At 41.4% G+C, this 72089-nt stretch overlaps 2 protein-coding genes across 2 annotated transcripts in view; both read left to right on the forward strand.

Moving 5' to 3' along the window:
- The first annotated feature begins 7037 nt into the window (after positions 1-7037).
- On the forward strand, positions 7038-48723 carry ITPRID1 (ITPR interacting domain containing 1). The gene is given in 15 exon segments (XM_027676114.1): positions 7038-7380; positions 16266-16323; positions 17773-17865; positions 18453-18655; positions 23102-23341; positions 23344-23414; positions 25911-25971; positions 39203-39301; positions 39304-39416; positions 44539-44666; positions 45418-45526; positions 47431-47651; positions 47653-47719; positions 47721-47784; positions 48671-48723. Coding segments are annotated over 15 exon segments (1923 nt in total).
- Positions 48724-70800: 22077 nt separating this feature from the next.
- Positions 70801-72089, forward strand: part of PPP1R17 (protein phosphatase 1 regulatory subunit 17) — a 16958-nt gene continuing 15669 nt past the window's right edge. Inside the window, exon 1 of the mRNA XM_027675919.1 lies at positions 70801-71186. The gene's annotated coding sequence lies outside the window, so the exon portion shown is untranslated. The remainder of the gene's footprint in view (positions 71187-72089) is intronic.

The following is a 72089-nucleotide window of genomic DNA, read 5'->3' on the forward strand; positions in this document are numbered from 1 at the left end:
CCACTTGAACTGTATTGCAATAAATAGCAACAAATGTAAAAACATTTTGCACTGAATGCCTCTTACAGGACTCATTTCACATTGCAAGGACCAGTACACTTAACTATTGCTGTAACCTTTATGACTTACAGATACTGATTTTATCAAGAAGAAAAACAGTTCTGAATTTTAGTTCTGCAAATTTAGCCCTGTCCATAAGAGTGAGGGTAGTTATTCCTGGCTCTGATAGTGCTAAAAATAAAAATACAGGCCATTTACCTCTTCTGGAATATCTGCCTGATCCTCTTTTGAAACCAGTAGAAATAGCAGAATATCTACCTTTTATAGATTCAGCATTACTCTATAGAATTCACTGCCATACTGGTGTGAGGAGACAGAATACTGCTTTTCCCATCCCCCTTGAGGTTGTGTACAATTACTTGAACTAAAGCAACAAAATGTTTTTTACTCAAGTGAACAGAGGACCGAACACACAGAGGGAATAGACCTATTAACTGGAGGACAGAGCCCAAACTTATTTTCGGACATCAAAAAAAAAAGTGCTTCTTATAGATTATTCACTGTGAGTCATTTTTTCATTCAAGAGACTTACCACACTGACTGACTCACTCATCTTTACTGGCTGGTGCACTATTGTTTAAAGAAATGCCAAGAAAACTGTTTCCTAAAAAATTTTGTTGCAGAGGAAGGAAAGGATCCCACAGGACAGGAGGATGGGACTAACAGTAAACAAAATGCTAAGTTGTTTTCAAGAAGACTTACTTATAGTCAGGATTTAAAATTGCTTTGGTTTGACAGCACAGGCTGGCACTGGGATTTTCTACGCTTTCCTGTTGCTGCTGCAGGGTCCTTATGGAAGAGCACTAAGAGCAGCCCAAGGGCAACACATCCCCATGCCGCACTGCTGCAAGTGAGCTGTTGTAGGCATGCAGAGACTGCTGCTGTTGCAGGTATTTGTTCCCATTTCAAATCCTTCCCTCATCCATCTCCTTGACCTGCTTCATTGACTAATGCAGAAATGGAAGAGGAAAGAATAGATCCAGGGCTTTATTTCATTAACAGGTGCTCCAAAAATGTAGGGAAATACTGAAGCATCTGTCCGATCGTGCTTACACAGGTATCATGCGGCCAAGGGCAGTATTTCTATGTTTTACACCTGCCCCTTTCTTTGTCCCTCTCCCCAGCAGCACAATCACTGAAAGGCCTGGCAAAATCTGTCCCATCAGTAGTTAGTGCTAGGGCTGCTGGAAATGCCTGAAATAATCCTCAGGGTACGTGAAGGTCTTGGTGATGTTTCTGTCTGCTTCTAAAACTGGTCTCAAGGGCATATATTACTGTGCTGCTAAGGCATCTGAGTTCAAGGAGCATACTGAGGTGGGACATAAGAGCAAAGAGGTAACTTAACCCATTTGCCAAACTCACTTTTCTTTGCTGGCAGTATTTGCTCAGGGACACAACAGCAGTGACCTTGAGCTCCCCAGGACCACAGTGGTAGAAATTACATTCAAGTATAGGCATAGTGCCAGCTGCTTGGTTTAGAAGAAAGGGAAGAGGCAAAGACATCTGGGGCAAATGTTTTTCTCACTTGCAGACAGCAGCAGGAAACAAATCTGCTGATGTGAGTGGGATTATATTGGTGCAAATTTACTATTTTAAGGAACCTTTGGTGGGCATCTGAAGGGTTGGTGGTCCTTATTAGTCCCCCATACCCACAGAGAACGGTGGTGTCAGAACAGAGGGGATCTGGCTGCATCCTTCTTATTGAAGGAAAGCAACTTAGGTGGTGCTGGTGCCCTGTCACCAGTTGTGGGCCGCTCTCCTGAAGTGGGGAGACAAGGAGACTGTCCTGGAATGATATAGCTGCCTTGGCCCCATCAAGAGATGTGCCTAGTCCAGTGCTAAGGGAGGAAAATCTTTTTGCCTGACATTTGATCTACTGTTCTGGTTAATCTGTGCCTAAGTTCCTTTGGAAAGAAAACCCTTGATTCTTTTATGTGGGCTAATGATTTGGAATCCAGTTCTTTTATTGCCAAACTGATGGCACTTTGGCCAATTCTATCCATAGAAGCAGGGGCACACCATTAGTATTTCATATCAGTTGAAATAATAATGATATATGACCATATATCTGGCAAAGATTAAAACAATAATTAAAAAAAAAACAAACTAACAATCTAACAATCTAATAGCCAAACAATCATATACAATTTCTTTTAGGGAAATAAGACAATTTACCTCCTGCTTAGAGGACTGCTCATTTAACTGTGTTTTTTATAAAATTAAGGTATTTTATATAGTACTTCTGCAGAATGAAGAGGACATTCAGCTAGATAAAAACTGTTGCAAAAAGACAACAATCCTAAGGCTTGGCCACTTCTTAACCCATTCCAGTGCTTGTTCCAGCTCTAGTACCCCAGGGGTATAGATGGAAAGCTAAATGGTTGCCATATTTATCTGTTAGATATTTCACATTAGGTAGCACAAGAAATGCCAGTTGTTCTGCAGATGTGTGTGATTCTGCCTCCTCCTTCTTCATCTGAAATGCAACATCCGTTACCTTTGTTCTCTTGGTAGCTAGCACAGACCTAAAGCTGTGGTTCTTTTTCTTGTGACAAGGAAGATCCTGGGACACTCTGTGGCCAGAATATCAAGTTGTATGTCCTTCACTGATGCTGGTTGTTTGCAATGCAAATGGTAGGCTTTGTCTCACATAGTGCCATATCCATGGTAACCAAATGAAGACAAGTTTGCATTACTTCCTTAGTAAAGTGTAATCCTTCCCCTGGTACATGTGCCAAGGAAGCATATGGACATAAAGGGACAGCAATATATTTTGTGGAATGGGAAGCAACCAAAGCACCTTCTGTTTTTTGTTGTTTTTTTTTTTTTTTTTTTCATTTTCCCCATGTCAGTTATTGTTGCACTCATTCCTCCACCCTCTTTTTCCTATCTTGCCTTTATCTAGAATTCCCATTGTTAAAAATTAGACTAGTCCTAATTTCTACTTTCCCCTTGCCTAGAGGCTGAGCAAACAATCATCAGGTCAAACTGCCAACTTAAACACTACTTCCTGGCAAACAGCCCTTCCTCGCTCTTCTTCGTATCATTAAAAAAAGACAAACCGACATATTTTTTTTTCATAGCTTCATAGACTGTTTCTTTTGACCAGCTTTTTTAGCAAAGGGAACAGACTCAATTTGAGTGTACTGTAAAATTATTTCTGTTGATACTGTTTTCACTGTTGTTGTTTTGTTTTCTTGCTTTTGACAACCTGTGCGCTGAATTTATGTTCTTCCCTTTATGTATCTGGGAGGCTTAAAATATGCCTCTTTCCCTCTTCAGCACAGTCTCATGCTGTTTGAATACGAGAAAGAACTTCTTTACTATGCAGATGGCCAAGTACTAGAACAGATTGCCCAGAGAGGTTGTGGAATCTCCCTCACTGGAGATATTCAAGAACTATCTGGATGCAATCTTGTGCAGTGTGCTGTAGAATGACCTTGTTTGAGCAGGGAGGTTGGACCAGATGACCCAGTGTGGTCCCTTCCAATCTTACTGCTTCTATGATTGAGTGAAACATATTTATTTACTGTTATCTGCAATGTTTCTTCTCAATAAGAGTGAGCTCACCTGGTGATTAAAATGCAGAACCATGATACCATCAGCTTCCAATTCAATTATTCACAGCGAGCAACACTGCTTGTGTCAACCAACACTAAGACTTTTACTTTGAAAAGAGCAGAACTAGTTGATACCATGGCCTCTGGACAGAAATTTTACCAAAGGCTTCACATGGGTAGAACCCTCCCCAAATTTATATTTGCCAGCATATGAGAAAGCTTTAAGTGTTATTACAGCATTCACTATCTCTTATGCTTCCAGAAAATCTTCATTCCCTGGAGTTACTTCACCTGTAAGTGTTCACGTGGATGTTCCAGAGGTGCTTTGAATATCAAACCAACTTTCCTTTATTTCTTCCAAGCAAATGGCAGGCGTGTTGTAGAGACAAAAAAAATTCATATCGTCCATAGCAGCTACAATTACAGTGTGCTTAACAATTCAAATGTTGATGGGCAGGGAAAAGGGACCTTAGCTTCATTTATCTGCCCAAAGTCAGGTCCTAAAGCTAAAGACAGAAGGTTTTTGTCATCTCCTTTTGCTTGTGATTAAGACAGAGAGAAAACTGGAGACCTCAGTCTATAAGCAGTGGTTTATCCTAATATATGGCAAATGAAAAGAGTGACTAATACAGACCAGAAATTATGATTATTCTTGCCTGAGGGCACCTTGCGAGATGCATTTTTCTACTTGTTTACTGGAGCAGATATTGATGCATCAAGATACTGTGATCTTTCTCCCCGAAGGAGCTGCCGTAAGAAGTGTAGCTGAGCCAGAATACGTAACACAACTGTGTCACTTATGACACTTATGAAGGATTTTTACTGTTTTCCTCCGATTTCTTTTTTTAGTGGTTACCTAAAAACAGCAATTGATTCATAAATGATATGGAGTATGAACCATAAAGTTGATAAAAAAAGAACTTCTCATCCTAGCTCTGGGATCTGAAAAAAGCATATTTTTTTCCTATTCATTCCATGTTGCAAAAGCATACTTAGTATTCTGCTGTCATGCAAAACCAGCCCAGTCACCACAAATGTACTCAAACACTTTTCTGTACAGATATGGAAGATTTTGAGAATTTAAAGGCCTCTACCTCCTAATTCATGTCTATATAACCGAAAATTTACTTGCATATTTCTTGATATTGAAGGTAACTGGGGGCTGCCTAGTTGAGTATTGGTGAAGATGGATATGGAGATGTTTGCGTTCATAAACATCTAAAGAAAATGGATAAATATTAGCCAAGTGTTATGAAGTAATCACTTGACAAATTAAAAGCAAAAAGTAATATTAACAGTGCTATCCAGTATGTATCATACAGTGTAAGGAATATTATGTGAAGCTGATGAAGTTCAAGATCCTGTTTCAGTGAAACAGACACACTTTGCTCTAGTTGGTGGCAGGGAGAATCGTTCTGTTAAGTGCTGGCAACAAAAGTGAGACAAATCTGTCGGGGAACCTCTCTCAAAATGTTTATGTGTTTTTTGATTTTTAGAAACTTTTCATTTCTCCCATTCTCTAGTAAAGAGCTGGTATAAATATATGGCTGATGCATAGTCCTCAATTTCTACCTTGAAACTATCTTGGAGGGGAGGGGGAAAGGGTGCAGTGGGTAAAAAAGAGATTTCCAAAATATTCTGAGTGTGTTATCAAATGAAGCAAACACACAGAACAGGGAAACCACCCAGTCATTCATTACATCGACAGATTTGCAAGGCTAAATCTGCTTCTGGAGAGCAGTTAGAAATTAAAACACACAGATGATTGGTGCTGGCACCCAAACTGTGAACAAGAGGACATTCTTGCCTGAAAAGATGTACCATATCAGATTAATCATTATGTGTTAATTAATTTGAAATCAAAAGAATGTCTTCAGCTGTCTATGCAGAGGAAATTAATGATGATAGTACTAATTAAATGTAATGAAAGTTATCTCTGTATTTCCCATATTTGGGTCCAAACTCTTCATTGCCCTTCATATTGTGTCATTTACAGTTCATTCCCATTGTAGCATCTTCCCCTGCTGTAAATGGCTGTTCAAGTCGTCGGCCAATAGAGAATCAGGCCAGTCAATTACTCAGCTGAGAAACTAGCTTTAAACACTGACTTCATACCCTGAGAAGGTGTGTCACTGCATCTCCTCCACTGTGACTCATCCTAACATGAAAAAACGTTCCTTCTACCTTGCTCTTCTCTTTTACTCCCCCAAAACACTACTGTCCTTTCTTTGACCTCCTTCTGTTGCATGGGTATTTCTACTGACAATTTCTCTGACAGATGGGAGTCTCCATTTTCTGGCAGTTTTTTCCTTTAATCAAATGCAGTGACAGATATTGCAGGCACCATTCTTGTGCAACTGCAGTACTCTGACTGGAAGAGCCTTTGAAAGGCCACAGCAAGTAGACAAGACTCTGGACTCCCTCTGTCAAAAGACATGGAAAACACAGTTCATGCTGTATTGTGGGGTGAAGCCCCACAATTAAAGTTTGAGGCCGTGTTCCATGCAAGCAGTGGAGCTGGTTAGATGGTTTCCATGGACACGGCCTTGGGTTGCAGGGAGTACAGGGTTGAGACGGTTTGATAATGTGCAGGTGCTGGATTCCTGGATGTTGTTGTAGGAATATGTTTGTGTTGTGTGTGAAGTTAGTTAGCTCAATAAAAGGCTGTCTGCCACGCTGAACAGACAGACATCTCTTCGTCTCACTACCTTTACGTGTCGTGTGTCTTTCTTCCCCCATGGACCAAGACCCCACGACAGATTCCCTGCGACAATGGTGCAGCCCGTGTGAGGAACCAGAAAAAGACTGTCGAGTATTGCCCGTGTCGTCTGGAGTTTCACGACCGAGGTAATTAAGCTGCGGGGCGAGGCAGCAAGGTCTTGGTGCTCAGGAGCTGTTTAGCAGCGGGATGCTGCAGGATCCGGGTCCGATTATTTGTTCACACCTGAAGGCACAAGTGTTTCTGCCGACACTTGGAAGGCACAAAGTTGCCTGGAAATCCCAAGTGCATCTGGCACTTGGTAAGGCACAAGGTGAGCTCCTGAGATTTTTTTTCCTAGTCACTATGGGGGCAGACCATGAGTGCAAACGAAAGGCATGTTTTTATCGCCTGAAAAGCTTTGTTACGGCATCTTGGTGTTAGACGCGATCAAGCTAAGTTTCATCGCTTGTTACTGTTGTGTCTTCGGAATGGGAGAGAGGCTGCTTTACCTGGGAGGACATTAGAGTGCTAAAGAAGAGGGGCCGGGCGGAGCCGAAGGGAGCCGAAGCAGGGTCGGAGGTCGCGGAGCGGGGCCCGGGGCAACCAAGCAGCCCCAGCAGGATGGACGCGGTGCCAACGATTCGGCAGTACTTGTCCAAGATAATCAAGGACAGCTACGGCATGAATGTGCTACTGATGGACCGAGAAACGATCTTATGAACGCTGTGACTGGTTTCCACCTTAAGAGGCTTCCTGTTTCTCGCCCGGGGCGACGGGCTGTCGGCATCGGCAGCGGCTCCATGCGCGGTTGTGGTGCCGTGCGTGGCCCCGGCCGGCGCATTGCCGCGGGCTGCAGAGCCGGGGGCCGGCGGGATCGCTGCCGTAGCCCCGGCTCCGAGCGGCGCGCCCACATATGCACCGGCGGCAACTCCGTGTGCAGAGGCAACTCCGTGCCCGGTGCCTGCGGCGCCGACCTTAGGCAGCGCTGTGCCCTGTGCGGCGCTGGCTACGGGTGGCGCGGCCGCGGCCCCGAGGGCCGGCGCAGCGGACGGCGGGGGGGTCTGTTTCCCCCGCGCTGCTGACAGCCATGGTCCCGAGCGGAATGAGGGGCGGCGGGCTGGCAGCGGCGGCCGCAGTGTTAGGCTGTGCAGTGGGGGCCTGTCTGTCTTCTCCCCTGTTTTACACCACCACCTTCTCCCCCTCCCCCCCTCCCCAGAACGTGTCCATCTGCAGCTGTTCCTCTCCTCCTATGTATCATTCTTTTTCTGCAAACCACATAGCTAAAGTTGCGACATGAGGAGAGCAAAGGCAATTTAACTCCTCTTCTTGATTTTTCTCCGAATAAACCCGACCTCTATTCCCCCTCCTCCCCCTCCCTCCCTCCCTCTCCACAGGAGACGCAGGGGGGGGCAAAGAGCGGGAAAAGGTGAAGGAGGGAAGACAAAAGGGGGTAGTCCTGCCCCCTGCAGAAGTCGCCTAGAGATCCTGGTTCTTTTTGGAAAGGTGTACGTACCCTGAGTGGAAAATGGAATTTTTGTGATAAAATAAGGGTATCCTTGTTCTATGAAACAGTTTGAAACTTCCCAGGATGGTATCCTGGCCTTTCCTGTTGTACTTGTCTTTTGCATGGAAAGTTGTACAAGATTTCTAATTTAGTGTTACCAAATGTGGCGTACATTCCCCTCACAAGTAATGAGACTGATAAGAAGTACACAGCTAATAAATACTTAAAATGTGTGTGTGAGTGATGGATGACTGAGGTGGCCACCTATGTATGCTGGGAAAAAGACTGTGTGAGAGAGAGAAACTGTGTGGAAATGCAGACTTAAAAATACTTTCGGTAAGTGTCAAGATTACATTAAAAAAAAAAAAAAAAATGTGTAACATGATTCTGTTGAACCATAGTGAGTCCTTATTCTGGATGGTATATGAACTCTTCAAATTCCCACTATAAGTATTTCCACTCTTATGGAACCTGGTGAGGTTTTGGTTATGTTCATCAAGAGGATTCTCCTCAATTTGTGGAACTTTGAGTTGTAACTCTTGCTTTTCAGTTATTTCCTAATCAACCTTTAAATGTTATTACTAATTTTACATATGTTGTTAATTTGTAATAGCAACTTAGAACTCCTTTGTAGAAATTAGAATCTGGCCAGGAATCCTTGCACAGCCAATAGGAGGGGCCTTGTACTTCTGGAAGATTGGTGATTGTGGTTGTGGTGCTGATGCTGCCTTGTTTAGTGTCGTTCCTGCAAAAGGGCCCTGCAGGATATGATACGGGCAGTCTTTGCTCCACAACTACAGAAAAGGGGGATTCGTGGGGTGAAGCCCCACAATTAAAGTTTGAGGCCGTGTTCCATGCAAGCAGTGGAGCTGGTTAGATGGTTTCCATGGACACGGCCTTGGGTTGCAGGGAGTACAGGGTTGAGACGGTTTGATAATGTGCAGGTGCTGGATTCCTGGATGTTGTTGTAGGAATATGTTTGTGTTGTGTGTGAAGTTAGTTAGCTCAATAAAAGGCTGTCTGCCACGCTGAACAGACAGACATCTCTTCGTCTCACTACCTTTACGTGTCGTGTGTCTTTCTTCCCCCATGGACCAAGACCCCACGACAGATTCCCTGCGACACTGTATATAACCCATCCTCTGCATAAAGCATGTTTCTAGCCCATTCTTTCATCCCTTTGCTCATAGCTTTTTATTAGCCTCAAGGTCTCTTAAAAGGAAATAAGGGGAAAGAATCAGTAGGTGTACCAACTGACAAATTACTAACTACAACTAAAGATTTAAGCGATTTAGAAGAAGGTTGAGTTTCTTGGTCCAGAGAACATTCACAGAAGGGACACCGTCTTCCACAGCATTCTCCTGGAGACACTGGTCACTCATATCTTGTATGTACTCTTCACTGAGAGAAAAGCTGCCTGGATGGCTGGGCCCAGAGAGTGGTGCTGAATGGGATTAAATCTAGCTGGTGGCTGGTCTCTAGTGGTGTTCCCCAGGGCTCAATATTACTGCCAGTCTTGTTTGATATCTTTATCAATGATCAGGATGAAGGGATTCCCTTCTGCCCATCTCAGAAACTTTGTTGTGATTAATAGTTGCATTGAGGGGACATTGCTTTTGTGGTTTCATGGAGCAGTTTTCATGGTTTGAGTAGCAGCTGGATGGCTATGTCAGTGCTATCATACTAAACTCACTTTTGGTCACTGTTACAACCCGCCCCAGGAAAAGGCGGGGGGTAAATCAGGTTTTTATCAATAATTCCCTTGGGGTGGATTAAAGTCAAACGACACTAAATAATCGATGTCTGAAAAAATATATTGGCAAAGTTTATTTTAAACAATTTCATTTCAACAGGTATGTTAGCATGTTGGGTGTTGTCATCTATATCATTTATAGCAATATGGCATAGGGATAACTTCGGGGGGGGAAAATGCATAAGGGAGAGAAAGGAAAGACAGGGTAAGGGTAAGGGAGAGTAAGGGAAAGAAAATATGAGGATGGAAAGATGCATATAGTCACCGCCCATGGGGTCCAGCGATGACACCTGGCAGTTGCCACTTCCATGTCCGTCAGCTGAAGTGGTGGCCTTGATCTGCTGGGGGCGAAGGAGGGAAGCCCCCACACTCCAAGAAGCTATGAGTTATCATATCCATGATCAGTGTCACGGGCCATGTCTCGAGCCTCCAGCCTCTCCCTGGGCTTGCACAGGCGTCTGGCCTGCTTCCCGCCTTTCAAGATTGGCAGAGAGGGGGATGGGCCCAGCTGCCCATCTGAGGTATCTTCTTGCCTTTTTAGGGTCCAACTGCCCATCTGAGGTATCTTCTTGCCTTTTTAGGGTCCAACTGCCCATCTGAGGTATCTTCTTGCCTTTTTAGGGTTCAACACCTTCAGCTCTGAAGGGAGGGATGGGCCCAACTGCCCATCAGAGGCATAATGCAAAAGTCAAAAGCCTGCAAAAGTCCCTTGGCAATCCTAGAATACATAAATCATTAACTATTTCAGTCTCTGACAGTCACAAACACATGTTACATGTGGTAAAGGGTTAATTTCTGAAAGATATGAGATTCGAGAAGGGACAAGATGCCCCAGTGCTAGCTGTTGCAGAGGACTTTAAAATTTTTGTTACAAGGACAAAAATCTTGCAACTTAAAAGGACACTATTGGCAAGAGGAAATATTATTATATTTTCATTGCACAGAGGAAACAGATGTGTAAAAGAAAGAGGAGACTTGTCCATTCAAGAGGGAATTCATGTTTTCAGAGTGCCAGCCCAGGGATTCAGTCTCAAAAAATAGCTTCCCACCATATCACCAACAATAGAGCTTTCTAATGACTGATGGGCTCTAAAAATGCCACTGAGGCTTCACAATAACTAAATGCAGGGAATCTTTTCTTTAGTTTTCATACTTGCTTTTTGAAATGGCATCAGATCCCGGCCAATAGACTGACAATAGCTTTGATGTGGACATAGAAAGGATTCTGTTGTACAGCAGAGTATCGTGGACTTACCTGGATGAAGACTGTTAAAAGTGATAGACCACCCTTTTATGCCACTACTTGGTAAGACTGGAAAAATCAGGTTCAGCAAATTCTCAGCATCCCATGGTGACTGATGACAATGTCAGGGTCTTTTTCTATACTAGTTTGTTTCAAGCGGTGACAAGCATTCATGCATTGTTCTTAGTCACTAACTCCATCTTCATTTTTATTCTCAGTGTTATGTTCTTGCAGGGTTCTGGTGGAATCTTTGCACCTGTTTGTATTTGCTATTGAAATGTTAGAAAAGGACAAATTTCTTGTTTCCTCAGGTGAGTTTTTAAGTACCAGATACTTATATTGATACTCAGTGTCACAACTGTAGTTGTGTTTTGCCTCCTTTTTCTTTATTGGACAGGGAAAAAATCACCAGTGTTGCGAAATCTGATCTTGCTTTCATCAAAACTTCACCATTGTTCTACTGTTCTTTTGGGTGAATGTGCCACTTGTCAGGGAATGTCATCTCAGAGCTCTGTGTTTAGTCTCAGACTTGGCTGCTTCTTCTGTCTTCCAGAAAAGGACCTTCTTTTCTTTTCCTTCTAACGTGTGTGAACTGCCTACCTCTTTGTATTGATCACAAAGGGAACCTTTGTTGTGAGAAAACATTTGGTCTTACCGGGAGATTCTAATCTTCAGTGCACTGGTAATGAGCTTTCCAGGTTAGAGCTAGGCAGACATTAACACAACCCTGTTGCTCTGCAGTTTAACAAAAAAAAATAGAGTAACTTTGTAAATTCATAGACACTATATTCCAGAAGTCTTTTGAGACTTAATTTTGACTTCTGATTGCTGCCCACTTTCCATGTCAATTCACTGTGTTAATGAGAGTTGTACCATTTAATCCAGGAGGTATAATGCAAGGAAACCACCTCCCACTTTATCTTATATCCAACTGAGCCACGTTGCAGATCAACCCTTCCCTCCCTCCTTTGTAATGGAAAGCAAGGCAGTTTCTTAAACTGACAGTCTCAGTGGCTTTGATTGTACCTGCAGCAAAAGAGGCTTGTCTGTAGCATTTTTCAGCAATGAGTTAAATATCTATGAGCCATCCTTGCTTACCTTCAGGTTAGAAAACTGAAAAGTAGGAGAGCTGGGATCAATTTCTGGCTCCGCTGCAGGCTTCCTGCGTGCTAGGTAAAAAGGAGGAGATAATCTTCCCTCCACAGAAGAGTGGACTGTCTCCCTATTTCAAGCTATACAGGAACTGTGCATTGGGATGCATTCATGCAGAATCAGAAATTATGGTTTTCAATTTTCATTATGACTGCTAGATACTTCCAGAAAATTTATGGCTGTATATAATTTTTATATATATATTAATATATTATATTTATATAAATTTTATTTTACTTTCCAAATTTGGTTATAAAAAACCCTCAGACTACTGAAGGAAATTACTAGATTCTTCTGTCAATATTTCTTATCCATTCCAGGATTCACCAAAAATGGAGCCATACAATAGAGTGGTTAATTGTCACAAACTGATCTGGCAATAGTCTTCCAAAGGGCTCTACTTTTTATTTTTAGAAGACTCTATAGAAGAAAATATTCATCACTGGTTACATTCTTGTGTTCTGTAAGTTTGTATCACTTTATTACCTAAATATTTGTTATTTGATTTCTCCAGTAGGGAATATGATATCTACAATACTGAAGTTTCTGGCAGGTGTAAGACCCCAGGCCCTGATCTATGAGCTCACCAAAGAAGTTTTGCTTTAAAAATATACAAGGCTCCAACAATATCCGCCCTCCAGATATATTAGAAGAGCCCTGGGTTCTTTGAACACCTTAAGAGAGAGTGTATAGGAGAAAAGCTGCACACATTTTCTCAGGGGGTACTTTTAGTGGTAAACTTTAGAAAATAAGAGTATTTGGCAAAAGTTTAAAGGGTAACATTCCACATTCCACAAAGCATTGACTTAGCACATGCTAACCCATACAATTTAGCAAAATCCAAACCGTCCAATCTCAAGCTACCCAAAATATTAAGAAAGGAGATTAGGAGAAGAAGAAGTAAAGAAAGAGAGAGTAAAAGAGGAAATTATAGGTACCACTGGAGTCCTGTGAGTCCAGCTTCCACCTGTCCAGGTGGCAGGGTTTGAACAAGCACAGAGAGTACATGTTGCTGCTTTCATTTGCTTTGGCCCTGCTGTGGCCACACAACCTGCCCCCAGCTGGGACTTCCAGTGTGCCAGCCAATCCTGGGTTGGGTCAGGGGCTGGGATGTGGGCAGTGCTCCTGGGCTGCCTTTGACTGGCAGCTGCTTGGGGGTTGCCTGGTGTCTGCTGGGGCTGGGATTTGGGACAGGGTATCACCTCACTTCTGTGAAATTTAATCTGTCCCTTCCCCCCCACATACACATACTTGAGTTGGTCCGAGCCAATAATTAATATAATAATCCAGTGTCTCACAGCAGGGAAATTCTGACCCCTGAAAACTCAGAACAAAATATTCTACTTTGAATGATTTCAACCAAAGAATGAGCTTTTTATTTTGTTGATCTACATCAAATGCTTTTTCACAAATATTTGGTTTGAAATGACACATCTTGCTTAGGACCCAGTGCTTCATAAGAAATATATCTCAGTGCTCTATTAATTTCTAGGCTATTCTTTGAAGGATAGAATTTCCCATCATGTGTCTGGATCGCTTTCTGAAGAAGCTATCTGCTTCATCATAGGAATTTCACATTGCTGTGTGCCCCAGGGGAGATGTAGCCTGCTGTACAAGCATGATTTATAGCGCAAAGTGTGGTTTCATATGCCCACAACCCCATGAGGCAATGTACTGCTATAGGGAAATGTAGTTTAACCTTGAACTTAAAACTGAATGTATTTCGTTCACCAAAAGTGAGATTTTTTTTAACTTTTGTACTACTTTGGGATAAAAACAAAGTCTGAAAGACTGGTATTTCCCATGAACTCTTCAGTATGACTTCATGCATTCACTGCTAAAGCAAATGCAACTTAAGTGTACAAACAATCAACAACCAAAAAAGACCTAGGAGTGATGTTTGAAAGTGAGGTGAGAAGCAAAAAAATAGCCATAGTCTTAAATTACAGTCACAGCAACATTTTCCAATATTAGGGTAAGGCCAAGTCAGCCAAACTCATACATAGCAAAGCTAGCCATTATTGCAGGTTTCCTCATTAATTATCATGTCACCATGCAGACATGGATCAGCTGAGAGCCATCATACATCTGCCTCCTACATGATCCACTGAGAAGGCTTTTCCTTCCATTCTACTCAATCCTGGCTCAAATAAGCTGATTTAATTAGATTCTTAGTAACATTTAAATTCAGAAATGACAGATTTTACTCCTGCAGAATGCTAAAATTTCATGGTCTTTGCCTTAAGCGTAAACTAAAGATTTGAATCTCAACACTTAACTGAGGTCAATATATAATGAGGGAAAAGTGGATGATGCTTACAGGGCAGGAAAGTTGAGATTATGGATCTGTTTTTCTACAAGCCATGACCATATATGTTCTGAGTGATCTGTGCTGCCCATCCGACTGCCTCCCTGACCTTGTCTCTTAAGACAAGCAACTGTTCTTTTGTGGCATTTAATTTATTTTTTGTTCTTTTTTAGTGGTTTTATCTTACAGTTTATCTACAAGTGGGGATAAGCTGCAAGGCCAAGTGTAGGCAGGTAAGACAGAACATCATAACATCCTTCAACATTTCTAGTAAAGACTGTTTAATTATAAAATATCAAGCACCACAGACCTCTAGGCTGGGGCGAGCTACTGGGAGACTGTGATATTCATGGATAAGCTGTATATTTTTACTTCATTTGGAAGATGAGAAGATTCTCTCATGAAGTGACTAAAAATCTGCCTGATCTGAACACAGGACTTTTTGCATGTTCTCACCTACTTTCCTGATCTGCTGAACCTAGTGAATTCAGAGACTTTATTTTTTTTTTTTAGGAAAGGAACCATAAACCCAAGTCAATTCACAGCTCTTCATGTCCACAGAAGAATATTTTGGAAGTCCAGAATATTATTTAGCAGTGTTTCCATATTTACACTTTTTCTTTATTCGGTTTACAAGTAGAAGATGCAGTTCAACAGTGTGTGATTTAATCTTGTCTCCTGTTAGAGATGACTGAGGCTAAAATGCCAATTTCCCTCAAATATCAGAGGCCACATTTTGCTTAGCAAAATTTATTATTCGTAAGCAAAGATATACTTAAATGTGCAAATTTACAATGCATTGTTTTTTTGTTTTCCTAAGGTTTTCTGATAGATTTCTAAAGGGCATTATTTTCCCTGAAGTATTTTCCAGTTTGGTAATGAGATTGTGTTTCTAGTGTTGGGAACAAAATACTTAGATCTGGAAGTGTAAATACTGCACCCTCCCCACTACTATTTCTGTGACCTCTTAAATATGGAGAAAAAACCCTCTAATAAATGTCAACCTGTTTAATGAGAAACTTCTCACGACAGTCTTCTCATTAGAGAAAGAAGGCTCTAACCATGAGTGAAATGACTTGTGTTGCGCTACTTGAAGATGCAAAGTTTATCCAAGTCATGAGGTGGACATGGGCTCCTGAGTTCACCACTTAACAGGCTGGATGTCTTAGTATGGGCATACTTTTGACCCACAGAAGTACAGGACAATTCAACTTTCTTTAGCCTACAACAAAAGCCACTTAAGATGTCACACCCTGTGTTTACTTGGTTTTAGAGTATAGCCATACCAGCTACTGTCTCTTACCCAATTTGGGGTAATCTATCACGTTCTGCCATTTGATTTTTTTGTGATCTGCTACTGCCTACATCTCCTATAAACACAACATCATTGAAGTCATCATTAAATTTTTTACTGAACCAGTTTTCTACAGTGCTAGTTTTTTATTTGGCAGCACTTGTATTTATTCAGTCCTGGCAATATGAGATATTGAGGAAACCACATCAGCAGCCACTTTGTGTTATAATGTTCTCTTACAGGGAGGAATATATACTTATTAACTCACTGCCTAATCTAATTTTTTAAGTTCTCATGCACATTTTGAAGTGAATCTACAGCTTCTGTTGGCACATGACTAAGAAATTGTATACAACAAGTAGATGATTCTTATTCAAATTATGCTCAGTTTGCTGCTAGAAAGTCTGTTTTATGTTAGCACACAAATTACAGGATGTCAGTAACCTTTATATTTTCAATTTGGATGGATATCCTTTTACTGAGTAAGCCAGAAGGAACTCATACTCGAATTTACAAGCAGAAGAATAATACAATAGAGAAGATGAAAGGAGGTTTACTCCTTTTTTACTGACAGAATTTTGTTAAATAGATGAGAAAACTTTAAAACCTTTTCTCTTCCATTTATTTTTATGGGAAAAACCCCCAAAATTTTTCTTGTGGCATTCAAAGTTTATCTACTGCTGCTCATAGGTAAATGTTACCCTAGCTTTGAGAGGATCAATAAGACTGTTACTTTGGTGTTAGGAGGGTAAGTGACAATGACAGGCACAGTGTATTTGCATCTGATTTATTCCCTTCTCATCCTCACTAAATAATCAAATACAGCTCACAGGTATAGCACACTTGGAATCTAGCAAACAGTGTTATCAACTTTATGACATATATTTCCTCCTCTGGAAACTCTTGCAAGTATTCTGCAACTGTCACTGCTCTCAAACACGTTTAGTGCCTAATGTTAAGCCCAGAGAAATCAATATCACAAACATTCACAAAATTTCTAATGTACTTGAAAAACTGTTATATACCGAAAAAAAATCCTACCAGCATGTGTTGGTATGAAACTTTAAATAATATATTTTAATTGTGGGGGTTTTTAATTAAAAAAACCCAGGGATTGAAATTTATTTTAATCGTATTTGCTCTATGTACATCTTCAATGGTTCTGCAGCAGATGGTGGAACGCAATTCATAGTGCCTACTTTTAAATGGCAGGGGCTTAGAGTGTACTGCTATTGGTTTATGAAATGTAAGGGCACCTATCTTCCCTTTCTTACTAGCGTGTGTTGCATTATTCTATGACTAACCTAGCTCAACTATGACTTGGTCTTCCCACAGTGATATTGTTCTACAACTTTGTCACTCAGGCTAAAGTGTTTCCTTATTTAATGAAATCAGTGTTTTGTTCTTTTCTCTAGTTTGAAAGATTTCCATTTTGAGGGGGAAGAAAGGTAAAAAAAGAACAAATTATTTTTAATTCTTCTTTGTGGTTTCCTTCTCTCATACTGGTATCAACAGTGTTAGTTCAAAAATCTGCATATCCCCCTCTAGACCTGTTTAAGATGTGAGTTGATGGATAACCTGCAATGATAAAAAAATTGTCAATATAATGTTTCTACTGTATATAAACATTTGCTACTGATCTTGACAGGTATGTGTAGGTAAAATTCAAGTTAGGCATGACAAAACCTGTTGAGAAAGATTATCGTGCTGCGGGATATTCCTTTTGCAGTGTGAGCACTTTGAAAAACAGTTATTTCTCTGCAGATTAACAAATACAGACACAATAAGAAATGAAGCGGAGAATCATTCTCAGGTGCCATCGTGCTATTGCAACTCATTGTGCCTTGTGTCTCCAAAACTTTCTTATGAGCAATTATATCTTTTGAAGTAGTTGGCTAGAGAAACCATGCTCTCTAAAGATTCCCCAAAGATTCACCATCTGTCAAAAGTGAGCCATTCTGCCACCTTTATAATTAACTGGTACCTCACACCTACATTCTCACACCTACTGTAACATACTGTTCTTGAGAATCAGCGTATTGCCACACTCATGTCAGATCCTCTTCTAAGGCATTGCTATTATGTATCATTATAAACCAAGACAAAATGCAAATGTTTACCCTAGGAAAAAATCATAATGACATCCCAGAGGAGTACATGAGTAAACACATTTCACAGTTGCTTTTTTATCAACCAGGTCCCTGCAAGAGTTTTCAGAAAATCCAGCTATGTCAAGATGCAAGAATCTCAGCTCTTCCCACTTGCTCATGCTCACTGGTGCACCCAAGAGGTTAGTTAGATCCATGTATTTCCAGTGAGGAATACCAGGTATTAGTTCATCAAGGGATCAGCAAATATGAGTACAATTTTAAATAAACAGTCAAGGTCTCAGTTTGTAAAAGCCATGTACTCCTTTATTTGAACAAGAGCAAAATAATCTTTACAATAACATGTACCTGATCTCCAATGCATTTGCATCAGTGCAAAAATCAAAACCTACCTGATACTGCAGCAGGCTTTTGAATTCCCTGGAAGATAAAAGGCTGTGAGTTCTTATGGCAGCTGCAGCATGCCTTGTCTATGTTGTGTCTAGAGAGAAGGGAACATGCAGAGCTGTGAACCTACACCTTTTATTAATGTTCTACTTGCTAAGCTATCTAGATGTAATGCCACCAGATTTCTTTGGGGAGAGGAAGGTATATTAATCTTTTATCAGTGTAACCCAAAATGACTACTTTCACTTAAGAAGTAGTCCCCACAGAAGGGGGAAAGAAGGGAAGATAGCTGCTTGCTAAAAACAAGACCATATGATAGCTACTGCAAGAGAAAGGTGGTACCAAGACAGTAATGTAAATAATCCTGATGTTTTCACCACAGCATCACTGAATGGCTGGTGTTCTGGGAAAAGGATCCAGTGGAGATTCTGCTTAATTTGGGATTTGGTACAGAAGAACCTGATGTCTGCACAAAAATCCCTCCTCGGTTCCTCAGTGGTGCTTCTGTAACAAAAGGGTTCGATGTCCAAGACTTTTTGGAAGCTCAGAAGCAGCGGATGGACATTGAGAAGCCAAACCAATATGGTAAGGAGAGACATTTTGGCAAAAGGAGAAGTTTTAGCCATAAATAGTGTGGGAACTTAGAAGGTAGGGAAGAAGATGGTTATGAAAAAAAATTAATGAAAAGGGGACATGTATTTAGGAGACAAGGAGGAACCTCACCACTTTTGTGAAAATGATAATTCCTAATATGACTAAGTACTGCATAGCTCACTTAGCTGTGGACTGATTTCTGTGCTGAAGCTACCAGCTTGTGGCATTTTAAAAAAAAACCTGCGCATCCTCTATAAGACCTATCCCATGACCAGAGATTGTTCTTGGTGTCGCAGAGGCTGCCAAATTATGTAAATACCTTAATATGTACCCACCATCATTGGTGATGTAAGCCAATACAGAGAATATTGAATTCAGTCGGGCCTGACAGGGGCTTATGTTCCCCTTTAGCCTTGGTGGGCACAGGATCCATGCCACAGGACAATGTGCAGAGTAGATTACAAGGTATTAACTTTCTGTGGACTAGAGCTGCCAGAACCTGTGCATTAGACCCAAAAATTCCTAACTAAAGCCTAACAGTTTTGTGTTTCAAATATGTCCTAAGGCATAGATGAGGAGTACAAAAAAATTGTACCATTTAAAGGACAAAGTCTTGATTTTTATTCACTTAGATGCTTTTAGATCTTGTTTTGTATGTTTTGCTGTTAAGAAATGAATACAAGGTCTTCACCCTAAAGATATATTTGCATTAAAATAGATTGTTAATCTGCTAGTATATCATCCATCTGAAAAGTCCCATTTTGACATCGTATCCCAAAAGTTGGAGGCACAGTTAGCCAGATGGCTCTTGAAATCTTCTGTTTACTTAAGATGCTCAGTGAAGCAGGATCTCTCACGTAGCCCATGCATTCCTGTTAAGAATTGCACCAAGGAAGCAGTATGGATGGAATGAGAATTGAAACAGAAATGTCAAAGTATTGTGGAAAATATGTTTTTCTCTTTCTCTCTTTTTATAGCACACATTTCAATATTTACAGCAAACTGACATATCAAACAGGTTTCTCAACTCTCACTTTATTTCTCTCTCTGTAACTCCTGAGAGAGAGGGAAAGAGGGATCAGAGGTAATCAGCGTGAGTAGATGGAGATGGATTTGATGAGACGACTCTTAAATGGATTAGAAATTGGTTGGAGGGTCACATGCAAAGGGTCAGTAGCTCAGGGTCCCAGTGGACTCTGGGATTGAGTGCACCCTCAGTAAATTTGCTGATCACACCAAGCTGAGTGGTGTAGTTGACATACCTGAAGGACAGGAAGTCATCCAGAGGGACCTGGACAAGCTCAAAAAGTGAACCCATGGGAATCATCTCATGTAGTTTAATAAGATCAAATGCAAGAGGCTGCACATGGGTTGGGGTATCAATATAGGGTAGGGAAAGAACAGATCGAGAGCAACCCTGCTGAGAAGGACTAGGGGGTGCTGGTGGATGAGAGATGGGACATGAGCCTGCAAGATATGCTTGCAGCCCTGAAAGCGAAGTGTATTCTGGGCTGCACCAAAAACAGTGTGGCCAGCAGGTTGTCTTAGTTTAAAGACAAATATTTGGGCAGGAACTCCAACAAAATGAACTCCCTCCCCTTTTTATTTCCCGTCGATACAGAGAGGCAAAATGCAAGGAGGTATAACTGAAAAAATAACAGTGTACTGACAAGGAAACAGCCACAACCACAAAGACACAAAGGAAACAGCTTACCCAGAAAGAGGGGAGTTCACAACCCCAGGTGGCCCTCCAGGAAAAAAGGGGGAAAGAAATGGTGGAGGGTCCTCCTAGCCAACCACCCCCCCTCTGCCCAATTAAGCAAAAGAAAACAATGGGAAACAGGACAAAAGCAAAAATCTAGGAAAATTGTGTTGTTCACAAAGAATTATATTATTAAACTACCCATATGTGTCACTTGGTCAAGTTCAGGTCTTCACTGTAGCAGTGGTGTTAGTTCAGAACCTCTTTGTTCTCTGCCACGTGTTACCTACAGCACAGATGTTGCACTACTTGTCTTGGCTGGGCGGGAGGCAATGGCAGTTCAGTGGTCCCAGCACAGGCCAGTGGTGGTCCCATGTGGTGGCAGCAGACAATTTCACTTTTGTTTTCTCCCCGGCTGTGGTGGAGAGCGAGCGGTGGTGATGGTTCAGGTAGTGGGTCCAGGCTCAGTGAGAGCAGCAAGTCTGGCAGGTCTGAGAGTGTCAGCAGCGGTGGCTGTGACCATGGCAAAGAACAGTGCCACACAGAATCTCTAGGCACACCCATGTGGTCTGGGGGACAGAAAGAGTTTCTGTTCCCCACCCAGATATTTTTCATTTATTCCCTTCTCCTCCTGACTCTGGAAGGGGGGGGGCACGGACAGAAATTCATAGTTAAAGAGACAGTCCTTCCAAAACAATGTTGGAAAAGGGAACAAAATAAAAAAAAATTCCTGTAACTATGAACAAATAAAGGGAGGTGATTTTTCCCCTCTACTCCACCCTGATAAGACCCTACCTAGAGTACTGCACCCAGCGCTGGAGTCCCCGGCACAGAAAAGACATATATTGGAAAGAGGAGGGTCACCAAGATGATCTAAGGCTAAGAGAATTGGGATTGTTCAGCCCGGAGAAGGCTTCAGAGTGACCTAATTACAACATTCCAATACCTTAAGGGAGCCTACAAGAAATATGGAGAGTCACAGGACAGTGGAGAATGGCTTCAAACTGAAAGAGCAGGTTTAGATTAGATGTTAGGAAGAAACTCTTTACTCAGGGGGTGGTGACGCATGGGAACAAGTTGCCCAGAGAAGCTGTGGATGCCCCACTCCTGGAAGTGTTTCAGGCCAGGTTGGATGGGGCTTTGAGCAACCTGACCTAGTGAAGTCTCTCTGCCTAAGGCAGGGGAGTTGGAATTAGATGATCTTTAAGGTCCCATCCAACCCCAGGAAATAGTCCCTGACATAATTTCTTCATGACCTGAGTATTTATTACACTGCACATGAGTGAGGCATTTATTTTTATGTAGTTCATTTATAATATCTCGTTTGATTTGTTCTTTAGATGTCTAAAGTTCTTTGAAATAATTTAGAAAAGCTAAGCAGTGGGTAAAAAAAATTTCAAATTGCAGCAAATTTTGTTCTGGTTCAAACAAAAAAAATGACTGTACTGCTGTACCAGACTGCTGTCAGAAAAAGGAGATTAGCACTTGGCATGTTTATGACCTGATGTAGTGGAGCTAGATGAAATACCGAGGATAAAATATGCTTTACATGGAGAGCATGTGATAGCCCAGTGGATGTACAAAATGAAAAGTTATTAACTTTGAAACCCCAAACTTAAGTAAATAGAAATTATACAACACTGTGTCACATATATTGATAGATCAGATAACTCTAAACAATATCAAGCAAAATTTTTTTAAACAGTGGCAAAATTTTCCTCCAGTGTTAAAAACCAGGCAATGTCTGGGGCAAAACCAATAAGGAGTATTCTTGAAATATAGTAACTATTAGAAATTATATGTCATGATATTTGTCTTTGATACTATTTAACCATGTTAAATATCCCATTGTTGTCTAATTGTCAGTGAAGCAGCTTTACCAACAGCCTGCATGCAGACTGCATAGAGAAAATGTGGCTGCTCTCTAAGAGAAATGACAGCCAAGAAAGTTAACTTTTTGCCATCTACTGTGCTCAATGAATCTCTCAAGGAAGCAGGAGTTCTGGTGGCATATTCATTGCCTCAGGATAGGTACTGACACAACATGCAAGCAAATGTGTTGTATTTCTTTGAATAAATGACTTCATAATATTGTAGTGAAGGAGATCTCCAAGATCCCTCAGATAAAACATTATTGGCTTCTCTTTATATACTGTGCTATGGAAAAAAAGGGCACAGAAATTACAGGATGTTAGTAAAATGAAAAAAATCTAGGAACCTTTATTCGACATCAGCTATGACTTTCTCGGGGATGACTTAATTGCTTTGTGTTCCTATGAAAATGAGACTATAGCTTCTGCTGTCAATTTTTATCAGTAAATGACTGCATTTGGAGCTCTCTTGGAGAGCTGCCAGCTGTAAAACATTTGAGGTCAGATCTAAATAACTTTATTCCCATGAGTTTATATAAGTCCTCAAAATTGGCATCGAAGTCTGGCCCAGACAACTGGAGAATTTCAGGCTAAATTCTGTAACTGTTATTCACGCAGAGCAATATTCAGCTGCACTTGACCCAAGGAATTCAACCTTGTGTGTTTGTCTAATATAAAGAATTATGCAACGTGTCTATGTAATTTGAACGAGTCCTCTGGAAGCAAATGTAAAAACGTAGCCACTTTTAAATGAAGTACTTAATATGTGTCTTGGCAATAACAAGCTTGAATAATCGTTGTAATTGATTATTTAAAATTATGCTTTTTAATAACCATGTTGCCTCCCATTATACCAAACTCAAGAACATTTTTGATGGCTGGAAGTACTTGACCATGTATCCAGTGCCCTCGCATCTTTGCTGACCGATGTCAATACCCAGTAGACCAAAGCACAGGACATTGGCAGGGGTAAGACCAGTCTGCTGGATGCTGCAAAGATCATGCCTGCGATTGCACAAGTGAAGTGGAAAAGAATAAGTAAGATCCTGTATAGGGCTTCTCGTTAGACACTGCTACTGCAACAGGGCTTGCTGGCACTTGGGAAGCCAACTTGCACAGCAGGAAAGAGCCATCCTGTTCTTGTGCAGATATTGCTGGGGGGGGGGGCACAGTCCAGGCACACATTTCTGCATGTGTTACATTGGGCTGTCTGACCCAGGAAACAGAAGTGCCTCAGCATATCCTCCATGCCAGTGTCCACAGATGCCATCAGAGAAAGCGTGGGCTTCATTGCATTTGGTTGAAAAACAACCTCACCTTTCTCCTGCATGCGAAGTGAGGAGCCAATTTTGCTTGTGGCCCACATGCTCAAAAAAGTGGCTGACCTAAACCGAAAGCTGCCAGATTCATTTGAAATGGAAGAGGTTAGGTGAATTTTTGTGTATTGTGCTAGCTATATATTTCACAGAATATTCTGTGTTGGAAGGGACCCACAAGGATCATTGAGTCCAAATCTTAAGTGAATGGCCCATACAAAGATCAAATGCACAACCCAGGTGTTATTAGCACTATGTTCTAATCTTCATCCCATTTACAGTATAAGTTTAGATTCTCTTTTTCAGGATGATAGCTAGAGAAAATTATTTCAACCAACACTATGCAGAAACATTTTGGGGAAAACGAGTAGAATTTACACTACTCATTGAGAAACTGATTATTTTAAATTGTCTTTGTGTTACAATACTGTCAAATAAGTTGCCTCTGAAGTTACCAAGGTGGATTCTTTCAAACAGTATGATTGAATTGATAGTGTAAGATGCCAAAGTTTTTATGCAGCACTAGATTTTTTTTTAATAAAAGGAAGTTGCAGGAAGAGTGACACATATGGTAAAGGATATTTTTACAGGTCCAGTCGTTAACCAGGATTGATCTTTTTTTTCCTGTCTTTTTTTCCCCCTAAGCTTATTTTCTGGTGTGTTCTTTCAGAAAATTGGATTAGAAAATAAACCTTACTTTATAGCAGTGTTTGAAATAGTCTATCACTCTGTAAGCTGAGCATATTAAAACCAGAATAAATCAGTAGAGTACCTTACTCTCATGTAAGGTACTTTTGCATGTCTGCAAAGTCCATGCGCCTCAGCTCTCTCTATGTTTTAACAACAGTGGGTTGTTAAAATGAGACTAGTAGAGATGAGGATAGTTGTCAGTCCCCTTATTACACCTAGAGATATTTTGTGAGCAGCAGGTTTTCTGGACGCACTGGTGTAGAAAAAGTGCTACGGTAGAATACTCTCCAATCATACAGACTCAAATGGGACACCAACAGGAATACTCGTCCCCTTCCAGCCGTCCTTCAAGATTGAGGAAAAGGAAGAAGTCCGAAAACTAGGCTCTACTCTAAGAATCAAGGAAAGGAAGAAAAATGGGATGGTTGGCAGACCCCTAAAAACTTACGGCACATGCAGCGAAGGAAAAGAAGAGAAGGCAAGGAAGGAAGCAGGAAGTGATTGGAAAATGTGGGAGACTTAAAAAGGTTTTCCATTTCTTAAAGTATTGGGAAAGTTTAGGTTAATGTGGTGGCATTCTTTTCAAGGAAAGGATATCTTTTCAAGTCCTTCCAAAGGTGTACTTTTCTGTGATGGGTTTGGTGCAGCCTTTCTCTCAGTAGAGCTGCTTCAAGAATCAGAGCACAAATCTGATTATCAACCTCAGTGGGAATTAGAGTGTACTCAAGAGATCTCCAGCACTGCAAATTTATAGTCCCAGAACAGCCCATATGTCTTTGTAAAGCACTTAGCATGCTGGACTTGCAACCCTCTGACTAGAGGCTCACACAAAAGGGAGGGCATTTGACAAAGCAGTAAATGGGGGTGATCAAAAACTGCCCACTTTATTGTCTAAGACAATTTGTTGAATGCTGTATGCCCAAATTAGATAGGGTATATATTGTTTAATTTCTGAGTATTCTCTACCACGTCATTAAATTAAGACCATGTCTGATACCATGGGGTCACCTAAATTAGTAGTCTGGCTGTGGCCAGTAGCAGATGTGTGGGGGACAGAACAACAGACACATATACAATGATCCTTCTCTTGTATTCTTCTAGCCTTTGACAAAGAGAGAATGAGAGATCCCCTTAAGCTACAGACTGCATGGAGAACACACCCAACATCAATGTTCACGTGTATTTACTTGTATCGAACTGATCACCTCTTCTCTTAAATTTATTTTTTCTGAAGCCGTTTATGCAGCACCATGACATGATGTTCTCATTGGTACTATGAAAAAGTCAAATGAGTCTTCATTCCTAGAGGAAAAAAAAAATCTGACTGTACATACACTCTTTGGCAAGAATATTTCCTTGGGTTCTTTCTGATAAGTCATATTTTTTTCCCCAGGGATATTTCTCCGAGGCTGTTCAAATAAGATTGTTAGTGTATTACAACCTTTGTATATTGATTACTTTGAGCAAGGCTTGGAAAGGTTCTGACACTATTTTAAAGAGGAGAAACAAAAAGGGAACAATCTGAAAGATGTTATGTTTTCACTTTCAAACATGCAGAATTTTTTTGTTTGTTTTGTGTTTTTACTCCAAACTCCCCTCATAAGGTATACATTAAAGATCATTACCATCAATAAGAATTTTTCCTCCTCTCTTCCTTTTCTTTTCAGATTCAGAGTTTTGAGGATGAAACTCTATGTGGAAATGCTCCTGACACCACTTCAGTTGAGTGTTAAGAAACGATTTGCCCATTTTTATTTTTAAAACACTCCTTCCATGTAACTGCTTCTAAAGTTTAGCTAACAATACATTTTCCCTCTCTGCTCCCATGACCTCTGACATTTGAATGCATCATTCTAGACATGACAGTCTATATTATACAACTTGATAAATCATAGGGCTGTAAAATATACTTAGCTTGTCAAGGAGACAGAGTGAGTGCACATAAAAACAGTATCTCGCATGCGCAGCTTTGAGTGTGTGGGGTCCCTGTTTGATGCTTTAAGCAGACCTCTTTTTGGTCTACCAAACAACACTAAATGTGTGCTCCTCCTTGGTGAATTATTTGCCAGACTCAAATGACCCCTTATATACTAACTCTCAGATCCCTGGGAGAAAAGTCAGCCAGGAAACTGGAGATAGTAGCTCTGCAGCCACTCTGTACCCAACGCAAACAGGACCATTCAACCAGAACTTTCTGATGGTGGCATGGCCTCTACCCCATCATCTGTGTCTACTGTATCACATAGCCACCACCACGTAGCAGTGAATCACGTGTTAGAAAGCAAGTTATTTGAGGAGCCTATGAAAGGATTAACAGCAAAACTGTTGGACCAGATGTTATGCTGTCATTTGGGGCAATCTGAATTTGGATCGTGAGAAGCATTTACTCTCAGGGATGGCAATATTGGGGGAATGGCTCTTCAGTCTCCAAAGCAGGAAATACCTGTCCTTGCTCCCTAGAGACCTTTCCTATCCAGTGCTTAAAGAAGAACTGGTAGGGTTTAAGTTTTTTTTAAATGGGGCACAAGTTTAATGTGAAAGAACTAATAAGTAGCAAGTAGCAGATAGCAAAGGAGAAAGCTGGAAGTTTTGTGAGCCCTCACCTTTTGTGAACTAGGTTATATTACTTCCATGGAGCCAACACAAATAATACAGCAACCCAACTTTCTACGCAGGTATCTAAAAAAACCTCAGATATCCACTGGTGCTGGGCATTCAGAGGTACCATTGACTAGAGTGACAGCTGTATTTGCAGGAGTGAAATTGTGAGCCTGTTTAAGGTAGAGGCATATGTCCTACTTACTTCAGTGAGCCCAGTGTTTTTATCAAGATGTGTGGGGTTTCCTTGGTTAATCCTAGAGCTCAGTAAAGGTGATGAAATAGAATCATGTCAGGTCCTTGTTGCTATTCAGACTTGTCATCTGAATTATATGAGGTTACTTCGGTTTTGTTTTCTGATGGATGGCTTGATCTTCACAAACAAAGATAAGAACCCATAGTAGTAGTTTTTCTCATAATAGTATCTACAGAATAGCAATTCCCCAGGACTGGTGCAATGAAAAACACCTTTTGGATAAACATTCAGTGATAAATTTAAAAAAAAGAGAATGTGGACATAACCCAGTGGAGAAAGAATTCAAAATGTAACAACATAGACACGAATGCTTTTTTCTTTTCTTTGTCCATCTTTAAAAAATGACTGCACTATTTAATTATGCCTTAGTTAGAGGATTTAACAGGTTGTATAGGTATAGCAATCACAAGACAAGGGGGAAAAACCCCCAGTATGTCCTGAATAATCTTTTATGACCTAGGAATAAGCACATATTTAGTTGTAATTTCATGACAGAAAATGCAGACAGCAATTATTTCATTTAATTCGGATAAGACTGTCATTCAGTTAAGTGGTCAACCAAAATCATACAAGTGAACTGAACTTAGGTAAGGTGTATGCCTTTGCAGAATCATAACACTATTTTAGAGTTTTGTCTAAATACCGTATTCTCTCTCTCTTTCTCTCTCTCTCTCGTTTTCTCTGTTGTTTTAAAGTCATTGCTGCTTGGCCTAAATTTAAAGTGGAGATTTCCAGCTTTATTTTTTACAAGCTTTTTTCATATTCTTCCTCTTTTTTCCACTGCTATTAAATGGCATAATACCTTCGTACCCAATGAAGTATTTTTGCGTCTTCAACTTGCTTGCCTACCTTTCAAGAAGGTTCCTATAAAATTCGTCAGAATGTGGCTCAAAACCATAAGTAGGGGTCCTCAAAATATGAGTGGAAAATAGAGTCTATCAGAAGCCTACACAAAGAAAACCTCACCTCTTTCAGAGCATGCCTGAATTTGTATTTGGCCTCCAAATTCCCTAGGGCACGGGCTGCCTCTTTTTCAAGGCTTATGGAGTGCCTGATACCATAAGGGTCCACCTCTCATTTGACTGTGGGCTCTGTTGGAAAGGATGTGAGTGATAATGAAGATGTGAGACCTTTACATGACCTTGCTGAAATGAGAATTCACCTGAGTGAAAGAGTGAAGTTCCCAATATGAGAAGAAATAGAGATAGACAGGAACAGACTGCTTTGCCTAGATAGAGCATATTATGGATGAGTATAGAAGTACTTGTCCCAGTGGTATTGTCCCTTGTCTGTGTAACCTGGCCTCAATTTTATTCCAGTTGCCTACTTTTCTACATTCCCCATGAAAGCCAATTCCCTGGCTGCTGTGTGTCTTCTTTATATTTCTTTATAATGTAGATTCTAGCTGTTTAACTGCAGTAGACTTTATGATAAGGCTTTTTTCCCCCCTCTCTTGGCAGAATCCCGAGACTTAATTTTAAAAGGCGTTCAAACCCCTAAACACTCTTGAATGACTTACAGGAAAAGAAGAGTGTTTGCTAGCTCTGTTTTTAAAAATATTACAATCTTTTCTTATTATGCAATTTTATCATTGTTATAAATAAGTAATTGTACTGGGGAGAAGGGATAATCCTTATTTAATTAAATTCATCTATAGTCCCAGGTTGGCAGCAACCAGACATATGTGAGACTAATACCCGCAGCCTGCCTGTATGCATGTGCAATTAAAAATTCACTCTACACTGGCACTGAGAGTTTAGTGTTGCTTTTGGCATTTAGAGATTCTTTTATTTTGTGATTTTTTTTTTACCATACACATATGCTGGAGCAGATGTTGCTTATTTGTTGTTTATTCAAATCTGTAGTCTCTGGCAGCTACCTCCATTGTTCTGTAATGAAGCTTTATTCACTGTCCTGTATCAGGACCCAGTAAACGAATGATGGGCAGAGTTAGCTCTCAGCAGGAGCTACAGTTTTTGTCCTTACTTATTGGCTGTTTATATTCTAAAGCTCAAAGTTGAGAAAGCTGGCTGGGCAGGGTAAGGGGCTATATGCTGCGTGCAGAGGAGAAATACTTGACCCCACTTTATCTTTGCCCTGATAAGGTACAGGCTTGCAAGTAAAATCATCTTTTGCAGATGTTTTGTATTCAGCACTTGAAAAATAGAGCTGTTCTCCCCCTCCATTCCCTGTCCCATCTTGTTCTCCTCCTTCTACCCCTGCTGTTCCTTTATTTTTTAATCAGCCTTTGAAAAGCACTGGGTACAACTAAAGGATGTTGCAATGCTGCTCACCCCTGTTAACTCAACATGTGCCTGAAAATTCATTAAGAGCAGTGCCTATCTGGGAGGCATGGGAAGTGTGTTTTTTCGGTGCATGTTGTAGTCACCCACTACTCCTTGCTCCTAGCTTACTTCCCTCTTCCTCTGTGGGGTGCCCACGCACCGGACAGGCAGCAATTTCTGCACAGTGCTGACCCAAGCAGACACTGCTCCCAGGAACTCCAGTGCCAACACAAAGAAAATTAGCCTGCTGGAAAAGCCCTTGGTAGCCCAAGAGGTAATCAATCAGGGAAGTAACCACCTCCATCTGTCTCACTGTGACATGGTAGCTTGCTACCAATGCACTTGTGATTCATCTTGTCCCAACTGGTGGTGCCAAGCATCACATACACACAGGTTTTGCAGCAGCTGGGAGCGCCCCAGCTTCCCTGCTACTGGGCTAACACGTTAGGTTCTGTGACTGATCAAGTAGGAATTTTTTCAGTTCTAGCACATTCACTCCTCCTACTCACCAAATCCTCTGATGGTTTGGCAACACGGCGATATTCACAGAATGCAACTGGTATTTCTTTTAATTGACTGAGTGCTGAGAATGTGAATCCTGTTTATTATCCATTGTAAATTTGTCCTTCAATTGAAGGAACAATGTCTTCAAAAGTACAAGAAGAAAATGTATGTATATTTCCTAAGCTTCAAAGAGTACAGGACTTTCTGTGTACCTTTCTCTAGTTTTAGTATTAAGAAGTGAACTGCTAATTCATATATCATATTTGCTGTAGTGCCAACATAACACTGTTTTTCTTTATGTATAACACGGTGACTTTTAGTGTTAAGTACATATAAAAGGAAAGGAAAAGACAAAGAGACAGGCAAAGGGAAGACTTGTTAAATCTGTAATCAAAAACTGGGAGCTGAACTTAAAAATCTCCCACAACTATTCCTGTGTTGAGACCAAATGACATTTATAATAAAATTTGTCATTGGTTCATGATAACATACAATCTCCAAATAACAAATTCTCCCTTCATAAAACACAATGGAAAATAGATCCGTAGATCCCTCTCTACAACAGTTTTATCTTCTGCAGGTGTCCTGGCACAAAGGAGACATACACCTTCTTTAGCTTCTCTGGGTTGCCTACATTAGTTTTATGAGACAATAGCCCATATTCTCCCCATCTTATACATTTGAACCATACAAAGGGCTTCTTATTCTTTCCCATTTCTTACATAAGGGATCTGTAAATGAGAAAAAAAGGAAGCCGTAGCATTTTAATGCATTTTGTGTCCTGAATAACTCTGGAGGCAAAGTGGTGTGGTCCCAGAAAGAAGCAGAGAGAAAAGTGAAAAGCAAAACATCGTGAAATGATGAATCTTCAAAGTTCCCTGTATCTTGTTCCCATCCAGAAAAAACTTAAGTTGTCTGTTTTCCTCAGAGAAGTCCTCTGGAAAGACAATTTACTTTTGCACCTCTTGAGATACCCTGTGTCCTTCATTTTGCCTTGACATATTTCACATACTTCTATATGTCTAAGCCCAGCAATGGATATAAAGATGGAGATTCAGAATGTGGTGATGCTGCGTTCACGGTACAGAAACAAGATCGGCAGCAAAGAAGGGACGACTGATAGACTTTTGAAATGGTTTCTGCTAGGTAGTGCTACCCAGCAGTGGTGTCAGGATACCCTGCTTCCAGTTCTCAGGTCTAGAAGCATGCCAAGAGCTTTAGGGGGTTGTACAATTTTTAGTGAGAAAATTTCTAAAAGTCATTGCACACTTATGTCATTTTGTTGCATGTGTGTCATGTTTTAGGTCCTACTGCAGCAGGCTGATTCATCCCAGTGGGAAAGGATATGCACACACTGCATGCTGAAGGCAGATGGGCCAGTGAAACTTATAAAACCTGCTGTTGTTTAAATCATAGGGGGGAAAAATCATAAAATATCTTAGGTATCCAGGAGAACGACCAAATACTTAAAAAACAGAGATTGGTTTAGATCGTGATGGCCTTTCAAACAAGAAAAATTATGAAATTAAATCTAATTGTTCTGAAGTTGTACTGAGTCCTTGAAAGGACTTTTCTATTATTTCCATCTCCGCCTTTTCTTCCCATGCCGTCAACAGAGCACAGGAGGATCAGAGACTGTGTCACAGACATCCATGTTGCTATACTAATTGTTCCAGCTGACAGCATGATCTTTTGAACCTTGCTGCAAAATTCAAAATCCAAACCTCACGTCCCCACGGCTTTGAGGGAGTTTTGTGAGAACATCCATGCTTTTTCTGATGGCACCACTTTGCTTTGAGAGGATTAATTCACCTCACTGTAGGTGGTACCTTTGAGAAGAGGATTTTTTGTGTTATCCTGAATGTATTTTTATGCTATGAAGAACTTTACATGATTTCTGTTCCAAAGATCTTCTACATGCTTCTCAACTACTGGCTGATACTTAACATTATTCCTTGGGAGAATATCACTGACAAAGAGAGGCAAGCTTACGGAGTCTGACACTCTTAGAGCCTCTAAACAGAGTTTAATGGCTATTACCATTGAAACTATGCCATTGTAATTGTTTTTGGATCTCTACAAAGTAACACCCAAAAGTCGGTACCTGTTCTGTCTTACCAATTGTTTTGGGCACTACTGACCAGGCAGAAGTTGCAGGACCTAGCAAAAACATGCGGGCTTGTCCTGGTTCCAGCCAGGACAGGGTTAATTTTTGCAGCAGCCAGAAGGGACACAGCCAGGATCCTGAGGTAATTCAGCACCACCTTCCAACATTTGACATGTGCAGAGGTGATGGAGGGGGGTAGGGTTTTTCCAGTTTTGCCAGGGTATGCAGAGTGTGCAATCGGGTGACACCAGGTTCCATGTGGTGAGCCATGATTGTCTCGTACACTGTGCTATTAGTGGTGGTGTTGTTACTGTTCATTTTCTTATTTCATTGCTGTTTCTAGTAAATTGTTCTTATCTCAATCTGTGATCTTTATCTTTTTGTGCCTCCAATTCTCCTCTCCATTCTGCCAGGAGATGAGAGCAGGGGATGGGGAGGCAGAGGGACTGGAGAGTAAGTGAGCAAGCTGCACATGGCCTGGGGAGTTTCAGTGGGAATATTAAATTGGAGAATTCCATTCCTAAACCATAACAGTGTTTTTAATTCATTTTTGTCAAAGGTCTTCGTAAAGGTTGCTGGAAGCCATCCTCCTTCTCATAAGGTGGTCTCAGTTGCAGAGAGCCCTATGAGGCTCCTGTGATCACATATTTTTTATTCGTTAGCTCTGCAGATGCCACTGGGAGCAGTTGTGATGTAATGTAATCTACAGTGTAGGCTGATGACATGCAGCTTTACCTCTAATTTTCATCAGAAGCAGACACAACCATCACCCGTCTCTCCTGACATTTGGCAGTGGCACAAATCTGAATTAAAGACAATTGCATGAAGCTCAGTTGAAACAAGATGGAAGTGATACTGACTCTCAATGAAAAGTAGGAGGAGGACCTGTCAAAGTTTGAAGCTGTTTCATCAGCTGAGGGAAAACAAAAGACTGCAATTTCAGGTTGTGTCTAGATTCATCACTACTACCTCCCCAATTGCAGAAACATAGAATCATAGAATCAATCATGTTGGAAAACACCTCTGAGATCATGAAGTCCAACCCTTGATCCAACACTGCCATGGTTACTAGACCATGACGCTAAGCACAACATCCAGTCTCATCTTAAAAACCTCCAGGGAAGGAGAATCCACTGCTTCCCTGGGCAGCCCATTCCGATGCCTGATTATCCTCTCTGTAAAGAATTTATTCCTAATATCCAACCTATACTTCCCCTAGGAGAGCTTAAGATCATACCCTCTTGTCCTACTGCTGGTTGCCTGGGAGACTGATGCCCTTCTGGCTCCAACCTCCTTTCAGGAAGTTGTAGAGAATGATGACGTCTCCCCTGAGCCTCCTCTTCTCTAGGCTGAATAGCCCCAGCTCCCTCAGCCTCTCCTCATAGGACTTGTGCTCAAGTCCCTTCACCAGCCTTGTTGCTCTTCTCTGGACCTGCTCCAGGACCTCAATATCCTTCCCGAACTGAGGGGCTCAGATCTTGGACACAGTACTCGAGCTGTGGCCTCACCAGCGCTGAGTACAGGGGAAGAATCACTTCCCTGGTACTGCAGGCCACACTGTTCCTGATACAGGCCAGGATGCCATTTACTATCTTGACCACCTGGGTACACTGCTGGCTCATGTTCAGCTTCCTGTCAATCCAAACTCCCAGGTCCCTCTCTGTCTGGCTGCTCTCCAGCCACTTTGTGCGCAACCTGTAGCGCTGAAGGGGGTTGTTGTGGCCAAAGTGCAGGACCCGGCACTTGGCCTTGTTGAACCTCATCCCATTGGCATCAGACCATCTCTCCAGTCTGTCCACGTCCCCCTGAAGAGCCCTCCTGCCTTCCAGCAGATCCACACTCCCCCCCCAACTTGGTGTCATCTGCAAATTTGCTAATAGTACACTCGATCCCCTCATCCAGATCATCAATTAAGATATTAAATAGAACTGGGCCCAACACTGATCCCAGGGGGACACCGCTAGCGACCAGCCACCAACTGGATGCAGCACCATTCATCACCACTCTCTAGGCCTGGCCATCCAGCCAGTTCTTAATCCAGCAGAGAGTGCCCCTGTCTTAACCATCGGTTACCAGCTTTTTCAGGAGAATGCTATGGGAGATGGTGTCAAAGGCTTTGCTGAAGTCCAGGTAGACAACAGCCACAGCCTTCCCTTCATCCACCAGGCAGATCACCTGATCATAAAAGGAGATCAGGTTGGTCAGACAGGACCTGCCCTTCCTAAACCCGTGCTGGCTGGGTCTGATCCTTTGTCCATCCTGTAGGTGTTGTGTGATTGCACCTAGGATGATCTGCTCCATAACCTTGCCAGGCACTGAGGTCAGGCTGACTGGTGTGGAGTTGCCCGGGTCCTCCTTGCAGCCCTTTTTGGGGATGGCCGTGACATTCACAAACTTCCAATCATCTGGGACCTCCCCAGTGAGCCAGGACTGTTGGTAGATGATGGAGAGAGGCTTGGCGAGCTCTTCCGTCAGCTCCCTCATCAACCTAGGTTGGATCCCATATGGTCCCATAGACTTGTGAGGATCCAAGTGGCTCAGCAGGTCGCTAACTGTTTCCTCCTGGATTACAAGGGGGCTATTTGGCTTCCTGTCTCTGTCTACCAGTTCCAGAAGCCAGTTGTCCTGAGGACAACCTGTCTTACTGTTGAAAACTGAGGCAAAGAATGTGTTAAGTAACTCAGCCTTTTCCTCATCTTTAGTGACTCTGTTCAACAAAGAATGGTTTTCCTTTTCTCTCCTTTTGCTATTGTTGTATTTGTAGAAGCACTTCTTTTTTTCCCTATCAGAAGTAGATAGACTGAGTTCAAAATGTGCTTTTGTCTCTCTAGTTTTCTCTCTACATGAGCTAACTATATTCCTGAACTCTTCATGAATAGCCAGCCCTTTTTTCCATAGTCAGTAAGCTCTCTTTTCCCCATATTTCCTTTAAAATCTCCCTGTTCGGCCAGGCTGGCTGTCTTCCCTGCTGGCTCGCCTTTCAGTACAGCGGAACAGCCCGCTCCTTTGCATTCAAGACCTGCTTCTTGAAGCATGTCCATCCCTCCTGGACCCCTTTGTTTTCAAGGGCTGTTTCTCAAGGTACCCTCTGAATCTGCCCTGTGGAAGTCAGGGTAGAAGTTTTACTGATGGCCCTCTTTGCATCCCTGAGTATTGAAAACTCTATTATTTCATGGTCACTGTGCCCCAGATGGTCTCCGACCACCACATCACCCACCAGCCCGTCTCTGTTTGTGAACAGCAGGTCTAGTCGGGCCCAAACCCTGGTAGGCTTATTTACTAGTTGAAGCAGGAAATTACCCGCTATATATGATTTATCTGAGAACTGACTACCATGTTCTCTCTTTTTCTGTCAAATTCAGCTCTTAGATTACTCATTTATACTTTTACCATTTCTAGGGCAGTGTGTTCTTGTGTAGGACAGGGAGGGGATGACAGGAAGCTCTGACTTGCAGAGTAAGCAGCCACCTTGCTCTTGAGCATAGCAGTTTGCTGGGGTATGTCTGCTGCTCTCAGCAACAGCTCCAGCCAACCTGTTAAACAAAGTTTACAGAGTTGTAGACCAAAAATTATACTGGGGATATCCTTGAAAGAGGCAAAGGAGGATGTGAAGCATCGTGTGTGCACTTCCAGTGCCCCTGGAACTATTTATGTGTCTTCTGCTAATTATGGCTGTGACAAACAGACTCCAATGATAACCATGTAAAGAACTGCAGGCTAAACAAGGAGATGAAGTAAAATATCGTTTGCTGACACATGACTTATATGCCTCATGACCCTGTCTCACATCCTTGAGGCGCAGCATATATGCGGCACTTGTGTCCCACCTGAGGTGGATGCAGCCATGTGAACTGCAGGGCTTTCCCCTCTTTTTCACAATGAGTTTGGCTTCACCCTCACAAGAGAAATATACCTGAAGTCATCTATATGCCAGTGGTAGCCAAAGTGATAGGGAGAAAAACGCTGGAGACTGGGTGAGAGATGGGATTCTGACAAGCAGAAGAAAATATATGATAGCAGTCAGATTTTGCTTACCATGTAATTTCTTCTGGGCGTAGACCATTCCTTTGTTGCATTCTTACTGCATCTACCAGCACGATGGGGCACAATTAATAATACGAATTACATTTTGTAAAGATTTTTAAAATATATTTTCACCCAGTCACACTGCGTAAGATGATTGACATGAAATTCCCCTTCAATTCAAAGGGAGCAAGGGATTGAAAAATTTCATAGCTCACCTGAAGAAGAGTAGGAGCTTTTGCTACATCTGGGGCACTTTGGGATGTATTATTCACTTTCAAATAATATAACTACTATAATAAGATGGTTTGCCTAGTTTCTGCTAGAACATCTTTGACAAATTAAATTTGGAGAAAGAAATGAATGAAAACTCGATTGTGCTGGCCTTCGGAAACAGTTTGTGGTTTATGCGCTTCTGCCATCTGGTGGTTATTCTTCTGAAATGCGGCACACCGCCGAGCCGTAGATGTACAGCAAGGAATGGGTCAGCGCTACAGCCCTGTGCCAGGGACAAGAACGCCTGGACTGGGCTCTCCTATGGGCAAGTTATGGAAAGGTATATTATATTTGGCTAGAAAATAAGTATAAACGAGATCTTTCTAACCTCAGTTTGCTTGTTTGTCCCCATTTCTACAGTGTGGAAAGTGAATCGGTGTCACAGGAGTTGTAGAGGGGTGTTAAAAAAAAGACTAAGAAAAGACTTTTCCTTTGAAATTTCAGTGGCATTACTTGAAATGTTTACTTTCACAGTCAATGACCAGTAATTAGTGCAGATGCCTATGGAGGAGCTATTTTTAGATTAAGAAAAGACAGTACAGAATGCTGAGAATAGTCAGATTTTATGGAATATTTACATAAGATCAAGATTTTTCACACACATGGGAACTGATATGAATAACAAGATTTCTTTTCCCAAAATGCTAAAAGTTGTACAAATAATTTCTTCTGGTGTATCAAGGTTGAGTGAACTTCAGAAAGTCCTCTGTTTTGGATAACAGTAATTAAAAAAAAAAAGTTAATTTGTTGCTTATGCAGAATGCATATTTTCAGTAAAGGTTTATTAGCTGTAAATCACAGAATCATAGAATGGCTTTGGTTGGAAGGGATCATAAAGATCATTTAGTTCCAACTCTCCCTCTGTGGATAGGGACAACTTTCACTACAGTAGGTTGCTCAGAGCTCCATCCAGCCTGGTCTGGAACACTTTCAGAGATGGGGTATCTACAGCTTCTCTAGGCAACTTGTTCCAGTGCCTCACCAGCCGTACAGTTAAGAGTTTTTTCCTAATATCTAGTCTAAACCTACTTTCTTTTAGTTTGAAGCCATTCTCCCTTATCCCGTCACTACATACTCTTATAAAAAAGTCCCTCTCCATCTTTCTCATAGGCTACCTTCAGGTATTGGAAGGAGGCAATTAGATCACTCTGAAGCCTTCTCTTCTTCAGGCTGAACAAACCAAATTCTCTCAGCCTTTCCTCATAGAAGAGGTGCTCCATTCCTCTAATCATCTTTATATCCCTTCTCTGGACTTGTTCCAACAGGTTGATGTCCTTCCTGTGCCACGGACCCCAGAGCTGGATGTAGCACTCCAGGTGGGGTCTCACCAGAGTGGAGAAGACGAGCAGAATCACCTTCCTCACCCTGCTGGACACACTTCCTTCGATGCAGCCCAGGATACAATTGGTTTTCTGGGCTGCAAGCGCGCAGTGCTGGCTGACGCTCAGCCTCTCATCCACTAGCACTCCCTATTCCTTCTTGGCAGGGCTGCTCTTGATCTATTCATCTCCAAGCTTATATTGATATCAGGGATTGCCTTGACTCAGATACAGGACATTATTGGTCTTATTAAACCTCACGGGATTCCCATGGGCTCACTTCTCAAGCTTGTCCAGGTCTGGATGGCATCCCATGCTTCAGGTGTGTCAACTGCAACACTCAGTTTGGTGTCATTTGCAAATTGGATTTCATCGGAGAGGCTTGGCCCATCTGCAGAGAAACCCTTGGGGGAGGAGGCCACCCCTTCCCTCCTCTGCTCCCCTGCTGGCAGTGATTTGTGCCTGTCGACGAGGGGGAGGGAGTCTTGGCTGGAGCCAGCCATCAACAGTGTGAGTCTGTGAGAAGAGCCCCTTTTTCCCCTTTTCCCCTTTCTCTTCTCAGTGCAGGGGGGAGATCTCCATTTTGGCTTCTTCCGCCCACCGGGGCCCCCACGTAGCGACCGCCAGACCCCAACAGCGCCCCCTGCCGGCCACCACTGAGCAACTGCAGGCTCTGCTCCTCCGGTGATCCAACAGCGCCCCCTGCTGACCGTGGTTGGAATTGCGCCCTAAAGGCGAAAAGTACTGAACTGGTTTTTTGGAGGGAAATTTGGGTGCAGGATTATTGTTTAAATGTTTTTGTACTCTTTTGTTGTTCTGCCAATACACATAAGGGGCTGTTATCTTTTTATTTCTCCATACTTCCTCAATTGGATCCTCTTAATTTCGGATTTACAATTGCTTGGAGGGAGGAGCTTGATCTTCCTCATAACTCATCCTCCTTAGCAAAACACTTCAGTTTCATTAAACTGAGACAATGCTCAAAATGACTATTTGGTCCTATTGTATTATTGTTTTAAAATATATATGTAGACGGCCTTTCAGAGTGCATTCAGCCTTGATTTGTCTATATACCTTGCATATTTTGTCAATGAGAGCCATGATAGCAGAGCAAGCATCACACTTCCTTCCAGGGCAAATCCAGCGAGACACATGGAGGTCTTTCTGTAGCCTAACTGTAGTGATATTAACTTGGTCTGCAGACATTTTATCAAGTTTTTAATGTCTCAACTTGTGCTTAAAGATCAGCCTAGTTTCCACTATCATATGTTTTGCTTAGTTCTCTAGCTAGTGCATGAATGGGTGGGACATAATTGACTGAAGTTGGAACAGATGCTTCACATTTTTCTTTAAAAATAGGTCAAACCTGCCTGCATTCACCAGGTTTTGACCAGGACAGCAGATGAATTTTTGTAGTAATATTTTTTGACAGCATATTTGATATCATGCATATCTCAGGAGAAAAAGAAGCACCTTAAAACACTATGTAAGCAGATAAAGTGGTCTTCTAACTCTGCAAACTTTAAAGCCTGAAGCTCAGTTGTAATGATTATAGGATACGGCTGAGCATTTGAAACTACCCCCTGCCCAGTGAAAGGGCCTGGATTCAGTTCATCTGAAGAACAAGAGGCTGGTGTCATAGGGGAGATGTTAGGTGCTGACAAATCAGAACAAGGAGACATTGTCCAAAGGGTGAAATGGCTTCTCTTCTGAAATCTATTACTGTTCAGATGTCTTCAGGGATGGAGTTTATGTCAAGAAAGAAGGGCACAGAACAAATGCTCCTCTCAATGAGACCCTTTCCAGCAATGATACTATGGACTTCTCAAACATGTAAACGTGCTGTTCTGAGAGTAGTCCTCTCATACAGTCAGACCCAGGGGATTCAAAGGATAGTATGAAGCTGATCAATAAGCATTCAGCCAAGCTGATATCCCTGTCAGGAAACTCAGGTGGCCACTCCTGCTTTGTCTACCCCTAAACACCTGACAAAAGCATACTCAGGACACTGCAGTGCATAATCTTGCTCTGATGCATGCATATAGAGCTGACACACTTTATGAACTACCTTTTCCCTTCCTCTCTTCCCATGCTTTCTTCTTTAGTGATACATATCTTGGGAATGTAGTTGCAAAAATGAATGGGGAAAGAAGCATTCCCTTCTGGGAAAAAACAGCAAACATATCTGTTTACCTTCACTTTTGTTAGGCTGCAACTTTCAGTAACTTATATATATCAGCCCAATCTTAAAATTTTTACTGTGAACTAGGAGGTAAAGTTTACAGTCAAATGATCTGAGAGGTGTAATTTAGTTTCAGTGAGTTTCTGTGAATCGGCTGAGTTCAATTAATAAATAATTAATAATAAATAATTAATAACTTCACTGTTATTGATAAATAACAGAAAATGTCAGGTTACATGATTTAGTGTAATCCTTATTAAGATAATTCCTTTAGGTTATATTACTTAGTGCTTATTCAAGACTGTCTGTGAACACTCATAAGCCATAAGCCAAACTGCTATAAATCAAAATGAATTGTGACTTCTCAGAACCTCAAACCCTTTTGCTCTGGTAGAATAAGAAGCTTGCATTAAATGTGATATCCCGTGAGATGAATTTTTGCAATAAAGATACCGCTAATAAAAAGTCAGCACGTGTTTTATTTCTTTGTTCAGGCTATTTTGCGGGCCTTTTCATTTTCCCTCTTGTACTTGCTCTTCATAAGGAAATGAAACTTGAACAGTTGTACAAATTGGGGAAGAAAATGATTAGGTGAAAGTTCCAGAAAGTAAAACTGATTAACTTTTATGCTGCTACATCACTAAATACATAAATCTGCAATGTCTTTTCTTTGAAAAGTATATTAGAAAATATGGTTTTGACAGCTATCTTGCTGTTTCCAGAAGATGGCAGTCAGTATATTATGTGGGACTGAGAAGCCATTTTTCATTTATTCATTACTGTTTTATCACTCTTCTAGTGGTGGCTAATGGTGATTTGACTTCTCTAGTATGTGGGCACACAATTTGGGAGGAGCAGAGTTTGCACCATATCATTCTCCGAAATTCATCCTTAGGGATACAGCTCCACATCCAAGTCACTGTGTAATAAGTGACTGAATTTAGTGAATATTAGTCACTATGCTGAGATTACACCCATGCCAACTTTTTATTGCAGGTAATGTAGTTTCTACATCTTTTACAGTGAGAAGGTTGCTCAGATTACATCCCGTTTACCAAAGGGGCATGAAACTGCCATGGAGCGACTGTTAGACAGAAAATTTATCCTATTTACAAGAATCTTACATTAAACGAGGCATTGCAGGAGAGTAGTCCTGGAAGAGTGAGTTGCTGCCTTCCATCCCTGCTAAGCCCTAAATTAATCAGCGTGAACTTGTGCTCTGTGATATGCTCGAACAGCACCTTTCACAGGAGAGCTGCCTGTACCTTAACTATAAGGGTAGTACGATTTTTTACCAAACGTAAACACATTGTGCTTTTGGACATTTTGCATGGCGTTTTCCAGACTTCTGTTAAAATTGAGGAACAACCTAGAAATTTTTCTGTGGCCCATTGATTTCCTCCTAGTGACCCAAAAGATAGGAGCTCTTCAAGCTCATTTGGGCACACGTTTTTGATGGCTACAAGTCCTAACTCTGCTTGGCTTTGGCAAGCAGTAAAAATCATATTACTATGTGAACATTGCTCATTTGTACCCTACACACTCTTGTCTAGTAACAAGAAAACTGTCTGAGGATCAAGATTAAATTTTGGTGTGGTGGCAAATGGGCAACTAGCCAATATTTTGGGTGTTGAGTCACCATGCCTGGAGATATTTAGAAATTGTGTAGGTGTGGCACTTAGGGACATAATTTAGTGGTGGACGTGGCAGTGCTGGATTAATGGTTGGACTTGATGTTCATAAAGTTCTTCTGCAAACTAAATTATTCTACGATTCTATGATTAAGAGTTGCACATGGAGTAGACACTCAGGAGAACTCACCTCCACTGCAGTCACAGGACTGGCTCTATCACATATTGGTCTCTATTTAGCCCTTTCTGGTGCAATCTCTTTGCAGTTTGGGCTAGACTTTTTAATTTACTTCTACAGGATATTTTGTCCCAGGGTCACATACGTAAGGAGTGTGCCTGACATAACAGTTGCATTGAGAATGAGGTTTCTCAAGTACATGGGGAAAATCTTTTGCCCTCCAGCTGAAGCTGATCTCCTAGAAGGAAGGGCTTCATCATATTTCAGGCCTTGCTGGAACTGAGGGACCATTCAAACACACAAACATGAAGAGATCATCAAAGGACATGATTGCAGGAATCTAAAGAGACTGGGCATTTCTATGCTTTGCAAACATGCCTCTGTAGTTTATGCAGATTTCTACGCTGTTTTCCTGTGGCTTACAAGGCACAAAAATGTGCTAAGATACGAACATGTCAAACACCCTCTTGCACTCAGGTCAATTTCAGTCTGATAGGGAAGCATGCTTTCAGGAAGAAGGTGGTACTGTCTTCAAAATAACTTGGGTGAGGCTTTTGGCATTTCTGCCCTGAACAAGGTGTGAAAAGTCAAGAATAGTCTTTAAGGTGGCTAGAAACTCAGACACTGACAGACTCCTGTTACAGGATTTTATTTCAATGTCACTGGAGGTCTGTCATTTTCCTGTGCTACAAATTAGTAAATAGAAAAATTGCCTATACTTTCTGGATCTCTTTCCCCTCCCATGATGTGGGGCAGCACAAGTCCTAGTTCCATTTCCATCTGAGGAACAATTTTCCGATGGCTTGAGGTGGATAGGGAAGAGGTTACTCCAGCTCCAGGGGTTTCTTTGGGTCCTGGACGCATGGAGGGGTTAGGTGTTCCCCCTCCCACCACCACGTGGTCCCATGGCAGCCACAGAGAGCACACGGGACTTGGAGAGGAGGCGAGAGAGAGCTTTATTGTTGGGGTGGTTACATATATAGGTCCTAGGAGGATTCACAGAGTGATCAACTACGGGGTCAGGGGACTTACATGACGCCCAATCGCAGGAAGGGTTTACAAGGTCCAATGAGAAGACTTCTTGATATCTTCTCAGGACATTCCTGAGAAAGAGATAAGAACTGGCCATGGGGGATTTTGGGAAGAAGAACGTGAGTTAGCAGAGAGAATACAAAAAAGCCGTTTTAAAACATGTTTAAACCACAATTTTCTCACACAAGGCAAATTCACTGCTAAAATACTTTGCCTATACGATTTACTGTTCATTCTTGCTCATTCATCTCCCCTGGCTTGAGAAAATCCTAGTGTATCTGACTACATCAGGGTAGATGTACAATGAAAAATCATACTAGATACCTTCTCTTAAAGAAGAGTAATGGTGACATTTATGGCATAGATCCTATAGCCTATTACAGATGTCTACATTTGGATCAGGACAACTACTCTGGTGCAGAACCTGCATGTGTATCTGTGGTGAATGTCTGCTCTTGCTTAGTTAAATCCAATTCTAGTTTTCTAACTGGTGATAGATGAGAAATTATCAGTGTAACGCTTAGCAGAACCACCATGAAAGATATTTTTCTTTCCATATTTCTTATTTGTCTTTCCTCTCTTCCCTTATGTAACAACCAGATAAGAGAGAAATGCCAAAAATAATGTTTTGCCATTGTTTTTTCATGTCAAAATTTCCTACCAAAATTTCTCTGTCGACTTTCCTGCCAGACACCCTTACCAGTGTTTTTTGCTGAAGTTTTCCTGCCAAAAGATCCTGTTATTTTTTATGGTTAACATATATCTTCAAACTTCTGAATAGGGCTACATACCAAGAAAGCATGTGCCACCACCTTTTAACTGCATAAAAATTGAGGTAAAAATTTGGAAAATCAGGGAGAGGAAAGGGAGAGAGAACTCTCTAGCCGAGAATTTCTCTCCGCATCCCCCTCACCTTTTCTCTGCCACCGCATGCTGCCTGCCTACCAACGGAGACTGAAATTCTGCTGCCCTGGAGAAGAACTGACACCCATCGTGTCACATGCTTGAGTTATACGTTATGCTTCTGTCCTCACTGAGGGCCGAAAGGTTCTGCTGATCGGGACCCTACACGGCCTGGGACATGGCTCAAACCTAAATGGCAAATCTACACATCCTGGTTGCATTCCAGAGAACTAAACTGCTAAGAATGGCACCCCCGCCCGCAGCTAAGAGATTACATCGAAAAAAGGCAGAGAGAGAGAAAAAAAGGCAGAAACTGCTCCTCCTCCCCCCCCCCCCGCCCCCAGCTCGGCGGAAAGGGAGATTTGTGGTAACTTTCCTATTCTTCTAAAAGTAATCCTAGCTTTTTCCAATTTTTTCTTAATTTTTCCTCTTTCTCTTTGCATCTCTTAGCAATTAATAAAATAAAAATATAAGGTTTTGCTATCAGCAAATAACTTTGTGTGAGTTTTAATTTTTTCTGGGGGAAATATCCAAATCTGAAGTTCTTTCTGCAGCATTTAAGCAGATTGTAACACCTCGCTCCCTCTTTCTCATTCTAAAAACAGTCTCCAGCTTCCAGTGGACAGAAATTTAACCTATCTTTTATCCATAAATTTAATTCATCCTGCTCAAATATAATGTCTGATAATAGTGCGGTCATTTCAGAATTTGGTACATTCTGCCAGACCTTTGATCAAAGTCCTTTTCTCCTTCAATGTCAAAAATTACACTTTCATCCGCCCAAATAGTGCCAGGACTTAAACATACGTGCTTTAGGATGATTAGGATGTGACTGATGTACCCAGAGCAAACTCACTTGAAGTGCCATCTGGACTTTCACAGAGATCTTGCTGAGTGGGTAAGAGGAAGATCCATACCATCACACCGTCAGCTTTAAATGCACTCAACATGGAAGTGCTCAAACAAAAACAGCTGAGGTGTCTTCTTTGTTTTCTGTGTAGTGTACATTTCATGAAATAGAAGTGATGAAGAGTTCCTGCCAGCATTTCCAGAAGAAACTGGATGAGATTGAACAGCACCTGACCAGAGAGCACGCGCTGTTTTCCGGTGCTATGCCATATGAAGGAAGGTAATGACAGCCAAAGAAGCTTACCTAAATCCAAAGCTATGATTGTGTTACCATGTGAGTTCTTGTCAGTGAGGTACAAGTTTGGGCATCCCACTAGCAGAGGATAGATATATTGTGATGTGGGTATTGCTCAGAGGAAAGTGTAGCTTCCTCCTGCAGTGTTCAAGGCTCTTAAACAAGAGCACTCTGAAAGGGAAGGTTGCTTCACAGGTTTGGGCTAGATTTTTAGCCTGGAAATACTGTTTTAATAGCATTAAGAATGAAAGAATATATCTTAGTCAGATGGAGGCTCAGTGTCCCAGGTCAGTGCTGGGTTCAGGTCATGTACTTAGTACTCATGAGCATTGCAGTGAGAGTGCAGGAAAATTTGAACTAGCTCTCTCTGGGTTCAGCACAAATTCACAGGGATCACCAAGAAGCTTCATGTTCACAATTTGTTACTCGGGGCTATCAGTCTAGACCTGCCTTAAACTAGGACATTTATGCAGTCCTTACATTGCTGATAAACCAGAAGTGATAAACCTGTCTATATTTGACATGGCTCTGCAACCACGTTTAATTTTGTAACTGGGATGATAAAAGGAATTACAGTCAAGCAGACAAGGACTGCTATTTATTATTTTGAAAGGTATCTTGTGATCATGAATAAAAACAAGATTGCAACAGAGGGGAATACAGGCATTGTGCTGAGGCTGAGAAAGAGGAGGGTGTTTACTGCTCACTGTAGTTGCTTTCACTGCTGTCCCTACAGGGAGGAAAGCAGATATCTGCAACTCTTACAGTGAGCCATTTGTCAGGAAGTTGCAGAGTTGCAGTTGAAGGATCAAGCTTATCAAGTCAGAGAGAGCATCTTTTACGGTGTGTTCAACAATCACTGCTTTAGATCATGTGGGAAGAGTTTAAAATATGTCCTGCTATTCAGTGTTCAAAGTGATAACTCTGCAGTACATCTGAAAATTCTTTCAGTGCCAAGAGGATGATTTCCAAATAGAAGACTTACAGTTATCCTATTTGACACTCTTTCTCCTTGGCTATGCTACTTGAACTCAACTACACAGGAAAAAGCGACGATAAAAGTGTTTCAATCTTACCGTGTTCTTGATTTTCAGAAAAAGGTGACAGGCATTCGACGTACATAATTATTGGGAAATGGTTACTGGCCTGGTTCTTTTCTAGACCAGCTCTCTATTTGATAAGGAAGGGTAAAAAAATGATGGTTGGGGGGACTTGTCTTTTGATTCTTCACGGACAAGCTTGGATTAGAGGGTCACAAAATCACAGCATAGGTAGGGTTGGAAGTGACCTCTGGAGAGCTAGTACAACACTCCTGTCAAGGTAGGGTCACCTAGAGCAGATGACACAGGAATGCATTCTGGTGTGTTTTGAATGTCTCCAGAGAGGGAGACTCCATGACCTCCCTTGAGCACCCGGTTCCAGTGCTCTGCCAGCCTCAAAGAAAATAAGTTTTTCCTCATGTTGAGGTAGAACTTCTTGTGTTTTAGTCTGTGGCCATTGCTCATTGTCCTGTTGCTGGGCATCATTGAAAAGAGTCTTGACACAATCCTCTTGACATCCTCCCATGAGATATTTGTAGGTATTGACGAGATCCCCTCTCAGTCTTCTCTTCTCTGATCTAAACAGACCCAGCTCCCACAGTCTCTCATCGTAAGAGAGATGCTCCAGACAAGATTGCAAAGGTGTAACACTCCAAGCCCCAGAGCCACGGGTTCAGTCAGGGGTTTTACTTTAAAATATATGTATATAGGGTTCTTGAATACCTTGAGATAGTGTCAAGAGAATAAAACACGGACTTGTTCCGAAGAGGTACTGTAATTCAGGGGACAAAATAGGGGAACTTGGCAAAAGTTCAAGGGCCATCACACAAGCTAGACAAAATGTTCTTCCATAATACCGACACAGCACATACTAATCCAAAACACTTAAGTCAAAAACCAATCCCTCCAGCTTTAAGCTACCCAAACCATCAAGAAAGGAGGAAAGAAAGAGAAGAAGAGGGATCAAGAAGAGAGAGGAAGGAGAAAGAAGGAGAGACAGATTACATAGCTATCATTGGAATCTTGTGGAAGACCAGCTCTCACATGTTCAGATGGCAGGGCCACGACCACATGGCGAGCATATGCCTTTGGTTTTATCTGCTCTGGTCCTTGTAGCCAACACCCCCCAGGCAGGACCCCTGACCCACTAGCCATTCTGGGGCTGCAGGCCAGGGTGAGGGGCAGTTATCTCACTGTCCCTGACAATCAGAGGCTGGGTTAGGGGCTCTAGGAGGTGCAGTGTGTTGAAGTTTTCCTGGGCTGCTTTTGACTGACAGCTGCTCGGGGGCTTCCCCATGTGGTTTCCAGGGGCCTGCTATGAGGGATACAATGCCATCTCACCTCCATGAGGTTTGACCCGTCCCTTCCCCCTCCGCATACACACACAACCCCACACACCCACACACCCTTACACCCCCCTCAAGGTGGTTCCAACCCTACAGTTACTGATCTGATGTCTAACGAATGGTCAGATTGAAGTCTGTTAGCAGATTTTCCATTAGGCAATTAGATCTCTCTGTTGGAATAAAATGTCTTTTAGGCTTTTCTCCTCATTTTTATGACAACATATTAGTTGCCAGATATTCCATGTCTTCTTCAGACTAAGTAGAAGCAGGCATGCTTCATATACTCTTGTGTATCCTTCTTGATTCCATTTATTATATTTTTATTACTACAATATGCTTTTCCTTTTATTTTCTCTGCAGCAGCTGGACAAATTACTAGCAGAAAAATCCCATCTGTTTTCTGAGCTTAAACTCTTTGACTGGAAGGAAGAAAGAAAAACCCAGAATAAACCAGTGTTTCCAGATGCTGCTGACACTGTGCATCCTCGAAATAGGTGCTCAAAAATTGTGCACAGAAGAGCTCCTAGCAAAAACATGACAGCAACAGGCTCCCTCTCTCCCCCACAGCCAGGGGCAACCACAACAGTTTCCTACCAGGAAAACACTTGAGCCAAATTCAGCCAAGACTGCCCCACAGAAGCTCTCTACCAGTAAAAAAGGAAATAAAAGGACGCCGACAAGCAAAAATGGACTATAAGACATTCATACACAATATAATGAGAGATTGCTTACCTCCAGTGCAAATTTACTATTTTGTGTCTCATTGCCACGGTCCAGACCAGGAACATTTCCTTCTCAGTTGTGCATTTCTTGAAGGGATGAAGCCAGTGTTTCAGAGCACTGTCAGTCTGCAGAGGCAACACAAGAAGAACTGAGATTGGACCTGCCTTGATATTTGTCAGTAAGCTGTGGCAATGATCTAGATGATCCAGAGAGAGCACATAAATATGGGGATTGTATTTGGCTTGCTTGAACTTTGAATAAAACTGTTTGACTAATTAGTATTTTCAACCCTCTCACGTCCTGTGAAATTAGTAATTTATGCATTCAATTTGTAGACAAAATTAATCAATTTATCAAGGACAGTAAAGACAGTGATTTGGAAGGTTTGTTGTTTTTCTGAAGAAATTTCAATTCAGCATTTCTAATCGATCTGATTTCACCATGTAACCAGAAAAAATTCTGCCTTTTTAAATACAAAATAAACCTAGAAAATATATTGGATATCTCCCTTATAAATTAATGGTTCTTCCATTTAAATATATGTCCCAATTTTTAAAGGAATGATCATTCTCATAAAAGAAAATTTAGCGTTAAATTCTGCATAAACCTCATATAAAAACTATGGGAGGGAATGCCCTTTATTGTGGTCTTATACTACTTTATTGTTTTATGCTTATACTACCACGGATATTATCAAGCAGAATCAGGTTTCTAAGCACATAATTCAAAGAATGAGACCCATAAAAAGTGAGGAACAAGGAACTGAAATATTTGACATAATGTTTTGTCATCTTTCATACCCATTTCTTTTTAAGACTGATCTTGGTCTTTCTCTAAGCATAAAAAGAAAAAAACATCTTTTTTTCTTTTTTTCAAGATGAAGAAATCTTTCCAATTTCTTTAATTAATGATTCAGCAGAAGGAAAAGACTGATGGACAACAGATTACAGATTTTTTTTTTAATAATTGTTGCCCTTTTCTTTAAATGCATGGCATATGACAGAAAAAATGAAAAAATATTGCATTATAGAAAGTTCTGGTCACAGCAGTTTCATTTGCCATGACTGACTGGAAAAGCAGACATTTTTAAATGATGCTTTGAAGAGATGTGTTAGGTATTTTGCTATTCTGTGATTAATAAACTTGCTAGGCTCCTTTTAGCAATCATGTGAAATAGGGCTGCTCTTAGTAAAGCCATTTAAAAAGAAGAGGTTTTATTTTTTGAGAAGGAACAAGAACTTGCAGATAGTCCAGGAAATACTACTATGAGGTGTTCTCCTTATAGTTAGTTATTTCAATACTCCTTCAACCAATACTAAATTTCAGGTCCAATATAACTCATATAGTCCTAGCTACATTCTAAACTTTAATTTGTTGCTAACTACTTCTGATTAATTTTGTAAGGCTGGTATCTACCCTCTGTATCAAATCCGAAGCTCATTGACAGTGTACAAAATGTTAAACTGTAAAACTATATTACTGTGCGAAGTCTCTTAGCTTTCCTCCTCCTTTTCGTATTTGCTTCATATAAATCCAATTAAGACCCAAACAACTTGAGAAACACAGGGTTTTCTACATTATAAGCTTGGAATCAGAATCCTGGTTCAGTTTTCTGGGGAGCAGGTAGAGCCTGGATTCATGCAGAAAAACCCCTCAAGTTTGGATAACAACAAAGAAATCAACTGGTTCATTTTCAAAGCAGTACAGTTTTCAATTTAGAGCTTCCCAGACTGTGAAGTGTCCTACTGTCTTATTTGTTTAATGTTCTGAAGGGATCTTAGATGTCATTTAGGCTTTGTTGTTGCAAATCACAGCTCTGCAAAGGTGCAGATAGAAATAGCATTTACACATGTTTAAAGAGAATATGGAGTTAAATATGCTGAGCAGCCTCGGGGCTCCTTGCACCTCCACGTTTCCGCAGATGTTCAGGGTAATAAAATTATTGGTGGAGAGAGGTACACAACGTAGGAACTAACAAAGTCTTCTAAAGCCTGTTGGGCCTTGAATTTTACTGGTTGAAATTTGCCCCTTTCTTGAGATCCAACATGGGATTTGTACACTATTTCCACACTACAAAGTATTTTAGAGTTTTTATGTCAAGGTGTGTGGTTATCACAGTATGTTCAGGCAGCATGCAAATGGGAAACGGAATTTTTGGTGGAATAAGCAATAAATTTTTCATAGTATTTTCTCCTTCCACTGGCTTAGAAACTGCACTTGCAGATATTATACATCAGCTTGTGGAGGAAAGCAAATAAAGAGAATGGTGAAACACATACAAAAAGTGCTGAAGGCCTACTGGAAGAAAAAATGACTACGAAGCTTCCTTGCTTCAACCCTACCAGTGATTCCTGTTTTTTGCAAGAGTCACTTCAACATGATGCATAAATGTTCTGAAGGTATGTGATACTGCAATTACTATTGGCCCATCTTATGTCCATGTGTACAGAAGATGCTATTGGCAGGTGGCAGCTGTTCATACAGGACCTCTGGTGCCATTTGAATTCTACAATTTATATTCTCAATGAGAACTGAATATGACTCTTGCTAACAAAACTGTTTGAATTACCTCTAGATTGGTATGTGCAGTCCAGCTCCTCATTTCAATTTAAATATAAAATAATTTCATGCAAGACATGGATGCTATAGGCTTCCCGGGTATGCAACACTTACATGCTCACAAATATCCTTACTGTGAATGTGTTTGCATGTACAGCTAGAAAAACTACTGAAGCCTTCAATGTTGTTTTAATTGTTAAGCTGAAGCCTTATAGAAATTAAAAAACACACTAAGCAGTGGGAAAATATTCTTACTAATCCTAGAACACAAGTGGTATTTCACTTCAAACTCCTCCAATCATGTTAAAAGGATGGCTGAACTAAGCTTCATAATGCTGCTATTGAAGATGAAAGAGAAAAGAAAACACGCAGTAATTTTGTGATCATGAAAGTCCAAGGGTAGACTGGCGAGCCTGACAGCCATCTGTGTACCCACTTCCCTCACAATGTTACCAACTTTTTAAACTCTATCATTTGTTTCCCTTTGGGGGAGTCATAAGCAAATATGGTGGGAATCTTAATGATGACTCCACAGAACTGATTCAATAACAGGCCCCCTGTAATCCAAAAGGAAACAGTTAGTGACCTACTGAGCTGCTTGGATCCCCACAAGTCTATGGGACCAGACGGGATCCATCCTAGCTGGCGGAAGAGCTGGCCAAGACCCTCTCCATCATCTACCAACAGTCCTGGCTCACTGGGGAGGTCCCAGATGATTGGAAGTTGGCGAATGTCACGCCCATCCCCAAAAAGGGCTGCAAGGAGGACCCGGGCAACTCCACACCTGTCAGCCTGACCTCAGTGCCTGGCAAGGTGCAGATCATCCTAGGTGCAATCACACAACACCTACAGGATGGACAAAGGATCAGACCCAGCCAGCACGTGTTTAGGAAGGGCAGGTCTTGTCTGACCAACAAGATCTCCTTTTATGATCAGGTGATCTGCCTGGTGGATGAAGGGAAGGCTATAGCTGTGGTCTACCTGGACTACAGCAAAGCCTTTGACACCGTCTCCCACAGCATACTCCTGAAAAAGCTGGCAGCCCACGGCTTAGAAAGGGTCACTCTGTGCTGGGACAGGAACTGGCTGGATGGCCGGGCTCAGAGAGTGGTGTTAATGGTGCTGCATCCAGTTGGCAGCCAGTCACTAGTGGCGTCCCTCAGGGATCAGTGTTGGGCCTAGTTCTATTTAATATCTTTATTGATGATTTAAATGAGTGGATTGAGTCTATCATCAGCAAATTTGCAGATGACACCAAGCTAGGGGGGAGTGTGGATCAGCTGGAAGGCAGGAGGGCTCTGCAGAGGGACCTGGATACGTTGGACATTTGGGCTGATTCCAACGGGATGAGGTTCAACAAGGCCAAGTGCCGGGTCCTGCACTTTGGCCACAACAACCCCCTTCAGCGCTACGGGCTGGGGACAGAGTGACTGGAGAGCAACCAGACAGAGAGGGACCTGGGCGTTTGGATTGACAGGAAGCTGTACATGAGCCAGCAGTATGCACAGGTGGCCAAGAAGGCCAATGGCATCCTGGCCTGTATCAGGAACAGCGTGGCCAACAGGTCCAAGGAAGTGATTCTTCCTCTGTACTCAGCGTTGGTGAGGCCACACCTGAAGTATCGTGTCCAATTCTGGGCCCCTCAGTTCAGGAAGGATATTGAGGTCCTGGAGGAGGTCCAGAGGACAGCAACAAGGGTGGTGAAGGGACTCGAGCACAGATCTTATGAGGAGAGGCTGAGGGAGCTGGGGCTATTCAGCCTGGAGAAGAGGAGGCTCATGGGAGCTGTCATCACTCTCTACAACTACCTGAAAGCAGGTTGGAGCCAGGTGAGGGTTGGTCTCTTTTCCCAGGCAACTATCAACAAGACAAGAGGGGATGGTCTTAATTTGTGCCAGGGGAGGTTTAGGTTAGATATTAGAAAGAATTTCTTTACAGAGAGGGTGATCAGGCATTGGAATGGGCTGCCCAGGGAAGTAGTGGAGGTTTTTCAGATGAGACTGGCTGTGGCACTTAGTGCCATGGTCTAGCAACCGCAGCGGTAGTGGATCAAGAGTTGGACTTGATGATCTCGGAGGTCCCTTCCAACCCTACTGATTCTATGATTCTATGAAATAGTAACATATCTGACTGGGTATTATAACTGCTCTATCTAGATGAAATCGTACGAATTAGCTTGCAGGCTCATATCCTGGGGAAGGGGGGTTACATTGTGAAAAACACTAGCACTAAGATGTGGGAACAAGTTGAGTTAGCCTCCACCTGCGTCTAGTTAATTAGAAACAAAAAGGAAGATAGACCTTGACTGGTGTTTTGACAGAATGCTGTGTTTGCAAAGCGGAACACTGCTTAATGGTCTGTATGGTTTTCTCATGGCTCCAAACAGTCGCAACATGATACAAGTGCAAATGTGGGGGATCAAAACACCAGTTTAGCAAGATCCTGGGAATTCTGGTTAACTAAAAGACAACACCAGGTGCTGCTTACAAAAGAATCCTAATAAAGGGGAAATACAGAGAGAGTTCTGCGGAGAAATCCTAAAATCAAATTCTATGTGTACAGCCTCATTTCTTCATCACCAGTAACTAAGCAGTATTAAATTTGAAATCTGAAGAAAACCGACCACATGACACTGCAGGACTTCTGATGAAAACATAAAAGCAAAAAATAATAAGAAAGAAATTGAAGTATTTCAGCAAAAAGATTTTTTCCCTATTTTACATCTCTAAAACTGAACCAGATAGAACCATTGGCTCTGTTTCACAGGACTGATGAGGGTCCATCTGTGCAATATAGATCAGACAAGTTTTGGGAAAGAAGATGCAGAGGGTTACAGCAGTGTTCTTTTCCTTGCTCTCTGGTGCTCTTTCCATATCTATTGCCTGCAGAAACCTAAAACTGATGCTTGAAACTCTCTGTTAAAGACTCAGTATTTCCTTTGCTCTGGTCACACTGTCTGAAGTGCAAGGGCAACATGCATCCTTAACGAAGGAGGACAGAGGAAAGGAGTAGGAAAAGCAGGGGAAGGTAAATTAAAAATTGTTCCCTAATAAAGACAGGAAATTCAAAACCTAATGACTGCTTTTGCCTACCCAAATTCAGTAGTAATTTATGTCTTTTGGATTTCACTTCTTTTGTCATTGTCTTTTGCCTTCACTTGTTTTCCCTGATGCCCCGTAAATCTTTAAACCCTAAAGCTAAAAGAGGCTGCATTGCACACCGGCTCGAATATTGATTTTGCTAGAAAGTATAAAATCTAGAGACATAATAAAGAAATCTATCTAAGTTACCCTGGGAAAGTCTCCCATTAGTTGCTTTATCAGGCATTAATTCAAGAGCATTACATGAGCAAATATCATAACTTCTCTGGCATGTTAATACATCTGTTTCCTTATTGTCAAAGTTGCCAATATACTCCAAGAAAAGTACTGTCTAGGGAATTCAGCCCCTTCAATTTCAAAGAAGATTTGACACAGACTTAGAAGAAGGTAGGGGTCAGAAGGGGGGCTGTGACAGTCAAATAATATGGGCACAGCTGCTTTAAACGTAGGGTTGACCTGTGATAGATCCACAGCCCACCTCTACCCTGTCTTGCATCCTAGTGCACGGTGATAGGGTGCCCAAGGTCAGACTAAGGGCTTCAACTGTGCAGGACTGGAATTTCTGTTTGAAAAAAACACAAAAATCTCAAATCTTGACCTCAAGCAACAGAAGTAAGCTGGTTCTGAGCTCCTAGATATGAATGTCTTTCTCCTCTAGGGCTACCAGTGTGAGAAGAAACCTAGACTTTATTCTAGGCTGTACCATGTGTCTTTTCTGTGACAAGGGTCTTTTTCTTTAACCTGTGGGACCCTTATTCCTGCCATAGCTTGTTTCTGTCTTATCTAATGAGGTTTTAAATTCCTCACAGATAATACATTCTGTCCTAATATGTTCATATACTTCCTGACACAATAGGGCCTTAGTATCAATTGGGATCTTTGTTTTCTACTGTAATAATAATTTTATGAGAAGACTTTCATTAAGATTCATTGCTACTTAAGAAAAGAAAACTGTACTGTCACTTTATAAGGCTTTCAAACTGTTTTAACTCCTTCTGCTCAACAAACAATGTTTTGGTCTTCCTTGTAGAACTGAATATGGGTAAGAGGCTGAAGCATGAACAAGAGGCAACTTTGTTTTCAAATGGGAAAATTCAGAATTAGAACATCTGAGACTGCCAGGTATTAAAGGAATGTGAAACAACACTGATCACACCTCTCTGGAGAGACACATTCGAATCTATCCATCTTCGTTTCATTCTTTTCCATTGTCTTTCAACGGATTAAGTACTTGCTCAATTAGCACAGATCACAGCTAGTAAGCGGCTGCTATTCAACCTTGATATGGGAAATATTTATTACCATGACAAATAACAGAACACAGGCAGCCTTTTCATTGTTTCTCACTCTCCCACCCCCCAAAATACAAAAGTCTGGCAGGACAGTAGAGTTTATGGTTAATGGCAGTCACCAAATAGTGAGGAGGCGAAAAGGAGAGACCAAAATTTGACAGCTTGTTTTTTCCCCCCTCACCTCTTATCCTAAGTGAGCGTAAGGTCTCCCTGAGACCTCAACTGAAGATTCAACAGAGATATCTCTTGCATGTCACTCTCAAGCTCTGGCCTTGTCACCAGCAAAAGGCTTCGGCAAATACATGAACAGCTGAAACATGACAGTTCTTCTGTGTTCTCTGCTTAACAAACTGCCTCTAGGAATAACTGCAGTCTGGATTTATTAGAAGGATTTCAGTTAAAACAAGCATCTGTCAAGGCTAGCATGCCGTTAGAAGTCATGAAAAGGAACAGGGTGATGATCCCAGGTGGTGAAGAAAACTGTTGCCCTCACCTCAGTGTTCTGGTACTCTATATCATTTCAATTACACTGTACAAATTTTAGGGAAATTGCTTTAAGTCAGTTCTTAGTCTGTGAAGATATAGTAAGATGCACCTTCCACAACAAGTAGAGTTTCCTTTACAACAGACAACTTAATTCAAGCTATTGTAGACCTACTATGAAACAAGGTGTATGCGTGAAAACCTGTTGTCAAGTATTATCTTGCTGGTAAATTAGCTTTTTAAATGTTGCATGGACTTTCCAGAGATTTTTCTAAGGTACTGACAGAGAGAGATTTATGGAGAGTAGGAAATAGTTATATTCACTTGGGAAAAAAATGAAAAACCTAATTACTTGAAAGCTAGGATCAATTGTATTAGTGACACTCCTGTAATGTCCTGCATAAGGACTTCACTGCCCTTAATTTTTCATCTACAAGGAATAGCAATAATGAGAAAATATTATTCTCGTTATATCAGGAGAATTGTTCCCAATCTAGGGTTTCTCTAACCAGAGCAAAGCATGTTGGAAACACGATAGCCTGGATTCTTCGTATCCTTGTCCCATTTAACAAAGAGAAAAGTAAAAGCAAGGGCAACCAAGTCGTCCCAAACCAGGTCAGACAAATATAACAAGCACTTTTCTCAAGCTTGGTTTTCCGGCTGAGCTAATCCATAACGGATTGAGTGTGTGTTTATGGTGTGGCTGAGGGTGGAGAGTAGCTGGAGCTAGATGTTCAAGGAAACTTGGAGCAGCTGGTAACAAAGAAATCTCATTCTGGGAGCTGATAGCCTTGTGCTATTATCAGGTTTTATCCAGCTGTTGCCTGATGAGCCCATCCTGCCACTAGTTAGCAGTTGCTGCCAAAGCATGCAGCAGCTAGGTACCCAGGCAGGAGGTGAATAAAAGGACCTGTAAGCAGCATAGGGGAAATGTTGTAGCTGAGCATAGGACAGAGGAGTCTGAAAATAAGGGGCAGACACAGGAAGAAATGGAGAAAGAGCAACAGCTGAGCAGGTGTAATGAAAATGAAAGGCCTGAAACCAGACAAAAGAAGAATGAAAGTGTATGTAGAATGAAAAAGTCTATATGTAGATTCATCAGTATAAATGTAGCAAATATCAGTCCATAGAGTTCCTTCAATTAAATAAGGAAGCTAACATAGACCCCACTAAGGAATTCAGGGAAAAAAAATGTTTCACTCTCCACAGTGGTGCCAAGCAATATGTCAGAAATTGATGTACAGGAAGTTCCACCTGAATATAAGGAATAACTTTACTGGGCTGGTGACCATGCACTGAAATAGTTGCCCAGAGATGTTGTGAAGTGTCCCTCACTGGAGATATTCAAGAAGTATCTGCATGCAATTAAGTTCAACATGCCCTAGGACAACTGTGCTTGAGCAGGGAGGTTGGACCAGATGACTGCAGTGGTTGTCCCTTCCGCCATACCCATCCTGTTATTTTGAGCTAACCCAACATCCCGCTAAGAGAGGGACAAGCTTGCCTTCTTCATTAACATGTCTACTCGGTTTTGTATTATCCTACCATAAACTTTCACTATTTCCTGTGGAAAATAAGTCGAGAAATTTGCTACTTTTTAGGTGAACTCTTTTTTTTTATCAGTTTTACACTGATGTCCTAATTTGAGTGAATGGTCTCTAACTCCAGAACTTCAGGATTTGGTGCAAAAGTGGTATGCATTCACCTTCTCCACCACTTTCCTAATTCTGCAAATTTGAGGAGTCTAGCATCTCCCACCTGAAGAATATCAGTCTCTTTATTCTTTTCTCTCAAGGCAGTTCCTCCATCTCTTTGGTCTTTTCCACCCAAATCTAACTTGATGACAACAAAAGTTTTTCAGATTATAAATTACCTACATTTCTTTCTGAAGTTGTTAAAAATTCCAGGAAATTTTCTTCTCTGGTCCAATTTATGAAGTCAACTTTATTATAGCTATCTCTTTCTGCTGCCATTAACTCTCACTGTAAAGAGCTGAATCTGAAGGTCTTGCCCTCTTCTATAAGAAATATCCTAGAAGAGAGTCAAGAGACCTTATGAATTTTGAGCACAGTCAGGATAGCCTGCAAATAACTGCTCAACCTCAAGCTCTTTTTTCTCTTCTCGCTTTCTTCTCTAAGTCCGACCCTTGCCAAATCCAAGTCTTTACTTAATTATAAATATTCCTCTCTTGTCGCCTGAAATGTTATGCAAAACATACAGTCCCTTATCCTTATCAAAACAAAAAACAAAAACCCCAAAAAAAACTCACAGAAGAAGGAAGAGATGTAAGGTTGACATAAGATATGGAACTAGAATGAAGACATAAGGTAGAGAGAGAAGCACAGTGAGAAAGAGAGAAGAATGAGGAGAAGAAAAGAAAGACAAACTCAGAGTTGGACACACAGGTGGCTGCAAAGAGGAAAAACAAGAAACCCTTGTCCCTGTGCTTGGTGCCGTGCCTCTGTGCCAGAACGGCTATCAGGAAAGGGAAATCTGTCTTTCTTGGGAATCCAAAAAGAAGGCACAAAAGGTCACGCATTGTACTTGCCCACCTGATGCATCTCCTGGACAGTAAGTACTGTGAAGAAAATCCAGGGATGGACATCAGCAAAGAATCCAGCTTGAATGAGTTTGCAGATCCTTTCTAGGGCTGCCAGATGGATAAATGTTTCTCCCCATATGCTATATGACTGTGCAGACACTTTTCTGTTGCTGTTTTCCCCTTAGTTTATAGTTTTACTCCTTCTTTATTCTGCTATTGGAGCTGCATTGGGTTGCGGTGGTTTTGTTTGATTATTATTTATTTTAATGTGATATCCTCTCAGATTCAGTCCTTTTCTATGATATTTTGTAGCCAGCTTGTCGGGTAAAGCTTTAGAGTCAACAAAGACAAGATCAGAGCATCTCTGTGGGACTATTTAAGCAAGAGGATGTCTTGGTGTTTTGGTAGGCAGTGCACTGTGAGGTAGCACCAAATTCAATACCACAGTTAAGCGTGATTTTAGACATGTCACTGCTAATTCCTAGATTAAAAAGGGTGAAGGAAATGTGTCAAAAAAATAAAATACCTATAAAAAGCGTTCTTGAGCCTGGAGGATGTGATCCTTGAATATCAACCATCTCTCTTGGATCCCTCTCCCTTCAGTGCTTATTCCAATGGGATTCCTCCCAGGAGATACCTGAAGAGGTGAACGTTAGCTATCCTGAAGTCTTACTTGCTGCCCTTCTTCCTGCTTTGTCACTACTCCCAAGACTGCCTCCAACCTTCACATCTCACAGAATCGCAGAATCAATTAGGTTGGATAAGACCTCTGAGATCATCAAGTCCAACGTGTGACTGAACACCACTATGTCAACAAGGTAATGGCACTAATTGCCAGATGCAGTCTTTCCTGAAACACCTCCAAGGATAGTCACCCCACAACCCCACAGGGCAGCCTATTCCCATATCTAATCACTCTTTCTGTGAAGAAATGCTTCCTAAAGTCCAACCTAAACCTCTCATGGTGCAATTTAAGACTATGTCCTCTTGTTGCCTGGGAGAATGGACCAACCTCCACCTGCTTACAATTCCCAAGAAGGAAATTCCCTGTTTGTTAGTATAAGTTCAAGCAGCACACCATTACTTCTGGGGTTCTGCACTGATTCTGTCAGAAAATTGTCATCAAATCTGTCCAGGAATCTCCTGGACTCTTTGTGCTTCTCTGTGTTGCTTCTCCAGCAGATGTCAGGATAGTTAAAGTCCCCTGTAAGAGTCATTCAATGAGGGGGAAAAAAAGGGTGTTCAGTGGTGTATTTCTGGTATTTTATTTAGTTGCCTCATGATTTTGAGCCTTGTTCAAGGTTTTTCCTACAAGTAGGATGTCTAGGAACTTACTTGGTTGTGTCACTCTGTGTCTTTTTTGGAAAGTAAGTGGCATAAAGGATGATAGGTTCTTGGACATAAGGTCTATGGTAAAATCAAAGATGAATCTCTCTCCTTGTTATAGATTAAGAGATACCAGTTTGCTGTCCTCTGAAACTGCCTCTTTCCAGCATTCATTATTAGAGCATCAGTTTTCAGGGAAAGAAAAGGTTTTTCTGTAATCTCCTGTGAAATGTTTTAGTTTTCTAACTTTTTTATCTGCATCTGCCTGTTCATAAGTACCTGTACCGTTTAAAAGAAGGTCATGTGTCTATTACTGTTTAAAGTACAAACTTGATATCTGATTATTTTTATAGTTTGTGTTCTTAATTACACCATTCCAAAAGAAACATTTCAAGGATAAAGATTAATTACTTTCAATATTGCTTCATATTTGTTATGCTACTGACAGTGCTTGTTTTAAGTAAGTGGAAACAGGTGTGCAACAACTGATTTAATTAAATTAAACTTGCGAGTAGGGAAAGAAATACACATGGCTATTTTCAAGGAGAAATACTGTAAACACTAATTAAGCAGCTGGAAATCAATAACTATTCCCTCTTCCCAATTTATGAAATGGAAGAAATCCTGATGATTTCAATCATGACATTGTTATTTATATATTGCTAAGGTATAAATAAGAGTTGTCCATACCCAGACCAGCCATGACATAGATGCAGCCAGCTGAATTTTCCTGTCTAGGTCCTTCTGAATCCTGTAGAGATCCAAAAAGCATGATATAGCATTGTTTTCACACTGCCTGTTGAGTCCCAACAGAGACCGTGACTTGTCTAAAGTGAATAATTTTCAGAACTAATAAGTAAAAATAATCTTCCAGTCCCCTTCTGGCTGAAATTAAGTCCTTAAGGGATGTCTAGTACCTTTCCAGGGTTGAATTACCATGTAAGATTACTGTAAATTTTGTGTGTATATGAATAAACAAAAATTTGAAAGGAGAGAAATGGATTAACAAATTTTTCCAAATGCCTCAGAATTAATTTCTGTTCTTAGAGAGTCCTCATTATCATTTATCTTAATCAATACATGTGCTCCCTGCAGAAGCACAGACAGGCTCTTGGTTTTTATAGCTAAAATAACTTTGATTTTTCTGCTATTTCTAGTAGAAATCAACACAGCTAAGTAAGAGCTAGAACTTACTTTCCAGTCTGTTTTGTGCATTCCTCTGTGCAGGTCATAGCAACTACTGGTGCCAGGCCACAAGAGGCAAGAAATAGCTAAAGTCAGATGCACAGAGGATCCACAGCAGAGTACTTATCTCATGGTAAGGTCTCCCCATGCTGGTTAAGGAAGGGGTTTCCCTATATCCTGTGGAGCAATGCCTGTGCTGGCTGAGGAGAGGGAACAAGTCCTGCTGCTCAGAAAATCATGGCCAGCACTGCCTGCTTAGCATTAGCGTTCACAAAGCCGGCTGTGAGGTGTATTCTAGATCAGGAGAATAATAATTAAAAAAAAAGAGGTGTGTGGAATGGAGAGAGATTCAGTCTTCTTTTTTTGTTCCTAAGGGCCCCAGAAAACATGAGTGATACAGGGTCAATCTTCATCTTATGCACACCATTTTCAGTGAATCACGAACCAAGTCCAGATATATTTTACAGAGAAGATTGTGGAGTATCACAGGATCTGGATGGATGTAAGCTGTCTGGATAGATGGAGATGTTCCACTTGACATAAAGAATTAGAAATTAAGTGGAACACATATTGGACTATGCCCACCCGTCTCTTTGTGCATCTTTCTATTACCATCATCTCCTCTTCCTGCCGCTCTAATGGGAAAGCCATAAAAATACTATTCCAGAGGAGGGTGGCAGAGGGACAGCAGAGGGAGTAGCGAAGAGACTCTTGTCTTTCCTCTTGACTTTACAGATATGCATCTGCAGCTTATATTTTGGGTTATAAGTGCATCCAGTTGTTTAACAGAAAGGCTGGATTTACTGTCACAGGAGCAACTTCAGCAGGGATTCACACTGCTGCTTTCACACGGTCTATGGTTCTCCTTCCACATATGTAAAAGCATTTGTGACAGTGGCTGTAGAAGGTGGGCACCCTGCTTTTATTCTTCTACAAGATCGTCGTGGAGGTTTGCGTGTCACTGGAAACTTAGGGTCTTTGGTTTAAACATGCATCATACCTTTGATGAATAAGAGTTTATGTAATAAAACAGGGTTCAGTTCAACTTGTTTTCAAAACCTACTTGTTGAAATATCTGTCTGCCTTTTCCCGCATGTTTTATGTTAATAGTTTTCTGGCCCTGGCAAAGAAAAATAATGCCTTTGTGGTCTTACTGGACCATTAAAAGACATGTAGCTCTCATGCGCCTCTGCAAAATTTCATGATGTAAGCAGTTATTGTTATGATTTTTCACCATTGATAAAGCATTTAAATAACCTAACTAAAGAATGAGTATTTATTTAAAGTACAGGCAAAGAGGCACTTGATGTTTGAACAATGCTTGAATTGAAGCAGTCTTTATTAGTGTAACTGAAATAGATATCGACCACTGCATATCAGCTGCACAAACATTCGTCTCTGTGACATTACCCTGGCATTGTCCTCTTCACGTAACACAAATGGTCTCTTTTCACTATGATATTACTTCAGAAAAAGATATTTCCTCAATGTCCTGTGGGCCAAAATAGTACTGCTGAAGTTACAGTTGTGTATGATTGTCCTTAGGGAAAGAAAAGTGGCCCAATGTATTCTGTTGATGTCAAAACTCTATGTGCACAAAAGAAAAAGTATTGCATTAGATGATTAATCAAGCATATTTTCTGTGTATTATGGCAATGTTTCATATTCTAATGGATGCGTCATTAGAAACATTTTTCTGGTAAGGCAAAAAATTTACTTTTGTGAAACAACTGAGATTTTCATCTCCTGAGGTCCAGACTCCATTGAAGTCCCTATTCTGGGACAGTTTCCAGTTTTATCCTGTGTTGATGAATTAACTTTATGACATATTGGCCCCATTACATCAGTGGGAGTTTTGCCTTCCACTACAGTAGAATTAGAATGTTGTGTACTCTATAATAGTTGAACTGGAAATTATAGGAGCACAACCTTCTTTCTGCTTTCATTCATGGTTAGGCTTCGAGAATGGAGATTTGGGGAGGGCTCTACCCATGTTTGTTGCAAGTGCGTTGGTGGATAAAAAGGCCAATACGAGATAGATGAGCGCGGTTGCAAAAGGTAGAGCAGAAAGACTCCTAAGGTGGTATATTCCGCAAGATATGATTCTTTCTGCGTTGTCTTTTTTCTTCAAGAATGATCCTGCGTGCTTTCTCAAAAGCATCAGCCGCGTTATAGATAGAGTGTCTCCAGACCTCCCGATTGCAGGCCAGAATAGACCAGTTATGTTGATCAATATGGCCAAGGCTGAGATGTTGCTTCAGGGAGTCCTTGTATCTTCTCTTCGGGGCTCCTCTCTTGCGGCAACCAGTGGCAAGTTCACCATAAAACATGGGAGGCCGTAGTCCTTCATCCTTGAGACGTGTCCTGCCCAACGCAGCTGTGTTCTCAGCAACATGGCCTCAATATTCGTAGCTGTTTCCTGTTCTAGAACAGATGAATTAGTTACATAATCCGACCAGTGGATATTTAGGATTGTACGGAGGCAGCGTTGATGGAAGGGTTCTAAGAGTCGCAGGTGGTGGCGGTAGATGACCCATTATTCGGAACCATATAGAAGAGTAGACAGCACAATGACTCTTTAAACACTTATCTTTGTACTTTTCTTCAAGCTTTCATTTCGCCAAACTCTTTTATGGAGTTTTCCGAAAGCACTATATGCCTTTGCTAACCTGTTGTCTGTCTCTCCATCAATCTTACCCTTCGAGGAGATGAGGTTACCTAGGTAATTAAACTGCTGGACTGATTTGAGCTCTAATTGGCCAATGGTGATATGGGGATGATGGAAGACTTCCTGAGGTGCTGGTTGATAGAGAACTTCTGTCTTCTTTAAGCTGACTTCCAGCCCTAAGAGCTCAGCAGCATCTGCAAAGCAAGATGTTAAAAGCTGCAGATCTACTTCTGTGTGGGTGACAAGGGTGGCGTCATCAGCATAAAGCAGCTCTCGGACAAGGTGATTTAAGGTCTTAGTATAGGCCTTCAGTCGCCTCAGGTTGAATAGGCTTCCATCAGTACGATATCGAATGTAGATACCGTCCTGATCATCGAGGTCTGCCGAGGCCCTTTGAAGCATCATACTGAAAAAGACTGTGAATAGGGTAGGAGCGAGAACGCAGCCTTGTTTCACACGATTCTTTATTAGAAAGGGCTCAGAAAGTGTGTTGCCATATCTGACTTGGCTGTGCTGATCCTCATGAAGTGCGATGATCATTTTAAGGAACTTGGGGGGACAAGCTAAACGTTCCAAAATCTGCCAGAGACCTTTTCTGCTCACAGAATCGAAAGCCTTGGTGAGATCAACAAAGAGACCTTTGTTCTGTTTCCTACACTTCTCTTGCAGTTGTGTGAGAACGAATATCATGTCTGTGGTACTCCTGTTGACTCTGAAACCCCATTGGCTTTCAGATGGAATTCCTTCTGCAATAGTGGGTATTAGTCTGTTCAGGAGTATTCTTGCCAAGATTTTGCCAGCAATGGAGAGCAGAGTAATACCATGGTAATTTGAGCAGTGTGATTTAGTACCTTTCTTCTTATACAAGGTGATGATGACTGCATCACGAAGGTCTGAAGGTAGTTCGCCTAGTTCCCAACAGCGCACAACAAACTCATGAAATTTAGCATGGAATGCTATGTCCCCATGTTTCCAGACTTCGGGTGGAATTCCATCAACCCCAGCTACCTTGCCAATTTTCACCCGCTGTATGGCTTTAAGAGTTTCACCCAAAGAGGGGGCAATAATCAATTCATTCTTCACCAGTTGCTGTGTGATGTACTGAATTGCTGAGTCTTGAACTACATGGCTAGTTCTGAAAATAGTCTGAAAGTGTTCAGACCATCTATTCAGAATGGAGGTTTTATCTGTCAGAAGCTTTTGACCATCTGCACTGAGTAGAGGGCTTTGGGCCTGGTATGTAGGCCCGTATGCTGTTTTCAAAGCCTCATAGAATCCTCTGTGGTCACCCGTGTCTGCGCATAATTGAGTTTTTGCAGCTCGATCGATCCACCACTTGTTCTGGATGTCACGGAGTTTCTGTTGGAGCTTGCTGCATGCAAGAAGAAAGGCTGCTTTCCTTACATGACAGGATGGCAGTGTAAGGTGTGCTTAGTGAGCAGATCTCTTGCTTAGTGGGCAGATCTCTTCTTCCTCAACAATTCCTGGATCTCTTGATTGTTTTCATCAAACCAGTCCTTGTTCTTCCTGAAGGAGAACCCCAAGGATTCTTCAGAGGACTGCAGGATGCTCTTTTTAATATGGTGCCAAAGTGTTTCAGGAGAGGGATCTATAGAATATATAGAATGATTTTCGAGCCTAGTTTGAAGATTTACCTGGAATCTGTCTTTCACTCTGGCTGATTGGAGATGGTTAACTTGGAGTCTCCTCCTTGGGATACCACACCTTTTAGGTTTGAACTTAAGATTGAAGTTAAGTTTACAGCGCACAAGTCAGTGGTCTCTTTGGTATTCTGCACAAGTTAGCTTAACAACGTGCTAGGAGCAAGCTTCTGCAGATAAGGAATTTGTGCACATGAAGCAAAGCTTATATATCTCTATCAAATGAAATGCAATGTACTCAATCAAATTAAATGTAATGTTAATCAGTATCTTCAGCAGTATCTTCAATATAATATTGAAATTATATGAAACACTGATAAAACCCTAGTGACTATCACACCTTTTTGCTATTACAATTGCAAACTTGAAATGCAGGCAGTGAAATTAAGGGGAATTTATGCTTGATTTCAAATTCCATTCAGTAGAAGGGTGTGTTTGTTTCTCCCTTTGAAATACTTTATCTAGTTTGTACCGTCACCTGTAATGAAAGAGAGAGTCTCAGAGGACACCATCCTGCTCTAAGTAGCAGGCAGTTATCTGCTTAGCAATAGGAACCAAACAAGGGCCACTAGCACACTTCCTTCCTTCTTCCCTCAATTTTGTTGTATGGGCTGGAGAATTGGTAGGAAAATTCAGGGCTGTGGGATGAAGACAATGGCAAAAGCCCTGCATGACTGCTGCCATTGCTGCAGCACCAGTGCTGTCCTCTGTGCTAGTTAAGATTTCTCAGGGTCCACCATGGGTTGAAACAACCCCTTGTTTCCCCTCAGCTCTTAGCACAGCTACACTCCTCTGAAGACAAGGCTACAAACCAGGCAGTGTCAGCGGGCTGCAAAAAAAATCCTTGTACACTGCTCTTGCAAGTGGAGTGCTCTTGCTCTCATGCTTTGTCTCAGCAACACAGCACAGAAAGGTTTACTAGGGAATCTTCTGAGCAAACTATTAAAGAGAGAGGCATTCAAATAAGCTGCTTATAAGTGGACTGTGAGATTTTTTTTTTTTGCTTCATTGGTCACACAATATAGCGCTCTTTAGCATCCTTATTATAGCTCCCTAATTGTGCAAGCAAAAACATTTTCTCAATATTCTCGGAATTACAAGTGATAGTATTCGCAATATATATATTCTGTATATATAGAGAAACATATATAGATATAGATATATATTTCCATAAAAACAACTGCTTTCACCAAAACCATACCCTAATAAGAAAACTGCAGTCCTCAGCCTACCATCATCATATGATGGCCATCATAGCTCTTACTGGGCCAGCCAATTCACCAGGTGAGGACTTAACAGTAGCCAATGTTGATACCCAGAATGAAGTAACAAAGACATGGCAAGACTGTTCCCTTAAGCTCTCATCCTCTGTATTCTCCAGCCAGCATCAATTAACTTATTACTGTTTATCTACTGAATTTTTCAGATTGTAAGTCTTTTTCTTAAACTGTAAGAAGAAAAACAAACACCACATTTCAGGGGATGGAAAGATATATTCTTGTCTCCTTCTACAGAAGGGAAATGCTGAAAAATGCAGACACGCAACTTATAGCTTGCCACTGACTGAGCAATTCTGAACACATCAGCCTCTCTGCCCAGGTACCTCAATCAAGACCTGAGCAAGCCACAAAATGGGAGCTTGTCAGCCCAGCAATGCATTCTCATTGCATCGCAGGACATTGACTAGTAAAATGTGGTGTTACTCACAAAAGGTGAGTAAGGATTCTTCAAGATGCTTACAGCAAAATAGAAACTCCCAGGGAAGTTGAGAGCAGGCAGTATTCACCTTCACTAAATTTCTTTGAAAACCCTTCTAGCAGATCACTCTGCTCTCTGATTCTTTGTTTCATGTCCTGTGATGATAGATTTTGATGTGGTTTCAATCAAGTCTAGTTTTTTCCTCTCTTAATAAAAGTGTTTATCGAATCACACATGCTGAAATATTCTTTGTCAGGGAGGTTCATAGACCGTGTCAGATATCTTCAACTCTTTGCCATCCTGCTGCGATGCAAAAGCAGGCCTAGGGACAGACCAAGTTTGCCAGTGTCTCTAATCTGAGACATAAGCACATTTTGTAGGCACTGATATTTCTCACTCTCACACACGTAATTTCCAATCAGAGAAATTGTTTTCTTTCCAGGTTCCTGGTCTAGTAAAACAAAGCAGACAATGTGGAGGGTGTTAAAAAGGGGAGAAAAAAAATTTGCGTTTTAGAAGCTGTTTAATATTTTAAGCTATAAGTGCAAAAGGGCTGGGATAATGTTTAAAAAGATAATGTTCGGATGCCTACTTGGAAATGCTGTAATCTTTTCAAGTCCATAGTGTTTTAGCAAAAAGACCCTTTGTGTCCATATACAGGAAGACAGTGGTTAAGCACATAATTAACTAGAGCAAAAACTGAGAGGAAGAGCGAGAATTAGCAATGGGTGCTCCAGGAAAAGGAGATCTAAAGCCTCTGGAAAGGGATGGAGGGAGACTTCTCTACAAGGTAAAGAGCAGCTTTCACTTCATCCCTGCTCCCACCTTGCTCTATGCTGCATAAGAGTGATGGATTTAAGGAGAAGCACAAATTACATGAGCCAGATGTCATCTGCTACTGCTTTGTCCCAAGTCTCCCTGGAATATAGTTTTCCACTACCATCTGCCATTTGCTGGATTTTAACATCTGTCTTTCCCTAAAATTAACTCTCCCAAAGCCCCTTGACATAAGGATCAATGAAAATTGTGCACTGGATTTTTTACAAGCACCAAATTTGAAAATCTTTCTTCCTCATGTAAAGGCACATATTTTTCTTTCCTTGTTTTCTCCTGGCTTGCTCCTCCTGAAGTAAGAAGAAAGATCTGGTTATAACAGGTTAATCTACAATCTGTGTGTTAATCTACAATAATTTTCATGTCAACTTACTTTGGGAGTTTTTTCTCTTTGGCCTTGCACAAAGAGCCTTGGCATGACCCTGACTCTTGACATAGAAATTCCCTTTGTCTCTCTAAATGGGGCTATTCTCTTTCAAACCTCTAGGTTTTCTTTGTAATCCCCCTAAACTTTGTAGGGGCAAAAGGAAGGATATTTGCACGAGAGTTATCTGTCAAGGTAAATACAAATCCCAGACCTCTCTGGGCCTTAGAGAGTGCTCCAGCCTTGAAGGTTTCACTCAGCAGCACGACAAATAAAATGGTTTCCCTCTTGGACCTGGGACAAATATGCTGCATTTCAGGACATAGCAATGATTTCATCAAGTAAGCCTTCTGTTAAAAAAACATGACATATCTATATGTTTGTGTCTGTGATAAATGCTACTTATGCCCCATATGCATATACTTTTGCATGTGGGAAAAATACAAACGTAATATTTAGTCTGAAATGTAATAATTAGTCTGAAAAGTGCATTGATTTTGACCTTTTGCAATTTAACCTTCACAACTTAAAGGGAAGCCACCAAAGACAAGTGTTGGCTGTACATTAAACAATCTCTTTGATAAAAAAATCACACAGCACATTGATCTATTACTCAAATTGCAGTGGTTGCAAAGTAATTTATTTAATCAACTCTACTCTGTTTTATACCTATGGCAACACTTATAAAGGGATTAAGTTAACAAATTGGTCCTTACAAGATACAATTCCTTTATTCTCCACATATAAATTTGCTTGGGCATGCATAGTTTAGGAGTTAGCATAAACCTGGAACAAACTTTCTGTACCACACACAATAAGCAGCACAGGCTAAAGCTGGGCTTAAGCACATCAGGATAGTGTGATCCCTGAGTTTGCTGATCTGGAGTGAATATTATCTTGGATGTAACCACACGTTACTCTATAGAAGTGACTTGAGGAGAAATCATTAACAGTTCTTAGATGCCTAAGATCTATAAAAGTGAAATCACTCTTCACTTCCACCTTATCAGCAGTTCTTATTTCATCTGAAAGTAGTGTCAGGGTTGAAAGCAAAATCTGAAAAACCTTAATGTAAACAATTGAATACAAAATCCCACAGAATTAAAATGGTACAAAGGTCTTTGATTGTATATTAGTTTTATAGATTTTCATGGTCTTCTGAAAAAGATATGGAACATACAAAGGTGACAAACTACGTCATCTTTAAGGCAACAGGCCTTCATGGTACTGATAATCATGCTCACCTTCACCTCTTTAGAGAGAGAGTTTTGTATGGGAAGGTACTGTGATATGACTTACCTGGTCATCTCCAGTGTCTTGTTTCTCTTCTTTGCAGCACAGTCTCACCTCCTTCCCAGCAGACTCATCCTTGCCTCTGCAGGCAGCATCAGCTGCTCTACCTGATATCCATGACCAATAAAAACATATAGGAAGGTAATAGTTATACAAACATACATTCATGTATGCAGGTACATGTGTGCACGTGTTTGTGTGTATGTATTATATTTATGTTTTTCACTAGATCTTCTCCTACTTTCCTATCTGTCAAAGCTGCACCACTTGTCTTCTAAAGCACTAGCCTGGAAACTTTTAGATATGTTCTTGTCTTTAATTACAGGAGTAGTTTCCCAAGAACTACTTCTCCCAAGATGGGAATACTCGTGTACATAGGAAGAGGATTAAAGTGCAGATTTTTTTATGAGCTAAGACAATTTTCCAACTATTATTGTGAAATAACTGAGCAGGAAGGATTAAAAAGCTGGCAGAAGTCGCAAACCTTTCAAAAGCAGGACAACAACTGTAAGCATTTAAAAGATCAGGTTTGAGGGTAAATCCTCCATCCACTGGTAATGCAACAGCCATTCTCTAAAGACTGGGATAAATATGCTGCTGTAGTTAAATGCTTCATGGCATCATGTGGTAGCTAACAAATCTAAGGGATGACCAGGGCTGGATATGTAATCTTGCTGAGTGTGATAGTCTGCTTTCCTTTTGAGTAAACCTATCCTTTAATATTCCCAAAACAACCTTGGGATCTGATGGCTAGAACAGGAAATTATTTCCTCACCCTCAGGGAATTCTTTAGTGCTATAAATGAATGACTCACTTTTTCAATCAGGACAATAAAAAGGCAGTCTCGAGCTGGGTTTCTGATTTGAACATTGTGTTTCATGAGCCTACTATCTCATTCTGATTTTTCCGAGTGCATAGAAAAATATGGCATAACCTGTGTTTCTAAGTAAAAGGCATTTCAATGAAAACTAGAAGGTTTTTATTTAAAATTCACTGCAACAGAGTGGTCTTGGCAATGATAGAGATGGGGAAATCATAAAAATCAAGTCTGGGGGTTGTATGGTTTGGTGGATTTTGAAGGGGGTGTTGTTTTTTATTTTGATTTTGTTTGTTTGATTTCTTTTCTGTTAGAAATCTTAATCTTGACCCAAAAAAATCTTAGGAGCCTATGCTTAATTTTTTCAAGAGTGCATTTATGAGCTTGAAGATTGGACGCTGATTCACCTAAATAGAGGTGACTTACACTCTGTAGAGTAATGAATGTGCTTTTCTCTCCCAGGCATTGACGGGGAAAGCTCACAGTTCTTTCAGGTGGTGCCTTTAGAGCATTTAACATGCTTGGCATTTTGCAGAACTGCACATGATACGTAAAGTATCCAAGGGTGTTGCACAGTTTGCAGGGCTGGCAATTAGCACTTCGTCCCTTTGGCCTTCTGTACAATATGCTATTTATGAAAGGAACCTTGAATAATTTAAAGTGTGCTGTGCACACTAGTGCTTTTGAATTGCAGTTGCTGAGTGGGGGAAAAGAGGAGAAGACAACCTCAACTATGAGCAATCACAGTTTTTAAAGACGTTTTAATAAAAAGGCATAGACAAAAGCATTTTTGTTGCAAATGAATACTAAGAGAAGGGCAGTTCCCACCACCGAGTAAAGTATTTCTTCCAGAGTTTTTCCAATGTCAGGCATGTCTGTATATTTTTCTTTCACTTGAAACAACAGCTCCATCCAAAGGTACTGGCAAACAACTGGCAGCCATGGAAAACTCCTTGCCTGGCCCCATAAATACCATGCTTGTATAACCGGTTGTGGCCAAATATATACACAAACACTGCAGTCATTGCTGAACCTCAGTTTTGGAGACAGTGTTCATCAGTTTTCATGTTTATAGTGCTGCTCCTGGACACCTTGCTCTTTTACCCTCAGCTCTCCCCTGGGTCCCTGATGTCATCACTCGTGCTCCCTCCCCTTGTCATTTTCTTTGTGCCTCTAGACACGGCAGCTGCAGGTCACCTTTTGGCTCTCTGTGCCAAAGATTTTGAATCCTCCCCTACTTCTTTGAGAGCACCAGCATCTGTGGCTCTTGGTCATCTGGCAGGAACGGTGCCTCAGCCTCGAGGCGCTGACCATCTCCCCTGCATTCTGATTCCTCTCCTTCGGCCTCTGCAACTCGTGGAAGAGGAATGAAACAGGATTAGAATCCACTGGTGGGTCAGGGACTGGTGATGCTGTTCCCCAGCCTCCCAGAGGACGCCTGAGCGTGGCGTTGCCGTAGCGACGGCTCCTGCTTCTCCTTAGATAAGACGGGCAAGAGCGTCAGCTGCAGCCCCAGACCGTCCAGTGAGCCTCGACGCCAAACCGCACCTTCCTCACCACCTCGCACCGCTTTGTAAGTACTTCAGCCACAAGCTCGCATGCTTCTCTCCCGGCTAGTTGGTTTGGTTGGCTTCTTGATTTTAATCTCTCTCTTTTTTTTTTTTTTCTTTTAGCAGTCACAACCAGCATGGCAAATTGCCTTGTCACCTCTGGGGCTCTGGGGACTAGCAAGAAAGCACAGGGTCCCCATTCCACAGGGAGTGGGCTGGGGATGGTCCCATTTGGAGAAAATTGCAGTGTGACTGCACTGAGGCTGGAATGGACGGATGGGGTCATGGCAGGGAGAGTACTTAAGAGAAAACTGCTTCAGCTAACTTTACTGCGGGGACAGTTCACAGGCAGATAATACAAGCCAAAAGAGTGGGAATTGATATCAGGACTTCTTATCCCACTACTAAGGTTGGCATGTTCAAGGGGTTAATTGGTACTTTAAGGAAATAATTAAGGAAGATTTTGTATTTTTTATTATTTCAAAAGGCAAAAACTTTGTGACCAGAACCTGTGCAAATGTACATCACAATTTTTCAGTCAATCAAAAGTTCAGCTGTTGTTATTTTTATTTATTTTACATGTGTAAGGGTGGTATTGGGAATCAGTCCGCAGCCCAGCCAGGGTTTTTTAAATAGTGCACACTCTCTGTGAGAATAAACTGCTCCCAGATAATTCTGTGGTATTTCTGTATCCATGTTGTTAGTAGTAGCAAAGTTTTTGGGTGGAAGGAGGCACTCAGATCTAGCTTTCCAATATCTAAGAGTTTGCTAAGAAGATTTAAATATGCTTTAGAAAAGTAACAGTCAGACTAATCTAAAAAGAATACCTGGAGAGAGCAGCCTAGTGCCTAAATAACTGAAGAAGAAACTCTGTGTACTAGCTTGAAGGTGTCTTCTGTGCCCAGGAAGGCATCAGTCCAATAGGG

This window comes from Neopelma chrysocephalum, unplaced genomic scaffold (genome assembly GCF_003984885.1).
Source record: "Neopelma chrysocephalum unplaced genomic scaffold, ASM398488v2 Primary Assembly neopelma1_26, whole genome shotgun sequence".
NCBI lineage: Eukaryota > Metazoa > Chordata > Aves > Passeriformes > Pipridae > Neopelma > Neopelma chrysocephalum.